Below are 72,089 nucleotides of genomic sequence, written 5' to 3' on the forward strand. Positions count from 1 at the left end.
GCCACCCCCACGTCGTACCACCACATCACACTGCCACTCTGCACTATCGTTGCCGCTTGCCATGGTTGGAAGAATAAAAGAAACCTCTCTTCCTCTTCTTCGCAAATTCTAGGGTTTCTTCCATCATCTTCAGCCTCCACTACTCAAGAGCAACAGAGGTGCCATCGCGGTCCAGCTCGAGTCCGACCAAGGCTATCGTTTGTCACCGCACTCATGTCCAGAGTCGCATCCTGCATCGTCGACAACCTTCTCTTCTCTATTTGTTTCCTGATTGGAAACCACCGTGGCAAGATAGTTGGCGGCCATTCCTCCATCTTCGCAACGAGGCTTCCTTATATTTTGCTTTTTATTTTTGTCGTGAGGATGAATTTATGCATTGGATGAAGATAAAAACGGAGGTGAATCTGTATGAAGATGAATAGAGGTTGGAGTTGGATTCTGGACTTCTTTTATGCGTGTATGAGGATGAAGATTTTTTGTGTGTTTAAATGGAGGATGAGGCTCTATTTGGAGGACAAGATGTTGTCTGTTATGTGGTGGTGGGTTCGTGTGTTTCAAAGGTGGTAATGGCCATGATGAATGGTGGTGTATTATGATGGGCGGAAGGGTTTGGTTTGTGGTGTAGAGGGGATGGAGGTGTGCATTTTATTATCAGGTTTCCGTTATGGAAAAGGTGATGGTGTCTGTAACGTCCCATTTAATTAATACGCGTAATTAAAAGAAATACCACATATAAAATAGTATAACAACGTAGTCCTGGGGTTCTTAACACCACCCCTATAAAACTAGGCACACCATGATACCAAGCGAAATAGGATAACGGTTTGACTAAAAGTATACAAATCCAAGAACAACGAATACATGGGCCATAGCCCTAAAGAAAAGCCCAAAGGAAACTAAAGTCCAATCCACGCGGACTATGCAATGGAATTACCACCTCCTTGTTGTCCACGGGTGTTCCTCGTCTCTGCTCACACCAATAAGTTGATGATCATCGCAAAAGAGAGTACCACACAGCAGGAACACACAACAACAAAAGTAGGGTAAGCTAGAGCATAAAATCATTTCATCAATGAAGTCAGATACATATTCACAGTCCATCATACATACGTCACACAAGCATATTACGACCTTCCAAACAATAAATACACTACGACTCGATTCGACTCATCCGGATACATATAACTTGGTCGGATTCAGCGGATGCTTGCACTTGTGGTGGATACCTCTACTCACCCTTGAGCTGCTCACCCCCGAGCTATGTGTCACAAGTGTTACGATGGATCAATTTTCCCTCACCACAAGGTTAGCCCTTAATGAATTTCGGGCCTCCTGCTACTCTCACCACAGGAGTCAGTCCGCTCTAGGTGAGACTAACTGACTCCTTAGAGTGTCAGGATGCAACCTTACCTTGAATCCTTACCTAGTTATACAGATGGGGCGCCACCATAGACACCCACTAATAGGGGACATGGAATTACGTCCCGACCACTAAAGCACGACCCCGAAGTCTCACCTAGAGACTCCAAGGGTTTACGTACTAACCACTTACCGACATATAAAATCAGCCAGGAAATAATCACATATACCATGCATGGAAGATTCATACCAACATCCCTCGTATATCACATGTCAATCAGTACCAGCTCGTATCACCAACCTGGAGGAAACATCTCCCCTCATATCAATATCATGCCACAGAATTACCAATCATCAAGGTTCATCGTTGTTCATGCCCGATTTTTGATCACATACATATCTAACCACTCTTGAAATATTCACGTAAGATCATGTCACTCTCACCCATCATCACATATGATCCTCCCCTCAACATATATATATTCAAACCCATCATACCATCATACAACAATCTTATTAATCGCATGCCAACCATCCAAAATGGAAAGGAATGCCAAATTAGACAACAACCTCGCCCAGCCCCTCGCTCAGGCAGAGAAGTCTCGCTTAGGCGAGAGAGACTCTTGCTCAAGCGAGACCTCATCACCTAGGCGAGAGCTCGAAATCCTGGAATAGTGGCCTCTGCACTGTCTCGCTTAGGCGAGACCCTCCTCGCCTGGGCGAGATGCTCGCTCAAATAAATGGAGCTGGTCGCCTGGGCGACCACTCGCGCGAGCAAACAGTTCAATAGCACATTCCACACACTCAAGGCAGCATACAGATCATCAAATCACACGTACATTTCATAAAATCATGGATATCAATTATTTCGCAAAACCCTAACTTCTCGTACCTGGAAAGAGGTTACACGAGGCTTTGACACTGGACCACGGAGCACAGCAGCTCGAGAGATGGACTGGAAAATATGTGGAACAGTAGCAAAATAACGTTATCATGGAACCTTAAGTGAAGGAATACAGAAAAGAGCTCTTACGTGGAAAAGGCATGAGATTGGGGATCACTTACATGGAGCAAAAAACAAAAACTTAGCTTGAGCGGACTTGTTCAAGAGGAAGAAGCGAACCCTAGCAGAGCTCTTTTGGGCAGCGGAGGGAGACAGCTACATGTCTGTGAAAGAGTGGAAGTGAGTGGGTTAGGGCGGATTAGGGTTAGGTTTTATCACTTGGGCTAGCCCTAGGCCCATTTACAAGGGGCAGCCCTTTACTTTAGGGCAAAAAGTATTAAGCCAATTTTAATGGGCCTTACATTCTCCCCAACAAGAAAATTTTCGACCTCGAAAATAAAGACTTACCAGGTAAACAGATGTGGATGTCATTTTCTCATGTCCTCTTCTAACTACCAAGTCGAGTCAACCGTCCTCCGATCCTAGATGACTTTAACCAGACTAACCGTCTTTCCTCGACGTTCCTTCACCTTGCTATCCTCAAGAGCGATGGGTGGTACTTCCACGCTGAGGTCTTCCGTAATCTATATATCCTCAACTTCCAATACGTGGGCCGGATTGAATACATACCTCCTCAGTTGTGACACATGAAACACCGGATGAAGGTTCGCCAACTGCGGGAGTAAAGCTATCTCATAAGCCACTAGCCCAATCCTCCTCTTGATCTGATAAGGGCCAAGGAATTTAGGAGAAAGTTTCCTTGAGCGGAGAGCCTTTCCCACACCAGTGGTTCGGGTCACCCTCAAGAACACATGATCGCCAGCTGCAAACTCCAAGGGCCTCCTCCTACGGTCTGCATAGGCCTTCTGCCTACTCTGAGAAGCCTGCATTTTGTTCCTCACCATCCTCACTTTCTCAGTGGTTTGCTCTAACAATTCGGGTCCAACCAATACTGCCTCTCCATCATGATATCAACATAGAGGAGTCCTACACCTCCTGCCATAAAGAGCCTCGTATGGTGCCATGTCGATGCTTGCATGAAAGCTGTTGTTGTAGGTAAACTCAATCAAGGGCAACACCTCATCCCAAGCCCCAAGGTGATCTAATATACACGTCCGTAGTAAGTCATCAAGTGACTTAATGGTCCTTTCTGATTGACCATCAGTCTGGGGATGGTAGGTCGAGCTCATAGTCAACTTGGTCCCCAAAGCCTCTTGTAAGGTTTTCCAGAACCAGGATGTAAAACGTGGGTCTTTGTCGGAAACTATGCTCGAAGGTACTCCATGTAATCTCACAATCTCCTTGACGTACAGTTGGGCCAACTTTGCCATGGACATCCTCAAGTTCATTGCCAAGAAGTGGGCACTCTTGGTCAATTGATCCACTATCACCCAGATGGTGTCATGTCCTCTTAAAGTCCGTGGCAGATGGGTCACAAAGTCCATAAAGATGTTGTCCCATTTCCATACTGGTATCTCTAAAGGCTGTAGGATCCTGCCAGGTCTCTGGTGTTCGACCTTTGCCTTCTGACAGGTCAAACAGGCTGATACAAACTGTGCCACGTCCTTCTTCATCCCCTGCCACCAGAAAGTCTCCTTGAGGTCCTGGTACATCTTAGTCATGCTAGGATGCAAGCTAAGATGACTTTTGTGTCCTTCCTCAAGGATCAACTTCTTCACCTCTACATCATTAGGTACACAAATTTTGCCCTGAAACCTTAGTATACCATCATCACCCAAGGCAAAGTCTCTAACCTCATCCAACCCAAGTTATTCTCTGACTTTGTTTAAACTGGTATCCAACAACTGCCTCTCTCTGACTAAGTGCAGAAAGCCACAAGATATAGTAAGGGTACTACACCTAATGAACTCAGACCCCAACTCCACCTGTAGCCTCATGTCTCTGAACTTCTTTAGTAGTCCCACCTTTTTAATCATAAGGTGCGCAGTATGCATTGTTTTGCTACTCAAGGCATCTGCCACTACATTCGTCTTCCCTGGGTGAGATAGGAGCTTAAAGTCATAGTCCTTCAGGAATTCCATCCATCTTCTCTGCCTCATGTTCAGTGATGAAGGATTATCTTGTTCCTTTTTATGATTATTGAATATGGTGTGAGTTGACTAAGAGAGCTAAGCGAAATCCCCACTGGACATTAAGATAGCAAGCTATCTAGATGTGAAGGTTCCTTTCACAAAGCTCAAGAGAAGAAGATGATGGATTGATTCAAAACAAAAAGGAAATGGAAAGCACATAAATCATAGAAAACCAAGAACAATTAAAGGAAGAAGAAAACATAAAATGGAAAGGAAAGGAATGGTAAAAATGTGAGAAGCACGCCACTACAAGGCTAGGCTAGAAGCCATGGCAACCTTGAAGATGAGTGGATGTGTGCCGCCACTTGCTATGCAAGATAAGGCTTAAAAGTTTCACTCCCAAGGGAGGAAACTCTCACAAATGGTTGAGACACAAGAGTGTTTTTACTTCAAAATGTTCAACCCTTTTACATGTCTAGGAGCACCCCTTATATAGAAGAGTTTAGGGGCCTCTAAGCAAATAAAAGATACCTAAGGATGTCTCTACAAAAACCTAACCCTAGCTTCTAGAAACTAGGTCAAATAAGGTTACAAAAAATGAGAACAAAAGAGCTAGCTATGGTGTGTGCAAGGCTAATTTCGTTCTAGCACAAAAGGAGACAAAGAATGTGTCTCATATGTCTCCAAAAAGTGGCCAAAGTGTGCTAAAAACAAAGGAGACCAAAGGTACATAGGTACACTTGCTTTATGGCTTTTACTTTATGCTTTATGTCTTTGCTTTACTCTCTCATCCACATCATTTATGCTCTCCAATCACCATGCGCCACCTAGCATTGCTTTCTTACTCCTAATTAACCTACAAAGCAAATAAACATAGATTAGCATGTTGGCTTAAGTCAAGTCAACTATAGTCAACAAGTCAAACCTAGTCAAAGGTCAACAAGTCAACTAAAGTTGATTCAACTAAGTCAACTTAGGGAATCAAAAATAACAAACACAAATGAAAGGGATGAAAGATTAGTGAACTTCCTTTCTAAACATGCTTAGTCTTCTTAAGCATGTGCCTCCATCCTTGGTTGGGGTCAATCCTTCATCATCCTCTCCTCCTTGGAGAGAATTTGACCACAAATTCTTGAAGCCTTTGTAGATGGAGCTTGACTTGATTTGGGGGAGGTTTTGCGCCTTCCTTTTATGAGCTCTTGTTCCATCTTTTCTAAGGGTACTACCCCTAGCTTTGGTTAGGCCATCCCTCTTTTCTAGACCACTCTTCTTCTCATGCTTGTGCATTGGGTCTTCCTTTTGAGCCTTGCAAGAGAAGGAAGAATGTTGATGTTCATCTTGCTTTGGAAATCTTTTTTTAGAGGCAAGTAACACTTTGGAGGTAACTTGCTCTTTTTCTTTTTCATCTTTTCTCTTATCTTTCACTTTATTTTGGTCTTCATTTTCTTGATTGGGTGAGAGAGGTAGGAGTGTGAACTTCTTGCCTTGGAAGGAGAAAGCATAGGTGTTAGCATGGCCATCATAAAAGACTTTTCTATCAAATTGCCATGGCCTACCTAACAAAATATGAGTTTCTTCCATAGGCACAACATCACATAACACCTCATCTTTAAAATTTCCAATTGAAAAGTTAATGAGGACTTGTTGAGTTACTTTAATGTCTTCTTTCTTAAGCCATGATAGCTTGTAGGGCTTGGCATGAGGGATAGTTTTCAAGCCAAGCTTGTCCACAACCCTTGTGCTAGCCACATTTACACAACTTCCATTATCTATGAGGAGGGGACATAATTTGTCATTGATATGGCACCTTGAATGAAAAATGTTTTGTCTTTGAGAAGGGTCAAGTTCCTTGGAAACTTGTCTTAGTTGGTGTCTTATCATTAACAATCCACCTTCAAGGGGTTTAATCCTTTCACTTGAAGAAGAAGTGTGGGAAGAAGTACTTTTGGGGGAAGGGGGAGAAGAATGTTCACTCTTTACTTCTCTTTTAAGGTTTAAGGCCATGGTTCTTTTGGTAGGACAATTTGAAGCTATGTGCCCATATCCCAAACACTTAAAACATTTTATAGAACTTATCCTTATACCTTGAGAAGAATTAGGAGTTTCATTAGAAGGCCTAGATGAATTAGTCCTAGGAGGTGGGTCTTGGGAACTCTTGAGTGGTAATTTATCATGTTTTCTTTCTTTATCTTTCCAAGTACTAGAATAGTAGTCATTGTATGAACCACTCCTCTTGGCCTCTTTTTTCTTTTGCAATTGAGTTTCAACTTTAATGGCCAAATGTAAAACTTTGTCAAGAGAGGAGTACTCATATAACTCTACTAAATCTTGTATGTCCCTCCTTAACCCACTCACAAATCTAGTTACCTTTTCCTCTTCACTTTCAAATTGGAGTCCTACTTTTAGAAGCATGGACTCCATTAACTTGTAATATTCATCTACACACATGGACCCTTGTTGAAGGCTTTGGAGCTTCAAAAGAGTCTCCTTCCTATAATGGGAAGGAACAAATCTAGCGCGCATAAGAGTTTTAATGTCCATCCAAGAAGCCGCGGGTGGCCCTTGGTCATAATTCTTACAAACTTTATGCCACCAAGTATTGGCATACTCCAAAAATCCTAAAACAACTAGATCAACTTGTGCTTGATCATTTACATAATTTTCATTGAAAATTTTAAGGATGTCTCTACAAAAACCTAACCCTAGCTTCTAGAAACTAGGTCAAATAAGGTTACAAAAAATGAGAGACAAAAGAGCTAGCTATGGTGTGTGCAAGGCTAATTTCGTTCTAGCACAAAAGGAGACAAAGAATGTGTCTCATATGTCTCCAAAAAGTGGCCAAAGTGTGCTAAAAACAAAGGAGACCAAAGGTACATAGGTACACTTGCTTCATGGCTTTTACTTTATGCTTTATGTCTTTGCTTTACTCTCTCATCCACATCATTTATGCTCCCCAATCACCATGCGCCACCTAGCATTGCTTTCTTACTCCTAATTAACCTACAAAGCAAATAAACATAGATTAGCATGTTGGCTTAAGTCAAGTCAACTATAGTCAACAAGTCAAACCTAGTCAAAGGTCAACAAGTCAACTAAAGTTGATTCAACTAAGTCAACTTAGGGAATCAAAAATAACAAACACAAATGAAAGGGATGAAAGATTAGTGAACTTCCTTTCTAAACATGCTTAGTCTTCTTAAGCATGTGCCTCCATCCTTGGTTGGGGTCAATCCTTCATCATCCAGCTCCTTCTGGTCAAACAAATACTTGAGGCTCTTATGATCGCTGAATACACGGAACTGAGCACCATCAAGATAATGCCTCCAAAGCTTCAAGGCAAAGACTATGGCCGCTAACTCCAAGTCATGAGTGGGGTAATTACGCTCATGCACCTTAAGTTGTCTTGACGCATACGTCACTGCCTTCTTCTCCTGCATCAATACACAACCAAGTCCGAGGTGGGAGGCGTCACAGTAGACCTCGAACAACTTCCCGACATCTGGGATCACTAGTATCGGAGCGTTAGTCAATCTTCTCTTCAGCTCCTGGAAACTTTCCTAACACTTATCTATCCAAGTGAAGGGTTGGTCCTTCCGAGTAAGCACTGTCAGGGGTGCCACTATCTTGGAGAATCCCTCTATGAATCTCCTATAGTAGCCCGCCAACCCCACGACGCTCCTGATCTCTGTGGCCGACTTAGGACTTTCCCACTTTACCACTGCCTCGACCTTCGCTGGGTCCATTGCAATTCCCTGGGCGGATATCACATGCCCCAAAAACTAAACCTCACCCATCCAGAACTCACACTTAGACAACTTGGCATACAACTGCTTCTCTCTCAAAACACTAAGCACCAACCTCAAGCGTTCTGCATGCTCCTCCTGAGTCCTGGAATAGATAAAGATGTCGTCTATGAAGACTACGACAAACTTATCTAGGAAAGGCTGGAAGATCCTATTCATGTAGTTCATGAACACCGCCGGAGCGTTGGTCACACCAAACGGCATAACCACATACTCATAGTGGCCATATTTGGACCTGAAGGCCGTCTTCTGTACATCATCGTCCTTCACCAATATTTGGTGGTATCCAGACCGTAGATCAATCTTCGAGAATACTGCTGACCCATGTAGCTGATCCATCAAGTCGTCGATTCTCGGAAGAGGGTACTTATTCTTGATTGTCATTTTGTTCAACTATCCATAGTCCACACACAATCGCGAACTCCCATCCTTCTTCTTCACTAAAAGCACTGGCGCTCCCCAAGGCAAAGTACTGGGTCGGATAAACTGTTTCGCCATCAGTTCCTCTATCTGTTTCTTAAGTTCAACCAACTCCATTGGAGCCATGCGGTAGGGAGCCATCGATACTGGACCTGTCCCCGACACTAGATCAATAGAGAACTCTACCTCTCTGCGGGGCAGTAACCCTGACACTTCTTCTGGGAACACATCCTCAAAATCCTGCACATCTGGTATTACTGACGTCGTCTCTCCTCCCTCCACCACTAGATGTGTGAAGATCATATAACACTGCGCGGTGTCATGGAGTTCCTTCATAACACCCTGAGAAGATACCAATTCAGGCTCCGCTGTGTTGGGAAAAAGCAGCTTCTTCTCTCGGTAGTCTATTAGAACGCGATTTGATGAGAGTCAATCCATTCCTAAGATCACCTCCAACTCTTGTAGAGACAGGCATATTAGGTTCACCCTGTACCTGCGTCCCTCTACCTCCACCTGACACCTAGCACATAAGGACGACGTGCTGAATAAACCCGACGCCGGAGTAGACAGCGCAAGTTCACACTGCAGGTCACGCACCGACACATCTAACCGTTCCATACATGTATTTGACACAAAGGAGTGTGTCACTCCAGAATCATACAACACACAACAAGAAGTACCAACTATCATGCAACTACCCATAACCAAGTTACCTGAGCCTGATGCCTCAGCTCCTAACATAGCATACACCCTGCCGGTCGCCTGAGGCCTGTTGCCTTTGTCCCTCTTGTGATGCTGATGGGGAGTCTGAACCGGAGGGCGTGTTGCTGCCCTGGCAAGGTTGGGACAGTCCTTCCCAAAGTGGTCTTCCTTGCCACAGTTGTTGCACCTGCGGTAACCCTCCATACATGGACAAGCGCTCCTCAGGTGGGGTCCTCCACATATGTAACACTAAACTCGACCCTACTGAGGAGAAAAGCTCCTAGACCCGTGAGGCTGATGGTGGGGTCTATCATATGGCCTCCTCCGCTCCTCGTGTCTGGGCTTTGGCCCAGATGGTCCACCAATCCTCTGAGGCGATTATGGCTGTTGTGGGCGCTGACCTTCCACCTCGCGTTTCATCTTCTCCATCACCCTGGCCTTCTCCACCAGAGCGGCAAAATCCTTGATGGACAAAGGAGCCACCATCAAGCGGATATCACCGCGGACGCCATTCTCGAACTTACGGCATCTCCACTCCTCATCAAGCGGTAGAGTATAAAAGCGGTTGAGGTGCTTGAACCTCTCAACATACTCCGTCACGGTCTTTCCGCCCTAAGTCAACTGGAGGAATTCTACCTCCCTGGCGTATCGGATACTGTCTGGAAAATACTCGAAGAGGAATCTCTCTCTGAAAGCCTCCCATGTCACTCGCTCATCCCTCTCCTCAAGGATAGATTTGGTGTTGATCCACTAATGCTCCGCCTCCCCCGTGAGCATATATACTTAAACTGGCAACCTGTTCTCTACGGGGCACATCTTTGCATCATAGATGTGCTCTAGGTCCTTCAGCCATTGGTCTGCAGCGTCACGACTAGTCTTTCCATCAAACTTCGCCGGGTGGTGCTTCAGAAAGTGCTCCAAGCTTCACTCCCTGACTGTAGGTCGAGGTTCAAGACCAAACACAGGGGCAACCACCCTATTCTCCTCCAATTGGCGGAGGGCCTCTATATGCTGCCGATGAGCATCCTCAACAGCTACTCTCGCAGCCTCCATCTACTGCATCACTACCTGTTGCTGCTGAAGCGATGCCGCCTGTCGCTGCATGGATGCCTCATGCTGCTGCATCATCGCAGCACTCTGCTGCGCCATAGCCACTACCATGGCTTCTATAGCTCTAGCGATGTCCGGTGCATCGCCCTGGGAGGATTGAGTGTTCCTACGGTGAGGTGCCATAGCTCACTAGAATAGAGAAAATCACTTGGTTAGACTCGGTAAGATAGGATTTTAACCAAACACTCAAAGACACACAGAGAAAGCTAAGCGGACAGTCCAAGTCCACAGACCTAAGGAATGACCGTTCTTATACAATAAATGTAACGTCCCATTTAATTAATATGCGTAATTAAAAGAAACGCCACACATAAAATAGTATAACAACGCAGTCCTGGGGTTCTTAACACCACCCCAATAAAACTAGGCACACCATGATGCCAACAAAAATAGGATAACGGTTTGACTAAAAGTATACAAATCCAAGAACAACGAATACATTGGCCATAGCCCTAAAGAAAAGCCCAAAGGAAACTAAAGTCCAATCCACGCGGACTATGTAGCGGAATTACCACCTCCCTGTTGTGCACGGGTGTTCCTCGTCTCTGCTCACACCAACAAGTTGATGATCATCGCAAAAGAGAGTACCACACAGCAGGAACACACAACAACAAAAGTAGGGTAAGCTAGAGCATAAAATCATTTCATCAATGAAGTCAGATACATATTCACAGTCCATCATACATACGTCACACAAGCATATTACGACCTTCCAAACAATACACTACGAATCGACTCGACTCAACCGGATACATATAACTTTGTCGGATTCAGTGGATGCTTGCACTTGTGGTGGATACCTCTGCTCACCCCCGAGCTGCTCACCCCCGAGCTATGTGTCACAAGTGTTACGATGGATCAATTTTCCCTCACCACAAGGTTAGCCCTTAATGAATTTCGGGCCTCTTACTACTCTCACCATAGGAGTCAGTCCGCTCTAGGTGAGACTAACTGACTCCTTAGAGTGTCAGGATGCAACCTTACCTTGAATCCTTACCTAGTTATACAGATGGGGGGCCACCATATAGACACCCACTAATAGGGGACATGGAATTACGTCCCGACCACTAAAGCACGACCCCGAAGTCTCACCTAGAGACTCCAAGGGTTTACGTACTAACCACTTACCGACATATAAAATCAGCCAGGAAATAATCACATATACCATGCATGGAAGATTCATACCAACATCCCTCGTATATCACATGTCAATCAGTACCAGCTCGTATCACCAACCTAGAGGAAACATCTCCCCTCATATCAATATCATGCCACAGAATTACCAATCATCAAGGTTCATCGTTGTTCATGCCCGATTTTTGATCACATACATATCTAACCACTCTTGAAATATTCACGTAAGATCATGTCACTCTCACCCATCATCACATATGATCCTCCCCTCAACATATATATATTCAAACCCATCATACCATCATACAACAATCTTATTAATCGCATGCCAACCATCCAAAATGGAAAGGAATGCCAAATTAGACAGCACCCTCGCCCAGCCCCTCGCTCAAGCAAACAAGTCTCGCTCGGGCGAGAGAGACTCTCGCTCAGGCGAGACCTCATCGCCTAGGCGAGAGCTCGAAATCCTGGAACAGTGGCCTCTGCACTGTCTCGCTTAGGCGAGACCCTCCTCGCCTGGGCGAGATGCTCGCTCAAATAAATAGAGCTGGTCGCCTGGGCGACCCCTCGCGCGAGAATTCCTGGGCGAGCCTCAGCTCATCTTGCTTGAGCGAGACAGCTCGCTTGGGCGAGATTATCAATCCTCGCCCACTGCTCATGCGCGTAACAGACGAGAAACACATCTAAACAGTTCAATAGCACATTCCACACACTCAAGGCAGCATACAGATCATCAAATCACACGTACATTTCATAAAATCATGGATATCAATTATTTTGCAAAACCCTAACTTCTCGTACCTGGAAAGGGGTTACATGAGGCTTTGACACTGGACCACGGAGCACAGTAGCTTGAGAGATGGACTAGAAAACTGGCGAAACGGCGGAACAGTAGCAAAATCACGTTATTATGGAACCTTAAGTGAAAGAATACAGAAAAGAGCTCTTACGTGGAAAAGGCATGAGATTGGGGATCACTTACATGGAGCAGAAAACAAAAACTGAGCTTGAGCCAACTTGTTCGAGAGGAAGAAGCGAACCCTAGCAAAGCTCTTTTGGGCAGCGGAGGGCGACGGCTACGTTTCTGTGAAAGAATGGAAGTCAGTGGGTTAGGGCGGATTAGGGTTGGGTTTTATCACTTGGGCCAGCCCTAGGCCCATTTACAAGGGGCAGCCCTTTACTTTAGGGCAGAAAGTATTAAGCCAATTTTAATGGGCCTTACAGTGTCCTTGTTAACGGAGGGGAAGAAGAAATATATCAGAAGAGTGTGTTCTGAGTGTGTTTTGGTTATCGGAGAAAGATAGGTAAAAAACATAGAGATAATTATGGTGATAATGAGTGTTATGGGGAGGATGATGGAGTCTTCTATGTGTACGGTGGAGATGGTGTTCTTGGTATTATTTTGGTATCTCTCCCTCCTCCTAGAGTAGAGTTTTTTTCTTCAAAGAAAAAAGATCATGATCCCCCTTCTCCGTGGTCCTCCCTGTCCATTTTAATGAAGGTTGTTATCTTGGATGCAAACCTTGTCACTGTATCTGTCCATGGGTCATGAGTTCATGAGTAATAAATGAATGGTGATGTATCAAAACAATGGAAGTGTGGAAGGATGTCTGCAGCCTGAATGTGAGGGTGCGGTTGTGATGTGTGTAAGAAAAAGTGGCATTGGGAAAGAGAGTGAAGTGATTGAGTGGAAAAGTGAATGGGTTTGTTAGTGAGAAAAGTGAATTAGTTGGAAGAAAGAGAGGAAAGGTGGGTGTAATAGAAGAAGATAAATTAAAGATGGGTATGTAAGTTAAGGGATAACTGATAAGGAGAACAAAAAAGAGGGACACATGGCAGCTTCTGAGTTGAGGGATTTTAGGTGGGTAAAAAAAGAAAAAATAGGGAGTGTGAATGTAGAAACATGGGTTATTAGCTCATTTATAAATAGGTTGAAAAGTAACAAAGGAGGTGTCAATAGCAGAAGTTAGCTCTTAGTTCATTTGAAAAAAGAGGGGAAGGAAATGATGGGATCTCTATAAAAAACAAAAAGATTAATAAAATTTAAAATTAAATTTTTTAACTTCTAATTTAATTAGACAAATATTTTGATTGAAAGGATGCTTAGATAAAACATGATCAAAATTATGAATGTGTACATAATATTTCAAAGAGATCAAACAAAATATACCTTCATTATTTTTTTAGCTTTTTAAAATATTTTTCACTTTTCAAGATCTTTCCCTTTTTTATTTTTAGAAATAATTTTTGATTACCCGAACAAAATTGGGTGTTTACAAATAGTTTGCGCTAGAAAGTTGCATCTCCATACTAGTCCTAGCTTTCTTAGTATAGGTCCATTCAAATAAAAACTCCAATATATATATATATATATATATATAAACTAAAATAGATTGTATGTTATTCAGTATGTTTCAAATGTGAATTGCATTGTTCAACAACACTTGGAAGAAGATTCAAGGAAGGAAATAATTGGAAAGTAAATAGATAGGCCTCAGTTGATGTTGAGATGGTTTCTACCATGACCCTTGGAAGAAGACTCTAAAACGAGAGTAGTCCCTACTTAAAACTCACCCTCAAGATAATAAGACTCGAAGAAATAGACAATTTCGTTTTTCACAATTCTTGTCAGAATTTTAAATAACTATCGTCTCTCTTCCTTCTTCTTCTCCTCCCTATTTAGGTTTCTCTTTTCTTTAGGTTAGAAATAACTTTTACTTCCTCTCATGAAATTATATTTGTAGAAAATCAATTTTTAGTATCGGTTACCTACCCACGATTATAAATTTTATTATAAATAATTAATTATAAGAAGAAAATAATTAAAATGAATTTTGCTTCTCAAAGAAGTTAAATTTCTACTTGTACACTTCAGTCTCGCATCGCCATAATCAAGTCATAGAGTACCATTTATGTATTTGTTAGTCAATATCATCAATGTTGATTTGTTTTAAAACATGATGTTAGATTTGATGCACCAATATTTCATAACCAAGAGGGGGGTGAATTGATTTTTCAAACTTTTGAATTGTTCTTAAACTTGAAAAACAGTTTTTATGAAATCTTTAACCAATTGACAAAAGGAGTTTAAGAATGCATATTGTTCAACCTTTATACCTAGAAAAAATTAAAAGAGAATGAAAGAGAGCACAAGAGACATCAAAGTTTATACTGATTCGATTCAAATGAAGTCTCTAGTTTTCCTCACTAGAAATTTCACTATATCAACAAGAGAAGGAATACAAGAAAAACCTATGTAATTCCTAAACACTAAAACCACACTTTCTTGATGACATCCACTCAAGAATAGTGCAAACTGTAATGCTCCAAACAATTACACATAATTACCACAATCACAGTGATAACACACAAAATTTCAGATCCAAGAACCTATAAGAAACTGTTACAAAAATTCATACAGAGTTTGATACAAAACAGTGACAGTAATGAAACAATAACATTTGATTTTGTACGTTGTTTTAGTGTCAATATTACACTCTCTTCACTTGATCTTGATGATCAATCTTGATGAACACATAAGCCTTTACTGCAGTATATTCTCCAAGAAGATTTCAATCTCTCTTTTCACTTTCTTTCTGGTTGAAAAAACTCTCTGTTCTGAAGGTGCAAATTCTGTTTTTATTTTAACTACATTAGTTGGCTAGTCAACTACATTATGACAAGGCCCAAAGCTAAGTACCAGAACTAACCTAGTTAACTAGATTAGTAGTTTAGTCGACTATCAAGACAACAAATTAATATTTTCAGATTACCACATACATGTCATATTAGTCATTGTCATGCTATTATGGTCATCATAAAAAACTTAACACATCACACATACACTTAATAACAAAACATGGACCTAATGACAATTTATCTTTTTATGTTATATGTAAATATTAAGCTATCCTTGTTCAGAGAATTGCAAAGGAACAGTGATGTAGCTCTTATTTATTACAAGACATTTAGTTGATATATTCCTTAAGTCTCTACTAACAAACAAGTTTGAAATTTTGAGAACGAAACTTGGTGTTTGTAATTTAAAAAAAAAAAGTGTTTTAGTTGTTTAGGACTATTATTTTTTTTATTATTTATTTATATTTTTAATAAATAAAAGTTAGTTTCATATTTTTTTAAGAATTAAGCAAATCATCATTGAATTTGTTATAAACGTGACCTACATTGTATGTTGTAAATTATGTGATTCCTTTAAAATAGCCAACTCATCAAATTCCTTTTATTTTTTAAGAAAAATTAAAGAAAACAGTGGCAAGGTGACAAAAGGATAGGTTTCATTTGTTTTCTTTTCTTTTATTTTCCTGGAGAAAATTGAAGAAAACAGTAACAAGGTTACAGAAAGATAGATTGTATTGAAAGTTCTTTTGACTGCAATTTCTAACGAAAGTCGTACTAGTTTGAGGAACTTTTGAAAGGTATATTTTTTTTTCTACATGTGATAATTCTTTGTTAGAATTTATAAAGAGTATTTACAGAATATAAATGTCTTTAACATTTTCAAATATATAAAATTCAACAATTCAAATATATAAAATTATGTTATAAAACAAAGCGAATAACAGAGAGAATAATATATAATAGAGGAGTGAAGAAACAATAAAAAATAGAGAATGAGAGAATAAGGAGCAAGTCATCTGTGTATTATTATTGATAGGAAGAGTCTTATTTATAGATACAACATGTAATCCATAAAGGAAACAAATCAACTTAGTTAATACAAATATTTACATCTTTACATAAAGAGTAATGAATCATATGAGTATCAATCATATGAGTAAATGTATCAAATCAATGGACAATCATTAATTCATAACACTCCCCATTGAGTTTCCATTGATAAAAGAATGTGCCTCGTAAAAACCTTACTAGGAAAAACCCTTTGGGATAAAAACAAACTAGTGAAAGGAAAAGAGTACAACATTCTGTATTCTTTAATACAATATTGTTCATCACATATTCTATTTCTCCCCTTCATGTAAACTTACATCATTAAGGTGACGGAGTCCGAACTTGTGAATCATTTGCTCAAAAGTTCTTCTTGGCAAAAACTTCATAAATAGACCTGACATATTTTCACATGAATGAATTTTTGGATATCTATATCATCCTTTCAATTAAACAATACACTATTGTCTTTATATATGGTTGTTGATTTCATCTTTGTCAGGGATAGTCACAAGTTTCTTGCACATGTTGAATTATAAACCTTAACCAAACATGATTAGACGATGTTTCTACTATGGTTTGTTTCATATACTTTCATGAAACCATTGTGCTACCACATGTGAATAAACATGTTGTTTGTAATCAACCATTGTGACATTGTGAGAATATGTAAAATAACATGCATATACATAACCCATTGGTCTGAATCTGAATCATTTGAATGGAATAAGCTCATATTCGTAGTACCCTTAAATTAACAAAGTAAATGTTTTACTCCAAACCATTTTCTTCTTGTAGTTGAAGAACTATATATTACTTAACAAATTTACAGCAAATGCAATATTAGATCGAGTATAATTAGCAAGATACATTAGTGTTTCTATGCCACTAAGATATGGTGCTTCTGGACCAAGAAGATCTTCATCATTTTCTTGAGGTCTAAGAAGAGTTTTTATCAACATCTAACGACCTCACAACTATTGGAGTGCATAATGGACATGACTTGTCCATTTAAAATATTTTAAGCACCTTAATTATATAAGCCTCTTGACGTATAAAAACACCTTTATTTAAATACTCAATATCTAATTTCAAATAAAAGTTTGCCCTTCAAAGATCATTCATGTTAAATTATTTCTTTGAGTAATCAATTGCATTTGTGAGCTCATTAAGAGTTCCAACGATGTTTTTGTCATCTACATAAACAATAGTTATGGCAAATTCATTTTTAGATCTTTTCATATAAATACAAGAACAAATAGGATCATTTCTATATCCTTCTTTTAATAAGTATTCAATAAGACAATTATGCCACACATGTCCTGATTGCTTTAATCAATAAAAGAGCATGTTCAATTTTATTGAATATCTCTCTTTAGAATTTTTCTTGTTGGGCAAATGAAATCCTTCAGGGATTTTCATATAAATATGATTCTCAAAAGAACCGTACAAATAGGTTGTAACATCATCCATTAGATGTAAATGCAAACCTTGTTGTCCAACTAGGATAATTGAATATTGTAATGTTGTTGCATCCAATACTAGTGAATATGTTTTTTCACAAATCAATACAAGGTTTTGTGAATAACCTTGAGCAACCAATTGTGCTTTGTATCTAACAATTTCATCATTCTTAATTTGATTTTCATCGATTATCTAATTAGACAAGTCTATACACATTTAGATAAGTCTGTCAATATAATGATTAGAAGAGTCTAACAATACAAATTAAATGAGTGTGTTAATACACTAAAGTATAACAACACATATCAAACAAGTTTGTCGATAGATTGATTAGACAAATCTATTTATGAAGTTAATTAAGAAGATTTTTAAAAATATGAAAAATGTTAACTATTAGGCTTAAAAACAAACACACACACACCAAAGACTTTTTGGTGGATTTAAATTAACCTCTTTTTTTCTTAAAATAAGATGCTAGTGGATATCAATAAGGGTGATGATCATGATAACTCAAAAATTTGAAGATTGCAAGAATAATTTTTTTTTATAAAAATAAGATAATATATCATAAAAAAACGTAACATATAATATATAAAAATATAATAACTATAACAAAAGTTTGTGGCAAAAAATTGGTTTCAAAAATATAGAACACGTTACTCGTTCGTAAGCAGCCATTTTGGCATTAGTGATAGGGGCGAGCTTCTTTTGGGATATTAAAAAATAAAAGAAAATGATATATGATAAAAGAAATTTATTAAATTGAACATATTTTATATATATATATATATATAATATTTTTAATGAATTTTTTCAAATAGAGAAAACAACTACTTAAAGCTTTTGACTATATGTCAGTCGTATTAGTGTTGATTCTGAAGTGAGTATTTACTAAAGTTTTATATGAAATCATATGATAAATAAAACAACATAACAAGAATTGTTTAAAGTTGTCACTCCAACTTAATGTATGGGAAACTTGGATAAATGTGTCATTAGAGGATTTGTAATTTGGCAGGAAAGATTGCACAAGGAAGGTTTTCATTTTAGTTCACAAAAGATTATACGAGATTGCACAAGAAGGTTGGTTTACAATTTTGTTCACAAAGAAGTTTATGAAAGTTTGCAATTTTTTCAAAAAAAATTGCATGTTGAGCAGTAATACTGATGAGTACCATTTTTTTTTTTTTAAATAAGTGTGGGGGAGACAAACTGTAGGTAGAATTTTTCTTTTTTTGTGTTTTTCAATTTTTGTTTTGTTTTTATTTTCATTTTAAAAAGAAAAAAAATTGTGATTTCTTTTTGAGAAAATTGTGAAAGTATTAACTTTTTACTAAGTGAAACTTTTAAACAATATGTCTCATAAGAAATCCACCAAAAATATTTCCCTGCTTTCAATAAAACATATTGACATTGGATTTTGGGATTTGATTCAATAATTGGGATGATCATAATTCTAGAAAAATAAAAGTCATGTTGGTATGAGTGGACTGTTTCTATGATTTGCTAATTGAGTTGATTTGAGAATTTCTTGATTAAATCTTTTGTGAAAGAATTTGACCTTGTGAGTCTTGAGCCTTAATGTAAAGGATGAACTGCCATATGTTATTCCTATTTTTTTCTTGAGTGACTTGCTCATGTTTGTTTATACTCAAATGTTTAGCTTGAGTCTTTTGTTTTGCATCTTAGGTGAATATGCATGATTTGATATGACTGAGGCATTTCTTATTTTTAGCTACTTGGCCAAATAAGCCCACCTTGATATTAATCCATTGGTAGCCCCTTTGAGCTTTAAACCTTTTTTTCTTGTTTTAAGCCTATTGCATAACCTTGAAAAGAAAAAGACCATATTCTACCTTAGGAAGAAAGAAGGAGCTAATGGATTATGTTCAGGAATGGTTGAGGAATAAAGTGTGTGGGTGAGTACCTCACCCACAAATTAATAAAAATGGCAAAAGGAAAAATTGTTGATGAAAAAGTGTTGAAATAATTGCTTTCTAAAAAAAGAGAGAGCAACAAAGCAATAAACGAAAAAGAGTTGTTTTTGAAATTATGCTCCATTATTCTTTCTATATTTTAATTTCAAAAACCCAAAAATCTTAAAATTTTTCCTACCTTTGCCTTAGCCCCATTATAACCTGTGAAAAGTCCTCATGATCTTTGAATGCATATTTTCTGAAAGTTTGTGAATATTAGAGTCTTGTTAAGTATTATGAGAGTTTACTTACATGAGTATTTTGAGTGAAAACACAAGCCAAAACACTTGAGAGAATTTTGGTGAGAAAATACACATTTAACTTGAGTGCTTTCTTTCATAATTGATTGTCTTGTGAATTCAAAAGATTAACTTATGTGTGAAAAATAGAACATTTCTGTTTGTATATACATGATAATTTGATCTCTAGAGTATTGATTTGTCTCCAGTGATGTTCATTCCTTTGATCCAATGTTGATGTGAAATAAAATACCTCATATTAAGTTTTGAAATTGTTTGATTTTGCCCAGGAGTGCAAAAGGATAAGTGTGTGGGTATGATGAGTACGTATTTTTGCCCTCATTTAATGTTTAATTCTGGGTATTTAATTGAATTTGTGTACCTAAAGAGTGATTTAATTGATAATTTTGATAATTAGGTTGTTTGAGCTTGTGTGATAAAAATGTCTTAAAAAGTGATTTTTAGCTGCATAAATTATTTTTGGATATTTTAACGTTTGTTGATGCAGCTGAAGTTAAGTTTTAAGCTCATTTAGAGGTGTGGAAATAAATTGATTAAAGCTTCATGACACCTTAAAGATAAATCAAAGAATAAGAAATTATCAAAAACACAAAAATTCAGGCCAAGCATTACATGAAGACGGCAAGAAAAGCTTGAAAAAGTGAAGAAGTTTGACTAAACCTAGAAGAGAGGAAAGAAAAATTGGACCTTGCGGTTTTCTTTATCTTTATGATAGAAGATAATTTGGGAAAATATATCTTTAGATATTTTATTTGATATTTTTAAATAATTATCTTATTTAATTATATCATAAAATATTAAAAGATAATAACTACCAAATCTTTTTAAATATGACAAGATCTTCTTGAATCTTTTTAGTTCCACAACAAACAAATATATCTTGAAGATATTGGATTATTTAGAAGATAATTTAAGGAGATTGCAAAGGGTTGATTTGGAAAATTAATACAAATATTAATTGGTGATAATTTATCATATATCTTTAAGTAATTAATTAATTTAATTATATTAGATATTGATATTATCAACCAATTATATTTGTCAAATAGTCTATATCTCTCCAAGTATTTTTTAATATTTATATTTATCTTTATTTCAAAAGATATTTGAGAGATTTTAGCAACAGAAAAGCCCAGTCCAATTCCTATATAAAGAGACCAAGGGAGAAGTAGAAAACAAGCTCGGGACTTCGGAGTTTTGGAACCCTTAGGGGTGCCTAATTTCGTTTCCTTTCTCTCTCTTTTCTTCTCTCTATTCTTCTTTTTATTTTGTATTCCATGGATTGCTAAACTTCTTGGGTTGATTCCATTGTAATTTCATTATGGATTTTGAGGTTAGAATGAATTAATTTCTTTGTTCTTTTTATTATTGTTGAGGTTTTAATTCATCTATGTCTTTTATCTTTGAATCTCGTAAAAAGTAATGATTTTAAATCTATATGCATGTTGATCATATGAGTTCAAGGGTTTTTAAATTTAATTGAGACTTTACTTTGATTTTATTTAGAAACTTTCATGTGATTAAATGAGTTTTTACCAATAATTGAGACTTTACTTTGGTTAAAGGTATTTACTCTAATGAAAATTAATCGAGACTTTACTTTGATTAATTAAGCTTTTTATTTGGTGAGGAGATAAAAGAATAGACATGATTAGGCATAGTAAAATTTGATTGAGACTGTACTTTGATTGAATTTACTATGGATAATCTAAAAGTTCTCACTTTTAATTGAGACTGTACTTTGGTTAAAAGTGAGAACGCCAACAAATTAATTGAGACTTTACATTGATTAATTTGCAAATCTACAACAATAATTAATTGAGCAATAATCTTTAGATAACCGATGATGAATCTATTTTGAAAAAGCAATGGAATCAATCTATTTTCTTTTCTATTGTTTTTATTTCTTTTTATCTTTTAAATTTTATTTCTATCTTTGTTTATCTGAATCCCCTATATTTTTTATTTTGTTTGACTAACCGCTTTGTATAGTTTTATAAGAACTAATTTGTTAAAAAATCAATTCTGTGTTCGTTGGGAGACGACTTTGGGTTACTTTACCCTTACTATTTTGTTGACTACTTTCTTAACAATACTGAAGTTGTTATAGATAAGTAGTATTAATTTGAACGCGTCAACGACAGCGTTATCAAATACTTTTTCTTGACTATTCATAGATGTAGACATTGATGTGTTAAACCACATTAAATTTTCTTATGTGCTTTTACTTATAATTCTACTATTATCTATGGGTGTGCTTATGCTGAAGAGATTATATTCTTATTGTGTGATTCCTAACAATTGGAGTGGTGGTCGTGGATTATAGGGGATGGTGCTTCTTTATTGTGAAGCCTAACTTGGAGAGAAAAGATAAGAGAGGAGTATGTTAGTTCTATAATGAATATGTTTGCCTCTCCTCCTTAAGCATGAAAAGCATATGTTGATTGACATTATTCTACCTTTATTTCTTTCTTGTTTCTTGCTTTCCAAACTTCTTTTCTTATTAAACACAATTTGAATAGTGATAAAACTTTGGCAAAATTGTGAGAGAATGGATGTCTTTTCTTTTTCTGAGTTTTATCTTGAGTGTGAGTTTCAAGTGACAACTCCGCCTTACTAATCTCAGAACCTTCTTCATTCATCTCTATTTAGTTCTTATTCTAATCGACTTATGTTTTCAATTACTTAAGTCTTGAACCCCGTAAGTCGCAATTTCCATTTACTTTCCAATTGTTTCCATCTTTAAGTCTTCTTGAGGTGTCATCATTGTGTTTTTATTTAACTGAACAATTTTTTAATCCTTGAAAAGTTCTGAGGTGCCCCAGTTTGAAAGTTTTGAATTGGTTTTAGGATACAAGATGTGTTTGACGACATGAAGAGCTTAAAAAAAGATGAGGACTTCAAAAGTTGCCCCTAGTTTGAGAGTTTAGATTGGCCTTCAGGTGCAAAAGTGTGTTTGAGATTTTATTATTATTTTTTTTTGGGAAGGAAAAAAGAAGAAAAAAAATGCCCACACATCATTTTAAATTGTGATTGTTTTACTTTCAAAAGTTTTAATGCTCGGGAAAAGAGTTTTATTCATGCGACAACTTGCCCCTAGTTTTTGTTGATTTTTTTTTTTAATTTTTCTTAGACCGCCCAAAAGGGTTTTCGGTATAAAGACTTTTCTTTCATCTTTTTTTTGTTTTTTTTTTTTCTGAGATTTGCTTCCATTCATTGTACAAGAGTGCCTCCATTCCATGATAATTCTTCATGAACATTGCAAACAAGGCCATGGTAAAAAAGGATGGAAAAAGGAATGAATTTGAACAACTTTATGTCATGCACATTAGGCGAATGCTTCAAAAGTAGTGATATCAGAATCATTAATTTTTTTTCAATTAACTAATTTGATCAAAGAATGTTTTACTTTTCACTTCCTCCAAGAAAGATTCTAAGAGTCTCAATGTGAACTAAATGGGAAACAATTTATTACAAAGTAACTTTATTTTTATTTTCTTTCTTTCTTCAAAATTTTATGTTGATGCATGTTATGTGTTAAATATAGTGATATGAAAATGCAATATATGATTGAAAAATCACATATATATGTGTCTGTAACAACATATGCATGCATGTTATGTAAGGTATGATCACGCAAGATGTTATAATGAATTTGTAGACAACCACGACATATGAATGAATGATATGTATTATGTAAGCAACATGTGAATGAATGCGATACATTATGCAGGATGACATGAGGATGTATGCTATGCATTTGAAGATATGTACACAATATAATGAATGAAGATTATATGTGAATGCAATGTATGTTTATGCCTTAGAGGGTACTTATTCCAATATTATGATGATGTGATCCTAATTAAAGAAACACCATGAATGATATGCAAATAACTAACAAGCCTAAATGTTATTCTAATGAAAGATGTTGTGCACTTATCAATATGTTATGCATGATATGTCATTAACTTATCTAATGGAATGCAGTGTATGTTTATGCCTCAAGAGACATTTATTCACATGATATGATGGTGAAAAAGTTATGTGTTCTCTAAAAATGCTACATATGATATGTAATCAATTGACAACCTAAATGATACGCGCTTATTAATAGGCTTGATGTGAAATTATTTGATGCAATGGATCATAATGCATGTTTATGCCTTAAGAGATGTTTATCCATATGATATGTTGATGAAAGATGTGATGTACTTATTAGTATGTCATGCATCATATGCAGTTAACTGACAAGTCTAAATGATGTGTTGGCGAAAGACATCGTACACTTATCTGTATGTTATGCATGATATGCAATTAACTAACAAGTCTAAATGATGGGTTGGGTGAAAGTTGCAAATATCAATACGAAAAAAAAAAGGTGAATGATGAATGAATCAATTATCTCCCTTTCGTGCCTTAATAGAGGTTTGACACTTAAAAGTCTAAGGTAAATTACATGCACTCACACGGATCGTTTCCTAAACTTAAGATCAAGGTCACTAGAGCTATGATTCCCTTCACAGTATTTCCGACAAGGATTGAGTAATCAACTCAGTGTGGAAACACAAATAAAGAGAACAGACTCTAGTTGGGGTTCTCACAATAGCCAAATAGGAAGTGCATCCCAAGTGACATTGCTACACAACCCCTCTAATTCTAAGTTGTACTCAGACCCGGGTATAGGGCCTCACTCATTATATGCACAAGGTGTGTGTGTGAAGGGAGAGTGCAAAATAGCCAAAAAATCACATATAAATATAGAACAATTTCTTCGATCCCATAGTTCAATATCTAGCAAGAATGATTACGAAAAAAAATATACAAATATGCAACAAAACACACAAATCAAAAAACAAGGGGGAAATAAGCATTAAAAAAACATTAATTCTGCATATTTAATTAACTGGCTTAACTCTCTAACAAGTCCCAGTGGAGTCGCCATTTGTCGCAATCTAAATCACGACGGGACGGTGACTAAGGGATAAATAGTTGAAAAACAGAGTTTGGAGTCGTCACCATAGTTTATTGTGGAAAACTATGGAAAAACCATAAAATAAGAATTGGTCCGTGAAAATCAGATTTTGGGTTCGGGAATTGGTTACATGTAGGGAAGGTATTAGCACCCTACAACGTTCATCCTAAGACGGTACCTTTAATCAAATATGCAAAATAAATGTGATTTTTATAAATGTTTATTTTCCCCAAAAATAAAACTAAAAGTGTATAAAAGAAACAAAAATACATATTTTAACTTTTGGGCCCGACGAGAATTAACCTCAGTCCTACGTATTTCCAATTAAAATGGAAAATCAGGGACCACGTAGTTCTAGACAAAAAGACTATTTAGAAAATACTTTTGAAATATTTTGGATTTTTGGAAAGTGAACCTGACAAGGATTGACATCGGTCCTACGTATCTCAATTAATAATAGAGAATCAGGGATCACGTAGTTCTTTAGAAAACATTCGTCAGTAGAACATTTTTATAGGACATATTTGTGAGTAGAAAAGATTTTAATTTTAGTGTTATATTTTGTAAAACCTGAATTATGAATATAAAAAGATGTTTTCAATAATTTTAGAATAACCAAATTAGAAATATATGCAAAGTGATTTTAAAATATAAAATTAATCGAATTAGAAATGTATATAAAGTGATTTGAAATATTAAAATAACCAAATTGGAAGTGCATCCAAAGTAGTTTAAAACATTAGAATAACCAAATTAGAAGTGCATCTAATATGGGTTTAGAAATATTAAAATAATCAAATTAGAAGTGCATCCAAAGTGATTAAAAATATTGGAATAACCAAATTAGAAGTGCGTCCAAAGTGGTTAAAAATCTTAAAAATAATCAAATTAGAAGTGCATCTAAGGTGGTTTAAAATATTAAGATAACCAAATTGAAAGTACATTCAAAGTGATTAAAAATCTTGAAATAACCAAATTAAAAAAACATCTAAAGTGATTTTAGAGTCTTTAATTAACCAAATTGAAAGTGCATCCAAAGTGGTTTTAAAATCTTAAAATAAGGATAACAAAGTTAAAATATTAATAATAAAATAAGTGGTTTGAAATTGAAATAAAAGCTTAATATTTCTATCCCATCTCACGTGAGGCAGCGTCCCTTTCCATCACCGTCCTGCCACGCACTGCCACCCCCACGTCGTACCGCCACATCACACTGTCACTCTGCACTATAGTCTTCGCTTGCCATGGTTGGAAGGACAAAAGAAACCTCTCTTCCTCTTCTTCGCAAATGCTAGGGTTTCTTCCATTATCTTCAACCTCCACTATGCAAGAGCAACAGAGGTGCCATCGCGGTCCACCTCGATACCGACCAAGGTTGTCGTTTGTCACCACACTCATGTCTAGAGTCGCATCCTGCATCATCGGCAACCTTCTTGATGGCTTCTTCTTGTCTCCATTGAAGCTTGCATGAAGAATGGAGGCTCCATGGATGGTGTTGGATGCGAAAGCATGAAGGAAAGAAGCTTAAGGTGTTTGGTTTGGTGTAGGTGAAAGGATTCTTAAGAGAGGTGAGGCCAACTCCTAAGGAAGAAGACTAGGGTAAACTAGAGAAGAGTTTACTCTAAGGTGAGCTCAAAAGAGATTTGTGCACAAATTTGGGCAGCAATTCATTACTCAATTTCAAGCTGAAAAGTACATCTCCTAAACCTTCTATTTATAGGCTAAAATGAGACCAAGGAGTCTCCAAAAAGTGGAGGGAAAAAGGAGTCTAGAAAGTTGAATTTTGGAGCCAAAAAGGAGCATGTGGAAGGTGTGACTTGCCACCTAAGCAAGTCACACTTGTCTTGCCATGGGAAGCTAACTCTCATCCTTGGAGAGCAAGTTTGAGAAGCTTCTAGGCTTTTCTAGAGTAGACACACTACTCTTGGCCCATTTGGCCCAATTCCCCTTTTTGGTTCAAAATTACTTCTAAAGCCCAATTTCCTCTAAGGCCCAATACATGGCCGAAAGAAAACCCTATTCTATTGGGTCTAAAATACAAAGCCCAAAATAAAATCCTAGGCTAGGTCTTCACATCTTTCTTGGCCCATGTGAAGTTGATCTTGGGCCTTGCATGCGCATTTAAGGCCCATTCCTCTTGTATTCTCCTAACCATGGCTCTTGTTGTAGGTCCCTTGGCTCGAGGCATCACATCACTTCTCTTCTCCATTTGTTTCCTGATTGGAAACCACCGTGACAAGACAGTGGGCGGCCATTCCTCCATCTTCGCAACGAGGCTTCCTTATATTCTGCTTTTTATTTCTGTCGTGAGGATGAATTTATGCATTGGATGAAGATAAAAACGGAGGTGAATTTGTGTGAAGATGAATGGAGGTTAGAGTTGGATTCTGGACTTCTTTTATGCGTGTATGAGGATGAAGATTTTGTGTGTGTTTAAATGGAGGATGAGGCTCTGTTTGGAGGACAAGATGTTGTCTGTTATGTGGTGGTGGGTTCGTGTGTTTCAAAGGTGGTAATGGCCATGATGAATGGTGGTGTATTATGATGGGCAGAAGGGTTTGGTTTGTGGTGCAAAGGGGATGGAGGTGTGAATTTTATTATCAGGTTTCCGTTATGGAGAAGGTGATGGTGTGTTCTGAGTGTGTTTTGGTTATCGAAAAAGAGAGGTAAAAAAATGGAGATAACTATGGTGATAATGAGTGTTATGGGGAGGATGATGGAGTCTTCTGTGTGTACGGTGGAGATGGTGTTCTCGGTATTGTTTTGGTATCTCTCCCTCCTCCTACAGTGGAGTTTTTTCTTCAAAGAAAAAAGATCATGATCATCCTTCTCCTTGGTCCTCCCTGTCCATTTTAATGAAGGTTGTTATCTTGGGTGCAAACCTTGTCACTGTATATGTCCATGGGTCATGAGGTCATGAGTAATAAATGAATGGTGATGTATCAAAACAATGGAAGCGTGGAAGGATGTCTGCAGCCTGAATGTGAAGGTGTGGTTGTGATGTGTGTAAGAAAAAGTGGCATTGGGAAAGAGAGTGAAGTGATTGAATGGAAAAGTGAATGGGTTTGTTAGTGAGAAAAGTGAGTTAGTTGGAAGAAAGAGAGGAAAGGTGGGTGTGACAGAAGAAGATAAATTAAAGATAGGTGTGTGAGTTAAGGAATAGTTGGTAAGGAGAAAAAAAAAGGGACACATGGCAGCTTCTGAGTGGAGGGATTTTAGGTGTGTGAAAAAAGCAAAAATAAGGAGTGTGAATGTAGAAACATGGGTTATTAGCTCATTTATAAATAGGTTGAAAAGTAACAAAGGAGGTGTCAATAGCAGAAGTTGGCTTTTAGTTCATTTGAAAAGAGAGGGGAGGGAAATGATAGGATGTTCTCTACAAAAAACAAAAAGATTAATAAAACTTAAAATTAAATATTTTAACTCCTAATTTAATTAGACAAATTTTTTTATTGAAAGGATGCTTAGATAAAACATGATCAAAATTATGAATGTGTACATAATATTTGAAAGAGATCAAACAAAATATACCTTCATTATTATTTTTAGCTTTTTAGAATATTTTCCATTTTTCAAGATCTTTCCCTTTTTTATTTTTAGAAATAAATTTTGATTATCCGGACAAAATTGGGTGTTTACAAATAGTTTGCGCTGGAAAGTTACATCTCCATACTAGGCGTAGCTTTCTTAATATAGGTCCATTCAAATAAAAACTCCAATATATATATATATATATATATATATATATATATATAAACTAAAATAGATTGTATGTTATCCAGTATGTTTCAAATGTGAATTGCATTGTTCAACAACCCTTGGAAGAAGATTCAAGGAAGGAAATAATTGGAAAGTAAATAGATTGGCCTCAATTGATGTTGAGATGGTTTCTACCACCAGCCTTGGAAGAAGACTCTAAAACGAGATTAGTCCCTACTTAAAACTCACCCTCAAGATAATAAGACTTGAAGAAATAGACAAGTTTGAAATGTATTCATTAAGTCTCTACTAACAAACAAGTTTGAAATGTTGAGAATGAAACTTGGTGTTTGTAATTTCTAAAAAATAAATAAGTGTTTTAGTTGTTTAGGACTATTATTTTATTTTATTATTATTTATTTATATTTTAATAAACAAAAGTTAGTTTCATATTTTTTAAGAATTAAACAAATCATCATTGAATATGTTATAAACGTGACCTACATTTTCATCAATTATTATTATTCACTTTTGCTTATTAATTAATGTTTTGTCTTCAACTAAGTTGCAAAATGTCTTCAACTAAGTTGCAAAAGAAGAAGCTCAATTGTAAGACATTATTTTGGTTACTCGTAATGCAGTAATATGAATTTTATTTCTGACAAATAGCATTTTTTTTCTCTATTTTTCATGAACCAATGAAAGAAGTAATTTAATAAATATTGTTTTTACATCCAACTGTTTATAATAAAAAATTGAATTTGCAAATTAAAATTGTTTCCTCCTATAAAATAATCTTCCATATGCGTCACTTTGATTATATCTTATTTTAATAAATGAAATACATTATCAACACATATTTTTAGGTGGAATGAAGAATTAGTGAAGTTCCTTTCTAAACATGCTTAGTCTTCTTAAGCATGTGCCTCCATCCTTGGTTGGGGTCAATCCTTCATCAAAGTAGGTTTCGTTATTTTAGAGAGAAAAAAGAGAGTAGGTTTCGTGAGATGTGAGATGAAGAAAAAACAATTTGTAACCTAGTTAGAGAGAAGAAGAATAGTAGAGATAGTTTTTAACTTATCTATGCTTTTACCTTATTAATACTTTTGCCATAAATATGTCTCACATTTGTTTTTTGTTTCTTCATTTATTTTTTCTTTTTGTAATTTAAATTTGTCAAGTCAATTAGACATTACTATTATTTTTGTGTATGGTTTAACCTTAAATTTTTATATTCTTAGGAGTTAAATGAGACTTTAAGTAACATTTTTCTATAATTTTTATTCACGACAAAGGTTACAATTTCAAAGTTATGGATGAATATAATTCTTTACTGATTGAATCTGACATAACACCGTTGGCTTTTATTGATCCAGAAAAAAAGTGAGTTATTCGGTACACTTTTTTACTAGAGCTTTTATGGTGATTAAATTTATTGTGTTATATTGAATTTTTATAATTTTAGAGTGGTGTTATTAAATATTGTTTCTGTAGAAAAGTAACATTTGGTTGAAATATATGTCAACAAATATTTTCATATATTTTTTTAGTTGAGAAAATTTAACATTAAATTTATTAAGTGTTATCTTGAATTTTTATAATTTTATGGTGTTGTTAAATACTGTTTATGGAGAAAAGTAATTTTTGGATGAAATATATGTCAACAAATATTTTCATATAATAATTTATGTAATTTAAATTTGTCAAGTCAATTAGACATTACTATTATTTTTTGTGTATGGTTTAACCTTAAATTTTTATTGATCCAGAAAAAAGTGAGTGATTGGGTACACTTTTCTCATTATCCTTCTTAATTCTTAATTAAAGATTTTATTTCATTTTAACAACTCATTAATAAAAGATTTACTTGTCATTTGAAAGAATTTATATAAGCGTATAATTTTATAATTCAATAATATTTTTATTAAAAATATGTTTTAAATTACTACTCAATGAAGCCTAATTTTTACAATTTTTCTCTCTAAAAGGTATTTATTTACATTTCTTCTTTATACTTGTGTTAATTATTTTAATTAACTGTTCCTGCAGAACAAATAAGATAAGTTAGGCCCAAGCGTCACCTTACCAAGTAGTCTGCTATCTCTTCGGTTGGCCTCTCTCTGGTCGACACATGTCAACTTGAACCCAGGAGGGGTTACCTGCAGAAGAATCTCCGAAGCTCAAGTAAGTCAAAGTTCTCAGAGAGTCAAATCAGTGATTAATGAATGCGTACCTTTAAATGATGGGGTCCACGTTTATTTATAGAGCATTAATGGCGTTTGACCATCCCATGGGCTGGGCCTTGACTTGGGCTCTAGCTAGGGCTTGTGAGTGGGCCAGGGCCCTAACCTAGGCCCTTAAGGTTTATTGGACGCGGACACTTCCGTTATATTGAGTTCATTAGAGTGATCGGCCTAAGTTCTAAACTTACCGGATATGCTGGAGTAGTCGGTCTAGGCCGGCTATTTGTCTTGATGGCTTATGCTGGCTTATGCTGGTGTAGGTTGTCCCTTTAGATGCTTAGATTAGGTCAAAACTGGTATAAGTTAGGCTAAGTCGGCCTAGGCTGGATACTTGGCTGCCTTGATATGCACATTGTTTATTTATTTGGTCGAGTTTGGCTAGGTGTGGTACACTAGTCCCCTAGCCTTGTCCGATATGAGTTGTCGATCAAGGGTGATGTGTTAATATGCTAGCGGAACCGGCTAGGTGTGATACATTAACATTTTAAATATTTTAAATTTCTTTTTTCATATATTAACTTATTGTTTTTCATGAAAATCGATGTGATTTTAATACTTTTGTAATACATTCTGTTGAAGAGAAGTAGAAAAATTGTCTATAAAAAGAACTAAAAAATATATATTTAATTCAAAAGATAATTTTAATAATATTATTGTGTATTCAAAAGGTAATTCAAAATATATATAAAATATGATATATAATATATGATATGTTGTTATGATAGGTGGGATTAGAATGATAAATTTAGTTAAGATTCCTTTCTCAAGAATCTTGCTAAGCATATCATATTTTTATGAAAAATACACTCATTTGAAATAAAAATAAAACCTGAGATTTATAATGTTAAAATCAAGATACACTTGTACAACGACTTAATCTGACAACTTATTATTTATTTTCTTTTTTCTTTTAATTTTTATTAAAATCATTTTAATTTTTTAAAAATCGTCAAATATTCATCAAAACAGTGTAAAAGAATTTTTTCTTAAAAAATTAATCACGTTCATATTTATCCATTTATATTATTTTTATTATATCTTTGAAAACTTATCATGAAAGAATAATAAAGATCTAGGAAGATAAGTTTCATTTAAAAAGAAGAAACAAAATAGAGAAACGAAGTGCTGGATTTGAACACATCTTTTGGTAAGTCCATTTATGTTTTTCTCTAAATCTTATTACCGTATTCTAACTATTTTTTATTTTCTAATCTTCATTTCATGGTCTTCATGATCTGCAACGTGATGATAAATTAGAGAAAATTATCCAAATTTTCTTAGTAATTTCAATTGGCTACATTGGGATTTGTGTTAAGGTGATAGAAGAAAATTAAATAAAAAAATTTATCTTGTGCACGTGCTATTTCTTGCAACATTTCATTACTTGATAATCAGAATCAGTTCTATTATATGTTTTCCCTTAACAATGCAAATTAATGATAAAAAATATTGTTTTAAATATGTTTTCATTTAACAGAAATATGATTCCACCGTTCTTTCTACACTTTAGAGTGCATTTTTTAAAAGTTAAGATTTCTTGAGAGTAAGAGACGCAATAAATATGTTCTTTATGTGTAAGAAGATATTATCATTAGTGAAAAATTATTTAACTAAGTACATTTTAAAAAAATTATAATTTGTTGAAATATTTTTTTTTATTTTTAAGGAAAGTAAATCTAAATGTTAAACAAATGCATTTTAAATAATTTAAGTATTTTGTTATAAATTTGAATTTAAAAAAAAATTAGATATACTTAGATCTTTGTATTTATTGACTTCTCTGTACGTTTTTGTTTTTATTTACGGAACATTATATATAAGATTCTCAGTTAAATCTAACACTTTGGACTTAATCTCATGATAAACTTAGTTGTCTCTCTTTTGTTAGTGATTTAATAATTGTGAAGCCAATTATGGTGAGTAATGGACCAAATAAAAAAGTTCATAGTAAAATACTTGTTTTGGGCAACAATAATATTTAATTGAATAAGTATGACCATGTGTACAAAATGTAAAATAATTATTATTATTTGTACGCACGCAACAATAATACTGAATTGAATAAGCATCACTATGTGTACAAAATGTCACAAAAAAATAGTTATTTATACGGAAAAAGACACTTATCGTATGTACAAAATCTTACAAAAAACAAAAAAAAATAATTATACAAAGATAACACTTACGTCTTACACGAGTAGTGTGGTACACGACCATGTGTACAAAATATCACCAAGAAAAACACAGTTATTTGTTCACACGTCTTTCACTAGTAGTGTGGTACACGACTATGTATACAAAATATCATCAAGGAAAACAAAGTTATTTGTTTACAGAAAAACACTTACGTTTGTCACTACTAATGTGGTATTGAGATAGTATTTAACATGTGCTTTCATGATATCAGTGAACGTTGAGTTACGAACAATAATAGCTTATTAAGGGTAACTATTTAATGTTTTGGGAACTTGGATTTGGGTTGTATGGATCGCATCTCAAACTTTGATTTTTTTTTTAACGTTTCTTATCAAGATAAGTGATTCTGTGGGGATCTAAGGTATATTAAAATCTTTTATTTTTTTTTTCTTCATTCAAAATATCTTATATATAAGATTAAATTTCCTTATTTTTATAAAAATTTCTCGTGTAATTCACTCTATATTTTCATATATTTCTTTTATATATCACATATTTATAAATAAATATATATATATATATATATATATATATATATTATAAATATATTAAATTTAAAATATTGCACTTTAACATTTCATAAGATTAGATTTTCTTATTTTTATAAAAACAATTATATGTAGTCCACTCTTCTATCTTTATATATATATATATATATATATATATATATATATATATATATATATATATTTAAAATTGATTAATGGGGTATTAAGTTTATATCCTTACCAGCAGAAATCAGGAACCTCTCAACAAATTACAGAATAATCAAGTTCATCACACAAACAATCTTTTACTAAACAGTTGAACCAATCACGGATCATCCATATAAAAACTCAATATGTATTATTCATAAATTAATAATAATTTACAATTATATTGACAAATAATATAATTTATTGATTAAGGTTAATCGATAATAATTATATAATAAAATTATATAAATATAACTTTAAGTCCTATTATTTATAAGAGGATCTATTTGTGTTGTTTATTTCAACACAATTTGTGCACTTTAAGGATTTAGGTAAACTTTATATATATATATATATATATATATATATATATATATATTGCACTAATTCCAAGGGTTACTGAGAATTTCCGATAATTTCTTGACTACGCTAGCTCTTCTAGAAGAGAGAGAGGAAGTGTGGTTAAAACCATTAGTGAGGGTGAAATCTCTAAAAATACAAAAATAACTTCAACTAAAAATAATAATTTTTATAGTGGTAGTATAAATATTTGAAATAACTTATAAACATGTCTATAAACTATTTTTCTTCCGATTCTTATTATAAATTATAATGCAACACTTTATTATTATTTTGTTTTAATAATAGAATAATTTATGCGTTAATATTTACATTGCAAACATATATGTGATAACAATTTTGGTATTGATGAAATAAATTTCAGCATAAACATTTTTGCAAAAATAGAGTTATTAAGATGAATTAAACTTATAAATAAAAAGTTAAAGTTTTTTTGTATAATTAGTTATTTGCGAAGTTAGAGAAGATTTCTATAAAAATTAACATATAGTTTACTCGGTTAAATGTTGAAAAGTTTCATATAGTCTAATTCAAGCATTGGAGTAGAACTTATTCCAAATTTATTGATTGCTAATTTATTTTAAGATGAAATTTTGCAAAGGTGACTAGAAAGTCTCTCACATAATCCTTATTAAAATACAAAATCCAAAAAATTATTCAATCCAAATCTAACTAAAATAACTGGATTTGAAATATAAAAAAATAATTGGATTTGAAATATAAAAAAATAATATGGGTTTGAATTTGGGATAAATCTATTTAATCGATTTAAAACAGTATGGATTTGGGTTGGATTGCATCTCAAACTTTGACTTTTTTAATGTTATTTATTACAATCTTTTATTTATTTTTTATTCATTCAATTTAAACTTTCATACACTTATGATTTTATTGTGTCAATTCTTTTAAGTGACTAATAAATTGAAATTGTGTTATGTTATTTCTTTTTTATACAAAAACAAAATATTTAAAATTTCATCCTTTTAATCTTAAATGATTAAAATATTAGTTCCTGTGAATTCAATATCTTACGTTTTATTTCTTTACATTTGGATAATAATAATATGTTACAACTTCTTTTGTATCTATTTAAAATATAATTCTATAAAAAAAATCTTTGGAATGGGATTGAAATGTTGAATTGTTGAAAAGTATTTATCCTATCAAATTTTACTACATTTATATTTCTTTTAAAATTTTAAAATTATTTATTTCTTAATTGAGTAAAATAATATCTTTTTAAATTATATAATATTAGATTTATATATATACTAGTCCTTCTACCTGTGCAACGCACGTTTTTTTTTTAGATTTAATAATTGTGGTAATAGCAATGGGGTTTTGAAAATTTAATAATTTATATGATGAGAATGTAATGTTTTAAAAAGATGTTGAAGTGTATGAATAGAATAGATGAATTTAGAATGTAATTAAAGTGGTATGTGAAGTTAATATTTGATTTCATTGAATACTATTGTCAACCACAAACAACAAAAATATGAGTAATAAACTACTTTGTTAATATAAGAATAAAAAAAGAACAAAATGACATACCTAGAATGTATCCTTTGGTATTGAAGTTCATAAATTTGTTTTGTACAGAATTTCCTTTTGTATACAATGACTTCTTTGTTCAACTTTTACTGTACCATGATTTTCCTACATAGCAGTAAATAACATAAATCAATTGATATATATTTATAACAGTTTTGAAATGAAAAAAAAAATAGAAATGACATACCTATAATTGATTTCTTTTCAAAGAGTTTCAAAAATTTCTTTGTACACAACGTTTTTAGTTGTGTTTGTTACCTTTCCATCTTCATCCAATATAAGTATTTTCAATCCTCTTTTGGTATTGACTCTAGAAATAGCAACATATAGTTGGCCATGTGTGAATACAGGTTGTGGAAGATAAAGGCCGACTCTAGAAAGTGTTTGTCCTTGACTTTTGTTAATCGTCATTGCAAAGCATAAAGATATCGGAAACTGTCTTCTTTGAAATTTGAAAGGCAAACCTGAATCAGATGGCACTAAATCCATTCTTGGTATAAAAATCCTGTCACCAATGTTTTTTCCAATAATTACAGTTGCACATATTACATTCTTGCCTAAATGGTTGACTTGCAATCTTGTGCCATTACATAGACCTTTGGCTTGATCAATGTTTCTCAAGAGCATAATTGGAACACCTGTTTTCAACTTCAGTTTATGATTTGGTATCCCTGAACATTTGATATCATTTAAAAATTCAGATGTAAACCATTCAGATTGCACTTCATCTTGTTCATCAGATTGGCAAGGTGTATCTGAACTTAAATAAGTCACCTCTTCACCACCAATTAAAGACAACATGAAATCATTTACTTGCTCTACAGAATCATTTGTTGGGCACAAAATTGCTCCATCATCAAAATAATTAGGATTCAACATGTTAACCACAAATTGAGGATAGACAAATTCAACCAATGATAATAAAGGTAAATCTGTGTTTGTAATCAAGATCTGTTCTGGAATTTCAACCATGCACTCACCATTTTCATTTAGATCCATTTTCCCGTCTCCAATGTTCAATATCCAATCAGCAAATTCTTGAATATGATTGGCTGTTTCAGTATTTGATGTAGTACTTAATCTCATGTTCTTGGATAACTTTAGCACTTTACAACAATTCCATAACTCTGAATAGTTGATTGATGATTTTATGATATCAAACCTAGATCCTTTTTTGATAACTGGTAGAATTTGTCTAAAGTCACCTCCCAAGACAACTGCTTTTCCACCAAATGGTTTGTCTTTATTGGCATCATCAACATTTCGCATAATATCTCTTAGTGTTCTATCAAATGCCTCAAAGCACATTCTATTCATCATTGGTGCTTCATCCCAGATAATCAAACTGGTTGCCATAAGAAGTTTTGCCCTGAGACTACCTTGTGCTATGTTGCAAGTTGATTCATCATTAATTAACAGTGGGATGCAAAAGGTAGAGTGTGCTGTTTTTCCACCAGGAAGTAATAAAGAAGCAATTCCACTTAATGCTATGTTCAAAACAATCATGCCCTTGCTTCTTAGACTAGCCGACAATGTCTTCCACATAAAAGTCTTACTTGTACCACCATAGCCATATAAGAAAAAGAATCCTCCCTTCTTTGAAAGAACTGCTGTCATGATATCCTGATATACATGAATTTGTTCATCATTCAGTGCTTTAAACAAACTGTCATGTTCTTTCGCCATCTCTTGTTTATTATATTGCAGCTCATCAACAATAAATCTATTATTCAATGTATGTACATCTGAAAGATCAAGTTGAGGTAATGAAGGATAATCTTTCAAACTTCTACCATTTGACATTACCATTTCCTCTATTTCCAGCAGACATAGTTTTTGTAATTCAGCATTCTGAATTTGAAGTCCTGCAATAAGTAAATTATACAATTAAAATATATATGTATAGCAAATTTAAAAAAAAAATGAAATACCTGGTAAGTTCATCTCCTTCCTTTTTTGGTACAAAATTCCATCACATAAGATACTCCAAGTAGAATTCCAAACTATATCTGGTTTAGAAATTGTATTCATCGACAACAAAGTAACAAATAATCTTCTAAGTTGATACCCAGAAGCAAATTCACTTGCTTCTTTGATTGCATCAATATATTCTTTGTCGTCAGCCAAAAATCCCAAAACATAGCAAGCTTCTTGGTATGTTTCATAATACTTTCCATCAATTGTCTTAATGCTTTCATAATCAATACAACCTTTTTGAATGGTCAGTAATATCCTCAAATAATAAAGTTCTCCAGAACCAAGAGGAATATAAGTAAGTCTACCAATGTTGTAGCCTTTCTTCCTTGGTTTCCATTCTTTTTCTTTGGCAAACCACACAAATTTGCTTGGAAATTCTGAATAAGTCAATTGTTTTCCTTCCTCATAAACTTTATTAGCCTCAAACCAAGCTAGAAACATTGTGTTAGCATTTTCGTATCTGTTGAAGACCACATTAATATCATCATCATGTTTAAACAAAGCTGATTGTTGGCCAGGAAGATGAAAGGTCAATCGCTGAACAAGAGGCCATCTGTGGTGGATGTCAAAAGCAAATATTCTCCAAGCAGCTTCACATGGTGATAGATACCTACAATCGTAATACCTTTTGATCTCATCAATAATGGTTGATTTTTCAGACTGTGCAGAGTTGTTGCTTATTTTAAGAGTAGCTCTGTCGGGACCTTTGTTCACATATTTGAACAAATATTTAATTGAATTGGTCTTGTTGCAATACTCTGTATTGACATGTGCTTGATACCTCATTAGAAGTGGTGGATTGTAAGGAACAACACTTCTATTATCCAGCTTAATTCCATTCTTCTCAACAAATCTAACATTATCAAGTCTTCTATAGCATGGATATCCTTCTTCATCAATTGAAGTCGAAGATGTGAATTTTTTTGGATAAAATTTAGAACATCTTCCTTCCTTCATGCAAGGTGAATTATGTCTTGCAGGTCCGCATGGTCCATGAATCATGTAACTTGAGACAACTTTTTCCAATTTGGGGTACAAATCAGCATTTGGCAATTCAGCTGATATTACTTTATCAATATCAGTTGAATTCTTCAACTTGCTTTCTCCATCCAACCGTAAAAGTATATGTGCATGAGGTAAACCTCTTTTTTGGAATTCTACTGTGTACATTCCTGCATATATAAATAAAAAATAAATATACTTTTCAGAATCTAATTTAATATAAATTTATATAATGTATATTACTTCATATATAACATACCTGCATTGCTTTTTCCAAAGAAGTCCTTTTTCTTAAAATCTGTCATCATTTCATCCAGCTTCATCTTGAACACTCTACATACAATATCCGGTCTATCCGAAGCTGATAAGCCTTTTGGTAAGACAAATTCTTTTATTTCACTCCAATTCACATTACATGTTATAGTAATGAACAAATCCGGATATCCAAATTTTTTACAAATTGCTATAGCATCTTGACAATTGTTGAACATGTATGAGTTTCGTGCAGTGGAATGAAAGCTGTGTGAGTTTCGTGCAGTCTGGTTAATTCACCAGAATATTTTTTGACCACTATATCTCTGCCTACATCCATATTGCCGAAATCACTAACTATAAGTGCAGCTATTTCATCACATAAAGGTGTATTGTAAACTCTAGGGTCTTTGTTTCTGCCTCTAAATAGTCTTAGCGTGAAATCTGATTCCATATGTTCCAATGACAAATCTCTTACTCTTCTAAAAGTTTTCGCAAGAACATTGTGATTGTCAATCATTTGAATCAAATCAGCAACCAATGATTCATCTATAATAAATTCCTTTGTGTTTGAACTAAAAAATAATAAAGAGAATACATGTCAACACATGTATTTAAATATTTCATATAATGAAATTATTTAATATATTCACTGACCTGAAATGCTTGACTCTGTTAGTCATTTCATTTTCGGTATCATATATGTACAGCTGTGCAAACTTTGGCTTTGATCCATGCTCTGGCAATAAATTGCCAATACGGTGATAGTTATGTCCATTGAGAATAAATTGTGGTGGAGCAGAACCATTGTTCATTGAATTATCAATCTTACCACCAATTGAAGTAAATGAAAACATGCTATTGTATACTCTTATGTTTTGTAAAAATGATTTGCTTCTCTGATCTTCACCATTTAACAAACCTTCAAGAAGATTAGGTGGTCTTTTTAATAGTGGAATTTGGACTTTTCCCTTTTGACAACACAATGAGAATTCAACTCCCTTTGAGGTGTTACATTTTTCTGCTCTTTCTTCATACCAAAGTTGAGCTTTACAATATTGGCATTCCAAGCAAGGTTCTCCAATATTGAGCAATTCTGAAAATCAATACAAAACATTAGAATGAAAATGCGAATATTTTAATCTGCAGTTATATACAATTGTGTTGGACATTATGTACCTTGTAACTCTCCTTTGCAATACAATTCGTTTGTAGTTGTAGTACTTGTATGATGTTCTTCAATATTAGTAAGATGAAAACTAATTAATGATTTAAAAGGAATTTATATTAACATCAATAAGTTTAATATCAGAATTACCATCATCTCTTATTGTTGCTGAATCATCATTTGTTGTGTCTGAATAATTATGTTGTCTTGTTGTTTCATCATCAAGATTGAATCTGTTTTGAAGTGATTGTATGACTTGAAAAGGATATTTGATAACTTTATTCTTAGAAACAGAATGCGACTCAGTTACAACCTCTGATCTCCCACCTATGAAAAACAACAAAAAACAATTGTCCTACCTGCATTGGCATTGTGAGTATGAATCCAAATGTAATTACCTGCACTGGAATTGTTTTTATTTTGTCCATAATTTCTCTGACTATTATTGTTAAAAGCTGGAGTCATTCAAAAACATTGATATAAAATCTAAAATTGTCATTTCAACAGGTATATAAGAAATTAAGAATAATGTAGAAATATACCGAAAGGACTATGGTAAGTTAAAGTAGAAGTTGCAGATTGTGAAGTGATTTGTTGTTCAACTAAAGTACTTGAAAAACTTGAGTATTTGTTGACAGTTACTGCATTGAAACGAAGGTTAGTTTAAAGTGGTACGGAATTAATATTATTCATAAACAATGTTAAAATTAAGTATTGGAAGAACTTCAGAACTGACCAATTTGACTGTGAAATATTGAATTCATATTGTGAAGGTTGTTGTTGTTGTTGTCAACATCTGGAAAAGGATTATTGTAGAAGCATTGTTATTAAAGAAATAAAAAAAAGACTTCATTGATTCATTTAACAACATTCTGTAAAGATATAGATTAGAAACAAAAAAACTTACTAATATCCAACTGTTGTAATGGATTCCTGTCTATATTTTGGTGAAATGATCTTTGTGATACAGTTGGTTTATCTGTGATTAAAACAACAAAGATGTTTGAGTATGCATCTGTGTTATGAAGTTAAAATCCAAAACATACAGTTACAAATATATATATATATATATATATATATATATATATATATATATATATATATATATATATATATATATATATATATATATATATATATATATATAAAGAAATCCTGAGATTTATTTACTTTGAGAAGAATGGTTTGCAAATTTAGTTTTCTTTCTTGCATTCTCTTCTTTGTCATCTGCAACATAAAAAAACATAGAAACATACAAATGCATTATTTTTAAATAAATTATTGATGAAGAATTAGAAAACATAAATGGTTTAAGTAAGATGTTAATGACTTACATGAATGTTGATGAGTTCTTGCATTGAACCTTTGTTGTAGCACCAGTTTCCTTCTCAGCCTTGCATTTTTACAATCGTTATGCTCCTTACAGTACATAAATGTTATGGAATAGTTTCAAAGGTTACAATGGAAGAAGCAAAAATAAAGGTAAGTTGACTCAATGGATGAAAAAGTGTTTACTGTTTTATTACTATATTGGTGAATGTCTTTGTTAAACTTTTTTGTGTAGCTTGTACCTCTAATCACAATTGTGGAAATAGAAATATATGTAATTATAATAGGAAGCAGTTGTTTCAAAAGAGAAAAACATTAAAATAGAAGACAAACATTAAAAACAGAAAGAGCATGCAGTACTGAGTGTTAATATATCAGAATCATTCATATATATAGCACTTATTTCAGAGTTGATTTGTTCTTGCAACTAACAAAACATTTCCTTTTTATGTAGGTACAATCAGACGTGTTTTTTATGCAGTACTATATATAGTAAAACAAAGAGAACTTTTTCATTGGAATTATCTACAATCTTAACCTCATTATGTATCAAAATGATAACATACAGTGAGTGTATGCACATACTAAAGCAACATACATCCATACAAATGATTATAGAACTGATAACTTTTCATTATTCGTCCAACTATATATCTTTCAATTGCATCATATATATTTCATTTGAATTATAGAACAAAATAATTTTATTTATGAATATCATACCATAACATGTATGACTTTTCATCTTTCAGAGTAATTCAGAGAAGCTTCGAAGAGATTTCATTGATAAGAAGATAGAACTATACATATGCATTGCTGAAAATAAAAAAACTTGTAGGTTGAAAACTACATAAGTGGCAGAATTAAAAACAAAACTATTTATACTAACTGTAAATTAAAAATTACAATATGTTAGCACTTTGACATTCTGATTGCTTTTCATGTGGTCCACTTCAAACACCAAGTCAATAGTTTGATGAAATCCATGAGCAGTACAAAATTCCTTCCAGCCACTTCCAATTTTGCTAGACTTCTTAGGATGATTTCTCAACAGTAGTTTGCACTTCACTGTTTTACGCGGTCCATAAAGAAAAATGTATTTAAAACTTCCTTGACGAAGATAATTGCCAAAATCAGCTGGCAAAATCCTAAAACATACATAAAGTATTAATGAAATTAGTATATGGATTAAATTTTAAAAATAATTTCGAAACATAAATCAAAATATGATAGAAACATCCATTTAGTAAAAAATATGAAATTAATCTCACCAGATGGCTAGCATTGCATTGATTTGGATTCATAAATATTTTGAAATGCAACTTCGGTCCATTGAAAAGGGGTTGATCTGCCTCAATTCTTTTAAGAAAACGTGCAATAGACAAAGGTTTGCATTTACTGGGAAAAATAGTGATGTGGAAGCAAGAATCACCAACATATCCAAAATAAATAGTGTGAAAATCGTGAAGATCATATATGTGCCTTAATTCAGTCCATCCTCCAATTAGCATTGGTTTTTGTAAATTCTTGTTATAAGTAACCACATGTCTATTGCCTTCTTCATCTCTTAAAGTCCATTGACGCTCAAGATCGTCATCATAAAAAATGGCGAATGCACGATCCACAAAACTAACAACCTCGAAAGACAGAATTTTTTTAAGGAAAAATTGGATTAGTTAAGGTTAAAACCAGGATATTGTAAAAGAGAAGAAGAAATCCGTCTATGAAATAGAAAGAGTAGAAGAAATCTTGTAAAGGAAAATATGTCTGAAAAATTTGACAATGAACTTACCTCGTCTTGAAGGTGAATAATAGAGAACTGGTACCTACTCATTCTATTAATAACGTCATCTTCATTGAAGTTGTTTTCCATTTGCTTGGACTTTGAGAGAGATAGTATAGTAAAAGTTGGAAGAATGTAGAATATCCTTGAACTGATCTTGCCATTTAATGTTCATGGTAGAATGGAGATGAATATTTATTTATAGAAGACAAATGACACATGAAAAGATGGGACGATTACAAATAGATTCTTCAACAGTAATGTAATTATTACTGCATTGGAAAACTGGAAGAAGATAATAACAGAATAAAACATTAAAAAGATATAACGTTATTAAAGATATATTAAATTATTCTATTATGCTACAAATATAATAATATAATATATGTAATATAAACCAATAACAAATTTCCAAAAATAAACTTCTGTAATGTATAATATTATACGTAAAAATATAATATTTCATTCGTACTTATTGTATAAAAAAATGTCAAATATATCGTAGAAGGTTTATAAGTTAGTAATTAACAGAAGATAAGCCAAAAAAATATTCAATCAAAAATGTATATGGCATCCAATTCTGTTGTCAAAACTTAAAATCTGTCAACAGATAATTCCTTTGCCATATTTATCTTATTTATGAAAAGTAAATATTATGAGAAATAGACATTTATAAATAATGTTATGAGAAAAAATATATATATCTTATTTATGAGTGGCACAAGTTTAAAGAAGAATTCTTTTTCACAAAAGATATGTTATTTACGACTTTCATTACATGATGCTACAAAATGAAATCAATTTCAGTAAGTTTTGATGTAGCTGGTAGTCATATTTGTTGACAAAAATTGAAAAATGTCAACAATATCTTGTGCACTAGCATATGAAATAATTTAAATTCTAAATAATGTAACTCAAAAGCGCATAATATTGTTATCATGAAATTGAACATAGAAGTTGAGGTTCAGATGAAATTAAAGATGAAATTTAACATAGAAGTTGTTGTTCAGATGAATTTAAAGACAAAATAACGTAGACATATTACATTCCCAAAATGAAAGCCATAAAAAAAATTGTCTTCAAATAGAATAACTAAAAGTGGATCTCAAATCACTGATTTTTCCTTCTTAATATTTCTTTTTTAAAGCTTCAATGGAACATTGTCTTCTTCGATGGATTCAAGTGATGCAGTCTTCTTTCCAGATTCTCTCTTATGTGAACTGTTAGCATCATCGTTGGTTGGATTATCTTGGATTAGTTCAGGTGATTGTGATCCACACTCAATTGTTTCTTTGGTAAATCAGACTAATAAATCCTACAGTATTAAAAGTAAATTTATTAAAATAAAATCCACATACAAAATTGATAACATTATTAAAAGTATTAAAAAAATCATTGATTTTAAAAACATTTATATAACTTGTATACCTCTGAAATATTAACGGTGGACTCATTCACTATACGCATTTTTTCCCTGCTAAACTCACCATTCCCAACATAAACATCCTTCAAATAGGTAGAAATAATGAGATTATAAAAAGAAAAAGATGACTGCATTATAAAGAGATTATAATTTAAAAAATTTAATCTTAAATTACATCTTACCACAGATTTCAACGAAGAATCATTGAATTTCTCAATTATATCATCATCAACACATATTTTCTTCACTCTGAAAGACTGCTCAAGTTTGAAATTCTGATCATTCCTACTTTCCACTTTAAAAAGCAGACTTCTATCAACTAACTCATCAAACTGCTTAGGCAAATTTCCAGAAGAATTCATCTACAAAAAGAAAATAATTAAACATTGTGTAATTAAATATATAAGTGGATATATTGAAGAATATACCTTATCATGAGCGTCTAACATATCAGCACAAGTTTTTTTGAAAAGGGTAGTTGCATTCCTATCAAAGAGGACAAATGTGGTTGAATCGGAAGAGTCAATAACTCGGATCTTAATCCTATATCTGAAAATTGATAAATAAATTTAATGAACCAAAGTTGTAATTACAATGTTGTTTTAAATTGACATTAATATTACAAAACAATTCGTTAACCTTGGAAAGACTTTTATAACATGCTTGTTACACTTCTCACAAAAGAACATCTTGGAATCTGGATAAACAGCTTTGTTGCACACACAAGCAGTATACCACCAGTCATCGTCAACCAAGATATGCTTAATTGTTCCAAACAATATGAAAGTGGTGACCTTTCAATATAAAAAACATTAATCAAGGGATTATTGTGAATAAGAAAAATTGCACAATAATACAAAAATATATTCTAACCTCTTTACAATCTTTTAGACCTTGAATGTTGGTTCCAGGTGTAAGTGTTAAAAAGTCCTCTTCCACAGTATTTTTGGAAGTCTGAGAAAGTTGCGTTAATCCTTGAGAGGGAGATTCATTGTTCTCAAACATTCTGTGCAAAAGAAAATAAAGTTATACTCATAAAAATTAAATCTATTATTGAATGTATGTATATCTGAAATATGAAGTTGACGAAATCAAGGATAATTTGCATTACAAAGTAACGAAGAAATTGTTAGAAAAATGGATTATAAAGTTCGAATAAACTGAAGAACAATTTCAATATTACCTTGATTTAAGTTCAGATGCTTCCTTGAAGTTAACATTGTACTTAATACGGGTGCAGAACTTACAATTTTGAACTTGAACCTTATCTATATTTAAAAATATAGTGTATGTGAGAGTAACATGGAATAAGTAGTAAGTACTTTGTAAAAGTAATAACAAAATTTTACCTTGAAAAGTTTTGACTTTCGCAAATTCTATACTTACAGCAGTATTTTGTACTTCTCCACTTGAAAGAAATACATTCAGTTCATCCACATAAATACCAAACAAAGTACACTTTATTCGAAACCTAAAGATTAAAGTGCAATATAATGTCATGTAGTTATTTGAAAAGAAATATAAAAGGAATTTAATATAGTATAGATACACAATACCCATCAGCTTCTATTGCTATGACATTTAATTTTGTTGTTTTTCCATCAACTTGCAATTCTCTTTCAGTCCCCACTCCGACCAGTAATCCCAAAATATCTAAAATGCATTGTATATGTGTTAAATCATATACTTTAACAAAAAATGTTTATTAATAAAAATATTAATAGTATTGGAACTATAAAGATTTACTTACCAACCAAATAATCAGTATCAAATGCAGTGGTTGTCAATAAAGACAAAGGTGTGTATTGTGGTTTAATATCAGGAAACCAAATTAACATTAACCAAAGAAACTTTTGTACCAAACTGGAAATTTATCTTATAAGGGTGGTGTGTTGTTCTGTATATTCCAGAATTCGGAGCAACACTGAAGTTTTGTATGGCATAAACATGGCCTTCAGAAATGTCATTTTGAAATTTGTAAATTAGAGTACGTCTAATTGAAGCATGTATTTTAGAACCCTGAAACAGATAAAAAGAACATATATAAATTTAAGTATAAATATGTTTAGAATACGACTATTTAATTCATACAAATTTGTAAAGGAAAGTAGGTGTAATGGAAGAATTTCAAGAATAACATTAATAATAACCTCTTTGTCTTGAATAACGAACTCCATGGAAAAAGGACACCTATGTTTAGTGAAATCAGGAACAAACCATGAACGAATGACCCTAGCGATAATATTCCAATTTTCCTTCAGGGGGCTTACTTCGCTTATGCTCTGGCTTTGGTTCGGAACTTCACAGAGAGACATGTTGAACTCACAAGAACAATATTGAAAAATGAGAAGTAAAAAAGTCAGGATTAGATTGGAGACATATTTATACTTACATAGATAAATAAGGAACTAATAAGACAAAATTGTTATTCATACAACTAAAGTAAAGAAATACCAAAAAAAGGTTGAAATAATACCTTACTTATCAGAATCTATTTTTTATTAGTCAAAGGAGAGTAAAAGAAGTGAAACGATTAATCAAGACATGGATATGGCAATTTTTGAAATGCTAGAAGAAAGCAAAAAGTAGAATATATTCAAATAAGGACTCTTCAAACATGGAGTACCAACGTTTTGACAGAAGTCATGGGAATATATATTGGTGAAACCTGCAAATAACAGCTATTGATGTCAGAAGAAATAAAGTATTGATATTGATTTATTTAAAGGTTTCATAAAAAAGGAAAATTAAGAGAAAAACATTCTGATGAAAATAAAACATGAAGTAGAATACTTGAAAGTGAATAAAAAAATTGTTGGCGTGATGGATTAAGCAATGAACAATTAATTGAAACAGTAATGTAGAAAAAATGAAAAACTGCATATACATGCTGGTTTCTTATGCATTCACGAAAGAGGAAATGTAGAAAAAAGTGATACCAAACGATAATGTCTTACAGCAGAAGAAATCTCGTGGAAGGTGGAAGATAAAGAAACATAATGAAGCATTGCAATATGTCATATCAATAGACATTGAAATCAAATATTAAAAAAGTAATCTAAGGGATGTGTATGAAGAATGTTCTGGAATGTTATATATTTAAATATATATAAAAAAAATTTAAAACGTAGAGACATGATATGATTTGTGTCTGACAGTAATTAAATGCCATAGATTTACGTATATGGAAGAAGATATGGAGCAGGTATGAGTAAATAACTTTGCAGAAGTTCAAAATACACCTACTAAAACATATACATATATATAATATAATAATAAACAACTAAACTTCATACAAAAAATACAGATTATAAATCTGTTAAGAAATATTGTTTATAGATTGTTCATAGCGGATGATAATAATCATTTATATTAAGAAGAACATTGACATCATTGCTTGCTTGTTGACCGTCAACCTCAAAAAGAATTAAATCTTTTTCCTCCAGGCCATGAACTTCACGAAAACGTTTCCATCCACTTCCTATCTTGACTGATCTAGGTCTAATCAACAACTTGCATTCAACTCATGCCTTTGGATCGTAAAGAACAATGTGTGAGAACTGAGTGTTGGCAAAATATTGTCGTAAGTCTGAATTTAAGCCCTGAAAATGAAAAATATAAAAAATAATATAAAAAACAATTAATTTTGTACGTGTCAAGGTTAAACAGAATAAAAGAAGTTTTCTGTACAGATTGTATTCAATGATGGAAAAAGAAGATAAAAAAAATCACCAGAAAGCTTGCTTTGCAGTTGTACTTAGAAAGCCGGAACTCAAAATGAATTAACTTGGACCTTATGAGAGGAGCATTTGTTCGAACATGACTTAGGAATTTATGGACATTTGATTCTGAACATTGATCGTAAAAGTGTATTTCAAAAACAGAATTCCCGGTGTGCCTTAAATAACATAGTTTGGGTGGTTGAACTTGATAAAACTTTCTTATATCAACCCAGCCATCAGTAATTCGCGGACCATAGCTATTCATGTTGAAGGTAACATGGTGAACATGGCCTTTTTTATCATAAATAGTCCAACGTGGACCCAGTTCAATGCCTAATTAAATGACAAACAAACGATTGACGAACGCAAAATCCTTCATAATAAAACCAATAAAAAAACAAAATTAGTAAAGGATGTCGGTGAACAATGATGGTAAATTTTCTATAATAAGCAAGTTCACAAAAACCTGGTCTTCCATGAAAATAGTAAAGAATCCACCCTTCCATTTTGAGCCAAGTATGGATTGTTCACCAAGGATGCATTGCTTAGTGGTCATCTGTAAAATTGGAAAAATAGGTTTGTTTTTGGAAAAATAAATTAAATGGACTCTAACAGTGTAAAACAAATTGTTGAACATGATGAAAATAACAGCTTCTAAGAACGTCTGTTTTAAAAAATGAGAGAAAGATAATGAACAAAACCTAATATAAAAACGACTGCTTAAAAAAATCAGAGAAAGATGGATTAATAAAAAGGATTATTTATTGTAATATTAAATAAAATGAATAATACTAATTAAAAATATAAATATTTAGATGTCTTCTCAGCAAATATATAATGAGTAATATTTAATGTCTTTTAATGACGTGTATGATTAAAATTATAATTTTAAAACAGATTAATTTATATTTTGTTTAAAGTATTGATTTAAATGTAATAGTTTTATTTTATAAAAATATATTAGTGATTAATGTCTTTGATAAAAATCTACAATAGTCGTAAACATAAAAATAAAATAAAAAACTTCATACAGAGTAAATGTATAAAAGCAAACACATAGACTAATATATGTTATAAGTGCATACAAAATATAATTCACCTTAAAATCTTCTTATATATTGATATATATATATATATATATATATATATATATAAGAAGATTAACAAAAATAATATACAAAATGTTAAAACTTAAAACCAGATTAATGGATAAAACACTTTGATATGGTTGGTTGTTGTGTGTCCTTCAACTTCAAAAAAACCTCACGATGATCATCTGCAGAAAGTTGATGAAGATTACAAAAACTTTTCCAGCTAGTTCCAATCTTAACAGAATTACGTCTTATGATCAGTTTACATTCGACTTGTCCCCGTGGTCCGTGTAGAACAATAGATCTAAGACCATTGATTTTAAAATAAGTGGCAAATTCTTTTTTCAAATACTGCAACAAAAGGAAAAAAATATCTTACTTATTAAGAATCCATGTAAATAAATAATCAAAGAAAAATAAAACTAACCAAGTGGTTGGATCGACAATAGTATGTTGATAGTTGAACTTCAAAATGCTTTAAGTCTGAAGTATGTAGAGGACGACGAATAGAAAGATGGTTGAAGAAGTTGGCTTTCAATGTTGAGTCGCAAACACGTTTAGAGACGTGTAGTTGGAAGGACGAATTTCCAAAATATTTGAAGACAACCAATTTGTCAGACTCATCTGCATAAAAAGAGATTAAATCATTCCAGCCTTGGGTGATCATTGGAGTGTGAATATTCATGTTGTACGTAACATTATGAACATTCCTGTCGTAATCAACAATGGTCCACTGTGAACCAAGGTCCTTCATATTACGTATTATGAAGAGTCGGTCGACGTACCCAAAATCCTTCAAAGATAGGGAAGTTTAGAATAAAGAAATACAAACCAAAAATAGAAAGGAATGTGAAGGAATAAAAAAAAACTGGTCTTTCAAAAACATAGTGACAAAACCGCCAAGCATTTTGCCAGAAAGTATGGCTTCTTGTGTGCGCACGGATTCCATTGTTTGAGAAAATAGTGGGTATGAAGAATAATTTGAAGAGAAGATAATGGGTCACACAAAAGAAATAAGATTTGTCAGTATGTAGACGCCAATATATAGAAAGAGAAAACGAAAGGTCATTACTGTTGCAAATATATAGAAAGAGAAAAGGATAAGTCATTCCTTTTGGTAGGGTCCGTACTTACAGGTGAAGCGTGCATCATAATTTATTCAATTAATTGTGAATATAAAAGTGAAAAAAAAGGACGACTTAAAAGATAATAGGGTTGAAATAATAAAATAAATATAAATAAATAATTACAATTACAAATTTAAGCTTTGTGAACTGTTATTTTGACCTAAATTAAATATGTCAAAATATTAGAAATATGGTGAAAAAATGGAAAGTGACAATCAGAAGAGAATACACAGAGTTGTTAAAAATTTAAAGTAGTCGAAATAAATTAAAAATAATAACAAATTACGACATGAAAAAAGCTCACATCTATGTGTTGGTAGTCTGGCGATCAAAAGAAAAATGATGAACATAAGAATCGTTATTTTGCGGTTTAAAAAACATGTTTGTGTTTTAATCTTCATTTGAAGAATTAAAAAAACTCAAACTTAAGATGAAGCAAGAAATCAAATAAAACTGAGAACAAAAAAGAAAGAAACATACCTGTTGGCTTGAGAAAGACAAAAAAAATGCCATATCGAGAAAAGAAGAACAGAAGAATATGATCTACAGAAAGCTCAGAAAAATAGATAAAGAATCGCCAGACTCGATTTTTTGGTGGTTTAAAAAGATGTATGTGGTTGTACTCTTCATTTCAACCTTTGATATACCTGAAAAATAAGATGAACAAAAGAAACCATCAGATCTTTCGAAAAAACATAAAGAACCATACCAGTTCGGTTGAGAAACCAAAAAAAAAAAAGGTTTCGACAAAAACAAAAAAAATCATAGGAAAATATAACATGAATGTGTTTGTAGTCTTCAGTTGAACACACACCCCTTCAAGGAAGATGATGAACAAAAGAAGATGAACAGATGAAATGTAAGAAAAATAGAAATAGCCTCGCCAGAGTCGAGGTTTTGCTGCTTAAAAAAGAAGATTGTGCTTGTACTCTTCATTTGAAGCATTTAAACAATGAAAAATAAGATCAAGCAAAGAAACCATTAGATCTTTGAAAAAAACATAAAGAAAAATACCAGTTAGGTTCAGAAACAAAAAAATAAAGAGATCCACAACAAAAATGGACAGATGAACGGCAAATCTCATATTCATGACTTTTTAAGCGTCAGTTGAAGCCTGTAAAGAAAAAAAACATGATGAAAAGAAGAAGATGAACGCTTGAAATGTAAGAAAAATAGAAAAAGCAACTCCAGACTCGTTCTTTGGCTGCTTAAAAAAAAGCATTGTGGTTGTAGTCTTCATTTCAAGCATTTACACTGAAAAATAAGATAAAGCAAAAAAACCAATAGATCTTGGTAAAAAAAATCAAGAAAAATACCAGTTAGCTTGACAACCCCAAAAAAAAAAGATATCCACAACAAAAATGGACAGATGAACGGGAAATCTCAGATGCATGTATTTTTAAGCGTCAGTTGAAGCCTGTAAACAAAACAAACATGATGAACAGAAGAAGATGAACAGATGAAATGTAAGAAAAATAGAAAAAGCATCTCCAGAATCGATTTTTTGGTGGTTAAAAAAGATGTTTGTGGTTGTACTCTTCATTTCAACCATTTATATACCTGAAAAATAAGATGAACAAAAGAAACCAGCAGATCTTTGGAAAAAACATAAAGAAAAATACCAGTTAGCTTGACAAACCCAAAAAATTAGACATCCACAACAAAAATGGATAGATCAACGGCAAATCTCAGATGCATGTCTTTTTAAGCGTCAGTTGAAGCCTGTAAACAAAACAAACATGATGAATAGAAGAAGATGAATAGATGAAATGTAAGAAAAATAAAAAAAGCATCTCCAGAATCGGTTTTTTGTTGGTTAAAAAAGATGTTTGTGGTTGTACTCTTCATTTCAACCATTTATATACCTGAAAAATAAGATGAACAAAAGAAACCATCAGATCTTTGGAAAAAACATAAAGAAAAATACCAGTTACCTTGACAAACCATAGAAAAATAGACATCCACAACAAAAATGGATAGATCAATGGCAAATCTCAGATGCATGTCTTTGTAAGCGTCAGTTGAAGCCTGTAAAGAAAAAAATGTGATAATGATGAACATAAATCGATGATCACAACACAGCTCAGAAACCATCTCCACAGTCTTTTTTTTGAGAGAGAAAAACAAATCGATGAAAAGAAGAAGATGAAAACATGATCGATGCGGAGAAACAGAGACAGAGAAAGAGAGAGAAAGAAGAAAGAAGTCGCTGCCAGAGAGAATGAGAAGATAGAGAAAGAAGAGAGAAGGCGGTCGTAGAGAGAATGAGCAAGAGAGAGAAAGCATTGAGACGGAGGAAGCTGAGAAGACTCCGGAAGAGAGAGAAAGAAAATTTAATTTAAACTTCAGATTTTCAGACGTTTTTCCATTTATTTTTAATACTTGAAAACGCTGAGAGAGTGACATGTCAGCTCTTTTACCTTTTGTAGATAAAAATTTGAATTATGAAGTAGATCAGATATATTATTCAATGAAAAAAGTTTCCTTTTGTTAGTTCCCAATTGTATATAGTATTTTATATATATATATATATATATATATATATATATATATATATATATATTAATTTCAAAATATCTTATTTATAAGATTAAATTTTTTATTTTTATAAAAATTTCCTTACGTGTAGTTCACTCTATAAAAAATGCAACTTTTATATATATATATATATATATATATATATATATATATATATAAAATTTAAAATATCTTATTTCTAAAATAGATTACTTAAACAAAATTTTGAAAGCTAGAGTATAAAAGTTTCCTTATATCTAGTCACTCATCTATCTTTCTATGTATCAAATTTATTTATTTATTTATTTTTATATTTATCTTATCATATTATTTATTTATTTAAAAATTTTGATTTTATATTTTTAAATAAAAAATATCTAATCCTGTCTAAATCCAATTAAGTGAATTAAGATTTAAATTTTGAAAATCCAAAAAATTATTCAATTCAAATCCAACTAAATGAATTAGGTTTGAAATATAAAAAAAATGATATGGGTTTGAATTTAGAATAAATCTATTTAATCGACTTAAAATTGGGATGTATGGATTGCATCTCAAATTTTGACTTTTTTTAAGTGTTTCTTATTCAAGATAACTGGTTGTGTGCTGATCTACAAAAGCTATATTAATTTTTTTTTTTTTTATTCCTTCAATTTAAACTTTCTTACTCTTATGATTTTATTGTGAATTCTTTTAAGCAACTAACAAATTATTAATGAAAATCGTACAATATTATTTAAAATTTTGAATTCCTTGAAACTGTGTTGTGTTATTTCTTTTTTATACAAAAACAAAATATTTAAAATTTTCATCCTTTTAATCCTAAAGTTTTAAAATATTAGTTCTGTGAATTCAATATTTTACGTTTTTTTTTTCTTTACAACTTCATTTGTATCTATTTAAAATATAATAACAAAAATCTTTGTAATGGAATCGAAATGTCACTAGTGCATTTTACAGTTTTTACATCGCAGTATATGCCTCGGTTCCTGCACACCCGCTGCATATAAACACGCGGTGGCATTTTTGTAATTAAAGTCACCTTTTATGCCTCGGTTGTTATACTAACCGAGGCATATAGCTTAAAAAATTTTACTAATTCGCGCTGTCTCCAAAATTTGAAAATTTTTACCTGCTTTTATGCCTCGGTTCTTTTATAACCGAGGCAGTATGAACCTTATGCTTCGGTTCTCCTGCCAACCGAGGCATATAAGAAGACAATATGCCTCGGTTTCGAATTAACCGAGGCAGTATGGCTTCGTAGGGTTATAAAAAAACCCAAATCTTTTCGCAGCAGCGCAAACCTTCTGCGATTTTTTCTTCTCCGAGCATCCTCCATACAGCATCGCAAATCTTTTCTTCTTCTTCTTCCACTGCACCCCAATCGTTCGTCCTGGCTTCACCACCGTTGCATCGCCGCTGCACCGTGGAGGAGGTTGTTCGTGGCCACCGCTGCATCTTCTTCTTCTTCTTCGAGCAACTCCATTGCGCCACTGCATTTTCGTTCCGCCTACACCGCTGCTGCACCACCGCTGTGTTGCCACTTCACCATCGACGAGATTGTTCCGACGCCGCTGCTTCTTCGTCTTCTCCGAGCAACCATCACGAAGGTTCCATTGCACATAGGGTCTTTTGGTAGGAGAAAAGGGGTTTCTATTGCAGATTTGGTGCATATTAGTTTTGGAAGTTTGGATCTGTTTTTTGATCTGGTTTCCAATTTGGAGTTTTGGATCTGGTTTTCGATCTCAGTTTGGACCTATGTGGCTGGTTTTGCTTATGCATTACTGTGATGTTGTGTTCGTAAGAGAGAAAAAGAAAACCAAAAGACCCCAAAAGACCCAAAAAAAACCCTTGAGGGATGCCGATAAAGGTGATGTCTTCAAGCATGGTGGTGATGAACTTGTTCTCCCAAAAGGGTTTGAAGAGAGAGTGGGAAAAGGAGTTTAGGCCTCGGTTGGTGGAGACCGAGGCAGTAACTATTTTTTATGCCTCAGGTTGATAACCGAGGCATAAAGGAGTGTCTTTTTACCTCGGCAGTATATGCCTCGGGTGCGAACCCGAAGCAAAAAGTGAAAAATAACCGCTGTCGTTTCCCTTTCTTGCACTGGTGTGTTGAATTTTTTAAAACTATTTATCCTATCAAATTTTACTAAATTTATGTTTCTTTTAAAATTTTAAAATTATTTAATTCTTAAATGAGTAAAATAACATAAATACACTTAAATCTTTTTAAATTATATAATATTACATATATATATATATATATATATAAATTTCAAAATTTATAAGATTAAATTTCTTTATTTTTTATAAAAATTTTCTTACGTGTACTTCACTCTTTATATTTTTATTTATTTCTTTTATATATCACATATTTAGAAATATATATATATATATATATATATATATATATATATATATATATTTAACCCAGACATTTATCTTTTTATATAATTATTCTATATATCCAATTTATTTGTTTGTTTATCTTATTTATATATTTAATCTATTTATATTTCTATCAATATATTTACTACTATAAATAAATATAAAAGAGACAAATTAATGTAAATGTTCAATTAAATATATGTAAAAATCTTGGGTCTCTTCTCAATTTTCTTTTATTTAATTTAAACTTTCATATTCTAATACTTAAATGTGTAATTTCATTATCTTTTGGTTAAAATATTTTCAGTCGTTTTAACAATATATTTTTATTAAAATTTAAAATATCTTTTTTATACTTTTTTATATATTTTTGTATTCCTAAAAAACCGTGTTTTAAAAATAAATTTACCTATTATTATTTTCGAAATGATCTAATATATTATCAATCTATTTGTTTGTAATTGATAAATATTTTATTTCCTAAACTAAACTCAATCATCTCCATTATTTGACAACTAATTTTAAATGTCACATTTAAGAATGTAAAAAAAATCCGTACTCGCAAATATTCGTGGATAAAATCCGCAACTAATTTATGATAGTAATGTATTTTATTTTATTTGAATGTATGATGAAATATTTATTTTTTAAATAATTTTGTAAATATCCGCGGATATGAAAAAAATAGGCGGATATCCGCATAACGGATACCCGACGGATATGAGTACGGGTACGGGACAAATATTTATCCAGTGGGTAGGGTACAAGAGAGATACTACCAATATCTTCTCCACCCCGTTGACATCCCTAATCACAATACTGAACTAATTATGTATTACTTTTTAAACTTTATCATTGGAATTTTTTGCTTACATCTAAGCCAATTATCTATCTATATATGTATAGATCTTATTTATCAATCTATGTATTTATTCCATTTATACATTTTTAAGTTTATCTATATCTCTTTATTCGTAAACTACAAATATTCAATACCATCACAAAACTACAAACTTTTTATTATACAAACAACGTAGATATAATTTAACACTATGGGATGATTTTTGAAGTATTTCTCCTTCCTTGTCAACTTTTAGGATTAATAATGTGATACTCTTTCATTTTTACTTCAATAGCTATTCCGATAATTCCACGAAAATACGGCTTGTCACATAGCCTACTTCATAAAAATACGGCTTGTCACATATGCTAAAAAGTAACTCTAAGTCAAAGAAGATTTTTGGAAATTCTTTTGAAGTGTTTAAAATGAATGATGAAGGTGGAAAAACAATTTTAGGGAGAACTAAGACAAAAGTATTAACAACAAATAAAGAAGAGTTCAAAGATGGAATTACTCCCTTGAGGTCTATGCAAGGAGTTGTAGGATGTTGTATCTCTACTTCCCTAAGAATTATTTCTTTTCTCTCAATCTCTTCCTCTTTTCTTTTAAACTCTGCCTCTTGTCTTACTCTCTTTTCCTCTTCATATTCTATTCTTTTTTCTTCCTCCTTTTGTTTTCTCAACTTTTCCTCTTCTCTCAATTCTTGCTCAAATTTCTCTCTTTCTTTTTGCTCTCTTTTCTGAATTCTTATTTTTTTTCTTTTTCTTCCAACTCCCTCATCTCTCTTAAGAGTATTGTGAGTTTTTCCTCCTTCCTTCTTGCTATCTCAATTTTTCTTTTTCTCTATCTCACAATCAAAATCAAAGGAAGGTGGTATGAATGTTCTTCTCATGCATGCTCTCAACTCACTCCAATTTTGAATGGGAGATTTTCTTCCTTTTTCCACTCTAAACTGCCTATAATCCCACCACTCTCTTGCATGTCCTACAAAACTAGAAATGAACAAAGTAAGAAAGTAGTATTTACTATGTCTAAGATGGAATGAATGCACCAAATCATCTATTTCCCTCTCCCAAGATATGTATGATAATGCACTTATGTCCTCACCAAAGAAAGGGAATGTACTCTCATGTGTATATATGCTTTTACCTTATTAATACTTTTGCCATAAATGTAACACCCCATTTAATTTATAATCATGATTAAAGGAAGTGTCACACAGGATAATACAAAAACACAGTCCTGGAGTTTAAACACTACTTCATACAATAACCAAGACACACAACTATGCCACAACTAAACCAGATACAATGTTCATCAGTAATCAAAATAGGAAATTAAAAGACAGACTAGTACATGGGCCATAGCCCCAAAAAGAAAGTCCAAAGCAGTAGAATCCAGTTCAGGCACACTACGCAGCGGAATCATCCCTTCCCTGTTGACCTCGAGTGCCTCTCGCATCTACTCACATCAATAAATTGATGATCATCGCAAAAGGAGAAGAACCACATACAAGACAACCAAACAAGCAAACAGGGTAAGCTAGAGTAGAAAAAGTTTATCAAGCAGGCACATGCTATTACGTAATCCAAAGCAGTATTCATCAACCAATCATGTTATGAATTCTCAAGCAATACACTAGACTCAGACTCGACTCATCCGGATACATATAACCTGGTCGGATTTAGCGGATGCTTGCACTTGTGGTGGATACCTCTGCTCACCCCCGAGCTATGTGTTACAAGTGTTACAATGAATCAATTCCCTCACACACAAGGTTAGTCCTTAATGAGTTTCAGGCCTCCTGCTACTCTCACCACAGGAGCCTGTCCGCTCTAAGTGAGACTAAATGACTCCTTAGAGTGTCAGGATTCAGTCCTTACCTTGAATCCTTACCAAGTTATATAGATGGGGCACCACCATGAACTCCCACTAACATGGATCATGGAATTACGTCCCGACCACTGAAGCACTACCATGACGTCTCACCTAGAGGCTCATGGAATTACGCACTGACACAGACCAAACATACTCAATCAATAAAGTAATATTTATCATGCACATTATATTTCAAATCCAACTAAAATAACTGGATTTGAAATATAAAAAATAATTGGATTTGAAATATAAAAAAATAATATGGGTTTGAATTTGGGATAAATCTATTTAATCGAATTAAAATAGTATGGATTTGGGTTGTATGGATTGCATCTCAAACTTTGGCTTTTTTTTAAGTGTTTCTTATTACAATCTTTTATTTGTTTTATTCATTCAATTTAAATTTTCATCACTTATGATTTTCATACACTTTCTCCAATTGATTCCTAAAAAATAAACAAAATCAACAAATAATAAACCTCAATTGCCACGTGCCAAGTATTCTTATTTTGATTCCATCATTTGACAAGAAGCATACCATAAACATCATTGTCTATGATGGACGTCCTTGGTGTAGGAGAGGAAGGAGATCCATGGAAGACACCAAAAAGAAGATGAAATGCAGTGGAAATGGAGATAAGAGCAAGAAGAGCTCTAGGAAATGGAGGTTTTTGGTGAAGATGAAGAGTAGAAGTGGAACTATGGTATGGAAGGTAGCTAGAGGAGATGAAGGAGAAGGTTAGCCATGTATGCTCTCAAAATAATAGAAGAGTGGAGTGATCTCAACACAAACATTCTATTAGAAATTTCAAGAGTTAAAATGTACAAATGGTCTACTTTTGGCTTTTACATGTGAGCCTAAAAGCTAGACTAATTCTTGGCCCTTAGATCAAGCTTAGAGGAGAAGCTTTAATCATCACCCTTGGATGATGGCTTGGAGAAGGAGGCATCTTCCTAGCCTTTGGATGAAGACTTGGAAAAGAAGACACTCTCTTAGCCCTTGGATGAAGGAGGCACATGGGTGGAGTGTGGACTTGGCTCCATGGGATGCATGATCCATGAGGTGTAAGAAGGAATGTTGACTTCCACTTAGTCCACCTTTCACCTTTGGTAGCTCATGGCCAAATCTCCTATTGGGCTTAGTCAAGCCCAATTTTATCAATTCAACTACACATTGTTTGACTTGTTATTCTAGAAAAAACAAGGCCTAAACAATGGCCCAATTTAAATCTATACTACTTCCTTCATGCATCATCTCATATTTTAGAGATTTCTTTAGCCCATGTGAATAATGTAAAAAGCCCATGAAATTTAATCTTGTGAGAGGCCTGTAAGACCCGTGAAATTTAATTAATTAAATAAATAATTAGTTAATAAATGCGGGTCATCGAAGCCTTTATGGCATTTAATAATGGTTGATGTGATGTGGAAAAGTACTAGCTCAAATGGTTGAGAGTACTTTGGTTGTATGAGAGGACTTGGGTTCGAGTCTTAGGTGTGTTAATTATGTGTTATTTAATTATTGTTGTTTTAATAATATGAATGTGTGTGTTAGGTAAGAATATAGTATTTGAGTTATGTTAGTTGGCAAGAAACATGAATCGGCTTGATGGTTTAGCATTGACTTAATATTTGCAAGGTTGGGGGTTCAAACCTTGGTGAGACCTAAATTAAGTTTTCTTTTTGCTAAACTTGATTTTTTGCAAAGAATGTACGAATTCAGAGAGAGACAGTGAGTAGAGAGGAGGATTGAAGGGCTGGACAACGGGAGAGCTTGAGGAGTTGTTGGAATTCAAGGAAAGAACGCAAGCGTATCATTTTAAGCGAAGGAATTTCAGGTTAAGGGAGTTCCTATTGCGTGATTTAATTTTGATATCGTATAAAGTTGTGTCCTGAATCATGGTTGGATTGTGAAAGCTTTGAATCCTTGTTCTGTTGCGTTTTCTGGGATTTTTCTAGAAACCGCCTGGCGGGGCATGAACTGCCGCCAGGCGGCACATGTGGTTGCACCTAGTTTCTAGGTTTTCGTATAATCCGCCTGGCGACCGGGAGGGAACCGCCAGGCGCTGCTGTCACTGTTGTTATTTTTCTCTCGTTTTGATGTGTTGTCAGTGATGTTGTGGTAGTGGGTGGTGTTCTTATTGCATATATATGAATTGCATGACGAATTATGGTTTACAGTTCCTAAATTGATGGAAGTTGCATGAACTCGTGAATGGAATTGAGGGGATAGGGTTTATGCGGAATTGGGGATTTCATAGTCGCACTAAATTAAAGGGAAAAGGTTAATGGAATTTTACTTATTGGAAGTTTTAGGAATGGATCATGAACCTAAACATGTGAGTACAACCTTTTGAGTCGTAAATTGAATGAAATCAGAGTTGTTGTGAAGGAGGCAAGGTTCGCAGGTGCAGGAACCGCATGGCGGCACCATATTGGCCGCCAAGCGCCACACCAGAGGTGCGTGGTGTGTTGATTCACGAAAAATGTTGTTTTTGGTACTTTTCGCGTAACAGTAACCGCCGGGCGGCTTTTAGTCCCGCCGGACACCAGTCGTCTGATTCTGGGCGCTAGGCACCACCAATTTTTCTAGTTCGTGCAGTTTTTGTAAAATTGCATTTCCCGGTTCGTTAACCGTCTGATTTAGGTGAAATTTTAACAGGTGGTCCATAACATATGGTTGTTCACTTTGAACGGTGGAGATTTGATTTGGCGGTACGTGTCCCCTGCCAAGCGGTGATGTTGCAGTGATGATGCTGCAGGCGCGTGGCGCCTGGCGGTGTGTGATGCCCGCCAGGCGGTCTGAACCTAGTGTGTGCCTGGCGACGTGAGATACGCGCCAAGCGGTTCTGGTTCGGTGATGGTGCGCGAGGAAAGGTTTCTACACAGCTTTAGGTGATGTTCATGATGCGAGGCTTTGGCTGGGGGTCCAGTTACGAGTGTAACTCGTATTGGAGTAACACGTGACCACTCTAGGTTGTAGCCTGGTGGTTTAGGAAGTCCAGTGGAGTGTGCAAGTTGTGGCTGGTACGGCGAGGTTCGGATGATTGCCCTCTTCAGAGTATTCTGATAGAGTTTTGGTAGTCTAGAATAGCTACAAACTTTATGTTTGTTTCGGGGACCTGTGGCAAGGTTATTCCCACGTGTGGACTATCAGGTGGTGGCCTGTAGTCGGAGGGGCGAGTAGACACTCGTGCAGTAAAGATCGATCATTGTTCTGAGCTAAAGGGTATAAAATTGATAGACGTCTAAATGCAAGTACTGGAAGTGGAGAGTAAAGGAAAAAGGGAGAAGAATACTAACCTGGGGTTTTAATGTCGCGACGTTGAATTTAATATTATATTTGTTTGGTTTTATTTAAATGAGCTCACCATATCTGTATGTGTGTGGCGATGATCATGTAACTTTTTACATGGGAGCAGATGTTAATGTAGGTGAGCAGGCGAATACGTAGAGACAGTGGGGATCACGACGGGATTATTTACTCAGTTTTAATATGATTTTCTTTTGTAATTTTTATGGTTTGGTTTTGTAATAACTGAATAGTACGATTTTAATTACTACGGAAGCGGTGTTGAATTTTTAATTTTCCCGCGTTTTTGGGAAATTACGAGAATAAATGCGATGTTTTATAAATCTTATTTCTTATTTATTTTTAAATAGTAATTTCCGACTAGGACGTTACAAGGCCTATGTGAATCTTTCTCATCATGCTTCTAGTGATTAGGCCTTGATGTGGGCTTGGGCTTGTTGATTCACTTGAGTTTGGGCTTGTTGGGGTCACATCATCCCCTCCTCCTTGAAGAGGATTTGCCCTCAAATCTTGGTGGTCACCCTCTTCATCAAAAATACCTACAAAAGGAACCAAATCAGTAATGTTGAAAGTAGGATGCACACCATATTCCGGGGGAAGATCCAATTGATAAGCATTATTATTGATCTTCTTGATGATTTGGAATGGACCATCACCTCGGGGACTAAGTTTGGATTTTCTTATATTAGGAAATCTTTCCTTCCTTAAGTGCAACCAAACTAAATCTCCTTCATTAAAACACCAAACTCTCTTGCCCTTGTTTTTAGAATGAGCAATCTTTTCAACATGGGCTTGAATTTAGTGTTTAACCTTCTCATGAAAATCTTTTATGAACTTGGACTTAGAAACCCCTTCTTTATGAACAAAATCAAAAGAAGTTGGAAGAGGTAATAAGTCCAATGGTGTGAGAAGGTTAAAACCATAAACTACCTCAAAAGGTGAGAGTTTGGTGGTGCTATGGACCACTCTATTGTAAGCAAATTCAATGTGGGGAAGATACTCATCCCAAGATTTATGATTCCCCTTAAGCAAAACCCTAAGCAATGTGGAAAGGGATCTATTGACTACCTCAGTTTGCCCATCAGTTTGTGGATGACAAGAGGTAGAGAAAGAAAGTTTTGTTCCTAGCCTAGACCACAAGGTCCTCCAAAAATGGCTTAGGAATTTAGCATCCCTATCAGACACAATTGTTTTGGGTAAACCATGGAGGTGAACAACTTCTCTAAAGAACAACCTTGCTATGTTGCTAGCATCATCTACTTTGTGGCATGGTATAAAATGTGCCATTTTAGAAAAATAGTCCATAAGGATGTCTCTACAAAAACCTAACCCTAGCTTCTAGAAACTAGGTCAAATAAGGTTACAAAAATGAGAGACAAAAGAGCTAACTATGGTGTGTGCAAGGCTAATTTCGTTCTAGCACAAAAGGAGACAAAGAATGTGTCTCATATGTCTCCAAAAAGTGGCCAAAGTGTGCTAAAATCAAAGGAGACCAAAGGTACATAGGTACACTTGTTTTATGCCTTTTACTTTATGCTTTATGCCTTTGCTTTACTCTCTCCTCCACATCATTTATGCTCCCCAATCACCATGCGCCACCTAGCATTGCTTTCTTACTCCTAATTAACCTACAAAGCAAATAAACATAGATTAGCATGTTGACTTAAGTCAAGTCAACTATAGTCAACAAGTCAAACCTACTCAAAGGTCAACAAGTCAACTAAAGTTGATTCAACTAAGTCAACTTAGGGAATCAAAAATAACAAACACAAATGAAAGGGATGAAGGATAAATGAACTTCCTTTCTAAACATGCTTAGTCTTTTTAAGCATGTGCCTTCATCCTTGATTGGGGTCAATCCTTCATCACACAAGATAATGTTCCCAAGTATGAAGATCTTGCACAAGAGTATATAGCTCTTTGTCATAGGTGGGATAGTTACGAGAAGGGCCATTTAGTTTTTCATTAAAATAGGCAATTGGATGGCCTTTTTGTAACAAAACCGCAGTTATTCCCACCCCAGAAGCATCACATTCTAGCTCAAAAGTTTTCTCAAAGTTTGGAAGAGCAAGAATGGGAGCTTGGGTGAGCCTAGTCTTGATATCATCAAAAGCCTTTTGTTGTCTTTCACCCCATTCAAAAGATATGTCTTTCTTAACAAGTTCATTGAGGGGTGAAGCAATGGTGGAGAAGTTGGGGACAAATCTTCTATAAAATCTTGCTAATCCATGAAAACTTCTAATGTCCCCAACATTCTTTGGCACAGGCCATTCTTGGATGGCCTTGATTTTTGCAGGGTCAACATGCACCCCACTCTTATTGACCACAAATCCCAAAAAGATGACACTCTTTACACAAAAAGTGCACTTGTCAATGTTAGCATAGAGTTGGTGGTCTCGGAGAAGAGATAACACAACTCTAAGATGACCCACATGAAGCTTAGAGCTTGTACTATACACCAAGATGTCATCAAAATAGACAACAACAAACTTGCCTATACAATCTCGCAAGACATGATTCATTAGGCGCATGAATGTACTAGAAGCATTGGTTAGACCAAAGGGCATGACTAACCATTCATATAGACCAAATTTTGTTTTGAAAGCAGTTTTCTACTCATCACCTTTTTGAATACGAATTTGGTGATAACCACTTTTGAGGTCTATTTTTGAAAATATTTGTGCTCCATGTAATTCATCCAACATATCATCTAGTCTTGGGATTGGGTGCCTATATTTTATGGTGATGTTGTTGATAGCCCTACAATCACAACACAGACGCCACTTTCCATCTTTCTTGGGCACCAACAACACAGGCACAGCACAAGGACTTAAACTTTTTTGAACCCATCCCTTGTCTAGCAACTCATTCACTTGAGTTTCTATCTTCTTGGTCTCAATTGGATTTGTCCTATAGGCGGGTCTATTAGGAAGACTTGCCCCTGGGACAAAATCAATTTGGTGCTCAATCCCTCTAAAAGGTGGGAGACCATGAGGGCCATCCTTTGCAAAAATATCTTGAAATTCATGAAGGAGAGCACGAATGGAAGGAGGTAGATCCTTAAGAGAAGGATGTTCAAGACAAGTAAGGATTGCTTGACAAAGTAAGAGGGAGGGAGGTTGTTCATTATGAAGAGTGTGCAAAAGAGTTTTATGAGTTAAAAGAACTTCATGAGCAACATCCTTAAAAGAAGAAACTTCCTCTACCTTTGTCTTGTCCTTAGAATCTTTAGAAGCATTAAAGTTCTTGGAACTCCCTTCCTCTCTCCTAACTCGCATTTGAACTTGATCACTAGCAACTTGGCTAGGAGTGAGGGGATGCAACACGAAAGTTTTTGAATGATGTTGGAGGGTGATCTCATTGGTCTGACCATTGTGTAAGCTTTTATGATCAAATTGCCAAGGCCTCCCCAAGAGAATATGGCAAGCTTCCATTGGGATTACATCACATAAAACTTTATTTTTAAATTTCCTAATGGAGAACTTGACTTTTACTTGATGTTCAACTTTGAGATCCCCATCTTCATTAAGCCAATGAAGTGTGTAAGGTTTGGGATGGGGTAACAAAGTCAAATTCAACTTCTCAACCAATCTTGTGCTACAACAATTGCAACAAGACCCACTATCAATGATCAAAGAACAACTATTTTTCAAAACCTCACATCTTGTGTGGAAAATATTTTCTTTTTTATCATTGAGAGGAATGCTAGGTTGGTTATTGAGAAGCCTCCTAATCATCAAAAGTTTCCCTTCATTTGCATATGAATGTTCTTGAGAATCATTAGAATGAGAAGTGTCGGAGTCACTTGAAGATGACTTCTCTTGGCTAGTGTAGAGGTCTTTGCCCTTAAGCACAATGGTGCGTTTGGTAGGGCATTGAGCAGCCACATGACCTCTACCTAGACACTTGAAACATTTAATGTCACTACCTCTTTTGTTGGTGGAGGATTCACCCTTGTCACTTACCTTTGTAAGGCTCTTATGAGTGGACTCTTTTTCTTTTGAAAAATCTTTCTTTTGAAAATCACTTTTAGAAAAAGAGGGATAATCCTTGCGAGAAGGATGTCTCAAAAGTTGTTGCTCCACCTTGATGCTCATTTGAACAAGATCATTAAAATTGCGGTAGGGGAGCAACTCAACTTTATCTCTTATGTTGTAATTGAGTCCACTTAAGAACCTAGCAATGGTAAGTTCCTCTTCTTCTTCAATTCCGGCTCTCATGATGTAGAGCTCCATCTTTTGTCTATACTCTTCTATAGACATAGATCTTTGTTGGAGCCTTTGGAGCTTGTCCAAGAGCTCCCTTTTGTAGTAGGAGGGAACATGACGAGCATGAAAGGCTTCCTTAAGATCATTCCAATACTCAATATCATGTAGCCCTTTTCTCCTTCTTTGAAGGACTAAGGAAGTCCACCAATTAAGAGCATGCCCTTGAAAGCTAAGAGTAGCTAGAGACACACCCCTCTCTTCCTCCATAACATGACTCTCAAACAATTGTTCTACTTTGGCAATCCAATCAAGAAAAACCTCAACATTATCCTTTCCATAGAAATGAGGCAAATCAATTTTGACTTCCTTTGGGTGAGGAGGTATGCGTTTTGCCTTCTTACACGAGGCGATTGTCGAAGGTTAATGCGCTCATCTTCCTCCTCTTCAAAATCATACTCATGCCTTGAAGGGCACGAGAAGGCCTAAGAGAGGCACGGGTATTATGGTTGGGAGGGGTAAGTTGATTGAAATTTAATTGAAGATTGGCTTGCATGGAAGTCATTTAAATTTTAAGGTCCCTAACCTCTTGAGAGAGATTATTTAGGACTCTAGGATCAACCTTAACCTCCTCATCACCACTTGTGTGGAGGTTGTTTTCATCCACTTGTTGTTGATGTTGGGTAGTAGCACAAGTAGCCCTTCTAGTGCTCATGGTGATTGAAAGAACTTAGAACTTTAACAAAATGGTGAAAGAAGAAACCAAGCACAAGTAGACCTCCAGGTTAGGCGAGGTGAGTCTAAAAGACTTCTTAAGTACCAAGGCCAATCCTTGCCAAGATGTACTTGCAAAAGGTTTCAAAGATCACATAATTATCTAAGGTTAAGTAAGTAGAATCACTTGAGACACTAAGCACAAACAAACACAAACAAGACTCAAAGGAAAGAAAAGACTAACACTAAAAACGGACCCCTACATGGCAAAAATTTTAGAGACTTTGGTCTCACAAATTAAAACCACTAAGTGTCTAATCTATGCGGCCTAAAAGCAAGGTGAGAAAGAACTTAGAACTTTCAACACACTCACTTACTAAAACGTTGTACTATAATATGTAAAAGGTTCTACTTAGGAGATGGGATTAAACACCTTTGGTTCCCCAAGACACCTAAGTAGGCCATGGATACAATTGAGGGAATAAATTCCACTTCTAGTGAAGGCAAACTCAAGCCAATATAGATTACATAATGAAGGAATCAATTAGAATAACAAAGAGCACTTAAAAGCACCACAAAACGCACAAAACAGCAGTAAAACATAAAATTCCCGAGACCACTGCGCCAGAAAACATGAAAATTTGCCTCAACTTCGCCGATTTTTCATTTTTTTTTTGTACTCAACATTTTTGAATGATTCTTTTTTTGTATTTTTCGTCTAGATGTTAGATAAATGAAGAAAAATTCAGATTAAAATTTGGCCCAGACAGTGGGTCATGAAAAATCTCAAACAGTAGGTGTGCGTGCAGTGAAAACTGGAAAAACAGACTGGAGCAGAATTGCTCACGGAAATTGTAAGATGTTCTATGAAAATTCAAGATGAATGAACTTGATTATGATCTAAACTCAAGTATGAATCATAGAAGAACATCTTAAACACTCAAAAGCACAATCCAATCGGTAAAATGGACAAAAAACAGTGAGACCATTGCCTTACACATCCACAAGCATCACTTGAAGTTCATAGCTCATTTTGTGTGATGTAGGACTTGGTTCTCATCAAGCAAGTACAGAATTCAGCCATATGAACGAAAATTAAGATGAATTAAAGTGCTAAAACATGACTTAAGACAAAAAACAACATAAGGAACTGAAAATTGAAAGATGCACCGATTAAAATGAAGAAAAACAACAAGGAAGAAAAGAACAAGTGATGGAAAACGAAAATGGAACCTAAAATAGATTTGCACCAATGAAGCAAGGAGTACTACAAGATGAATCAATGGAGATTCATGTAGCCTCAATGTCAAACGGTGGAGAGCAACAAGAACATGAAAAAAATAGCAGCAAAAGTGAAGAAAACAGTGGAGAAGAGAGACAAAATGGAAATTGAAACAAGAGACAAGTATGGACCAAGAACCTTACCCAAACCAAGAGGATGGATGCACCAAAGGCTTGGATGGCTCTAGATACCAATTGATGGACGTCCTTGGTGTAGGAGAGGAAGGAGATCCATGGAAGACACCAAAAAGAAGATGAAATGCAACGAAAATGAAGATAAGAGCAAGAAGAGCTCTAGGCAATGGAGGTTTTTGGTGAAGATGAAGAGTAGAAGTGGAACTATGGTATGGAAGGTGGCTAGAGGAGATGAAAGAGAAGGTTATCCATATATGCTCTCAAAATAATAGAAGAGTGGAGTGATCTCAACACAAACATTCTATTAGAAATTTCAAGAGTTAAAATGTACAAATGGTCTACTTTTGGCTTTTATATGTGCGCCTAAAAGCTAGACTAATTATTGGCCCATAGATCAAGCTTGGAGGAGAAGCTTTAATCATCACCCTTGGATGGTGGCTTGGAGAAGGAGGCATCTTCCTAGCCTTTGGATGAAGACTTGGAAAAGAAGACACTCTTTTAGCCCTTGGATGAAGGAGGCACATGGGTGGAGTGTGGACTTGGCTCCATGGGATGAATGATCCATGAGGTGTAGGAAGGAATGTTGACTTCCACTTAGTCCACCTTTCACCTTTGGTAGCTCATGGCCAAATCTCCTATTGGGCTTAGTCAAGCCCAATTTTATCAATTCAACTACACATTGTTTGACTTATTATTCTAGAAAAACAAGGCCTAAACAATGGCCCAATTTAAATCTATACTACTTCCTTCATGCATCATCTCATATTTTAGAGATTTCTTTAGCCCATGTGAATAATGTAAAAAGTCCATGATTGACTTGATCATCTTGTGAGAGGCCCATGTGAATCTTTCTCATCATGCTTCTAGTGATTGGGCCTTGTTGTGGGCTTGGGCTTGTTGATGCACTTGAGCTTGGGCTTGTTGGGGTCACATCAGTCTATATAGGATTTGATGTATATGCCCAATTTTAAATAAAAGAAAGAGAAGAATGTAAAGGGGTGTACTTGGAACAAGACAACGAACCAATACTTAAAGTTTGAAGAATGAAGACAGAAGACAAGATGTGTAACTTAGAAAAAATTAGACCAGAATATTTTTTTTACTAATATATATATATATATATATATATATATATATGAAGGTACTTTTGTGAATTAAAGTTGACCGAGTACGGGTATCCACGAGTACGGATACTATGATACTTGTACCCGCCCCGTTAACATGCGGGTAACAAAAATACCCGTACCCGCGAGTAGCGAGTATCCATTTTTAATATATGTTTCGTACCCGTAGCGGGTTTTATTCGCGGTTACTCGCGGGTATGAATTTTTTTGACATCCCTAGTTACAACTTCTTTCGTATCTATTTAAAATATAATTCTATAAAAAAAATAATTGGAATGGGATCGAAGTGTTGAATTTTTGAGAAGTATTTATTTTATCAAATTTTAGTACATTTATATTTCTTTTACAATTTTAAAATTATTTATTTCTTAAATGAGTAAACTAACATCTTTTTAAATTATATAATATTAGATTTATATATATATATATATATATATATATATATATATATATATATATATATATGTATGTATGTATATATATATATATATATATATATATATATTTGAAAATATCTTATTTATAAGATTAAATTTCTTATTTTTATAAAACTTTTCTTATATATATATCCTATCAAATTTTATTAAATTTATATTTCTTTTAAAATTTTAAAATTATTTATTTCTTAAATGAGTAAATCTTTTTAAATTCACTTAAATCTTTGTAAATTATTTATCAAATTTTAAATTCACTTAAATCTTTTTAAATTATATAATATTACATTTGTTTATATATATATATATATATATATATATATATATATATATATATATATATATATTAATTTTAAAATATCTTATTTATAAGATTAAATTTCCTTATTTTTATAAAAATTTTCTTACGTGTACTTCACTCTCTATATTTTTATTTATTTCTTATATATATATATATATATATATATATATATATATTATGTATATATAAATATATTAAATTTAAAATATTTTACTTTAAAATTATGTAAGATTAGATTTTCTTATTTTTATAAAAAAACAATTGTACAGGGTCCATGTAAGCCCCTTTTTCAGTGTTATAAAGTTTTGGGCCTGGCCTTTTCGGAGGTCCAAGGCCAGCCCTACAGTAGGACCCCTATACCCCACTCTGTTTACTCATTTGCTCTGGTCTCTCTTACAGAAGCAGCTCTCTTCTTCCTCTCAAATCCCCAGCAAAGTGCTCTGCTAGGGCATAACTCTCGTTCATCTTCGAGCTAGCAGGTCCATCTCACCTTCAAGTAAGTTAAACCTTAAGGTTTTGGGTCCGTTTTCCTTTTCTTTGCACCGTTTAAGTATGTTAGGCCGTTAGGGTTTGTCTCATACCCTGGTTTGTCTTCATTCCATGTTCCAGCCCTCTGCTCTAGCCCTTGGAGTTGACGTACTTCCTAGTTGCGAGTCTATTGCGTTTTAGCACCTAAACAAGGTAAGGGGAGCTAGATCTATGGTCTTTGTTGCATGCATTGGATTTCTTCTCTGTTTTTCGCTTGAAATGGATTAAATGTGCTTGGGCTCGTATCTGAATGTTTGGTATGGTTGTGTTTGGCTGATTTTTGGTTTTTGCATGCGTGGAGCAGCGATGAGAGCTGATATTCTCACCCAAGCGAACTTGTTTCGCCTAGGCGAGAATAGTATAAACTCGCCCTGGTTCTGCTTGAGCTCCTCGCCCAGGCGACCAAGTATGGTTTTTGAGCGATGCACGTCTCGCTCAGGCGAGAACGGCTCGCCTAGGCGAGTCCTCGAGGAGACCAGTGGTGCTCTCTTTGGAAACTCTCGTTCAGGCGAGAGGTTTTAACTTTAGGCGAAGAGTGACCTCGCCCAGGCGAGGTAGTCTCGCCCAGGCGAGAGCTCGCAGAGGCCCCTGTTGCAGAGCTCGCTCAGGCGACCTTGCCTAGCTTAGGCGAGACTGTTGTGTAGCTTGAGCGAAGGCATTTAGCCTAAGCGAGAAAAAGGGTCAGATTTTGGATCTATTTCCCTTGTTTATCTGTGGTTTGGCTATATGATTGAATATGCATGTTTACCTGATATATATACACGGTAGTTGGTCTGTTTGGGATGAGTGATGGCATGGAATTGTACATGATAGTTGGGTGAAATGAAAATTTAATGTATGAGATGAAAATGGTGGTTGCGGTAGGGGAAACATGAAATTTGTATGTGATAGGCGTAATTCCATGAGTCTCGTGGGGAGATCTCATGGTGGTGTGTAGTGTATATATTAAGATATGGATTCAAGTAAGGATTGCATCCGGAAACACTAAAGGGCCAGTGAGTCTCAAGTAGATCAAACTGATCCAAGTGGTGAGAGTAGCGGGAGGCCCTAGTCTCTGGCAGGATAATGGCCCTAGACGTTTAAAGGCTAACCTTGTGCGTGGTAGGGTGAAACCCATTGGCAATGGCTCTGCAGAGCAGTAGAGGCCACCACAAGTGCAAGCGTCCAGTGAATCCAATCTTAGTATATTTATCCGGATAATTGAGTCATAGTGTCCTGCTTGTTTGCTATAACATGATGTTCTGTGCCTGTTGGGTTGCATGTTAAGGAATGTTTAAGTACTTGTCGGTTGTATCATGATAAGATTAAATTACACTAGCTTACCCTTGCATTTCTGTTTATGTTCCTATTGTGTTTTCTCTTTTGCGATGATCACCCTTGGTGGGAGCAGATGGAGGAAATTCTGGGAGTAGGCCCGGTGGTAGCAGTGGTGCAGCTTAGGGGATTTGTCTGTGTGACTCTCAGGATCAGTCTATGGCCCTAAGTGCCTTTTTGTAATCTCATGCTCTAGAGGAGCATCGCCTTTTGTGAAACTGTTAACTTTCTCTTAGGTTGTTTATGGCATGGTGGTATGCCTAAATTTGTTTTCCCAATATACTTCTGGATGATTGTAACAGTTACCTTTTCTACGTTTATGTTCATCTGAGTGCTTCTCGTTACTATAATTTTGTGATGCTTTATTTAATAGTTTAATCTATTGAGAATGGGATGTCACAGTCCAGACATTTATCTTCTAATATAATTATTCTATATATCCAATTTATTTTTTTATTTATCTTATTTATGTATTTAATGTATTTATATTTCTATCAATATATTTATTACTATAAATAAATATAAAAGAGATAAATTAATGTAAATCTTTAATTAAATATATGTAAAAATCTTTGTTTTCTTCTCGATTTTCTTTCATTTAATTTAAATTTTCATATTCTAATATTTTAA

At 34.0% G+C, this 72,089-nt stretch overlaps 1 protein-coding gene and 1 pseudogene across 1 annotated transcript; both read right to left on the reverse strand.

Annotated features, from left to right (window-relative positions):
* Positions 1-8,531: 8,531 nt before the first annotated feature.
* LOC114180594 lies at positions 8,532-9,464 on the reverse strand. The gene is made up of 2 exons (XM_028066907.1): positions 9,009-9,464; positions 8,532-8,900 (listed from the first exon to the last, which is right to left on the reverse strand). Exons 1-2 carry the CDS (start codon positions 9,462-9,464, stop codon positions 8,532-8,534), a joined length of 825 nt encoding a protein of 274 aa, XP_027922708.1.
* A 26,352-nt stretch (positions 9,465-35,816) lies between these two features.
* LOC114180595 lies at positions 35,817-54,502 on the reverse strand (annotated as a pseudogene).
* Positions 54,503-72,089: the final 17,587 nt, after the last annotated feature.

The sequence above is a fragment of the Vigna unguiculata genome, chromosome 4 (assembly GCF_004118075.2).
Source record: "Vigna unguiculata cultivar IT97K-499-35 chromosome 4, ASM411807v1, whole genome shotgun sequence".
Lineage (NCBI taxonomy): Eukaryota > Viridiplantae > Streptophyta > Magnoliopsida > Fabales > Fabaceae > Vigna > Vigna unguiculata.

Coding starts and splice junctions, on each gene's coding strand:
- LOC114180594 (XM_028066907.1), bottom strand. CDS start 9,464: ATGGAGGGTTACCGCAGGTGCAACAACTGTGGCAAGGAAGACCACTTT. Junction 8,901..9,008: donor TGTCTCTACAAGAGTTGGAG/GTGATCTTAGGA, acceptor GTATCTTCTCAG/GGTGTTATGAAGGAACTCCA.